At 32.9% G+C, this 72,089-nt stretch overlaps 2 pseudogenes; both read right to left on the bottom strand.

The window, feature by feature from the left end:
• Nucleotides 1-15,335: 15,335 nt before the first annotated feature.
• LOC149530594 (uncharacterized) lies at nucleotides 15,336-56,300 on the bottom strand (annotated as a pseudogene).
• Nucleotides 56,301-56,794: 494 nt separating this feature from the next.
• On the bottom strand, nucleotides 56,795-63,612 carry LOC149530593 (serine/threonine-protein kinase ATG1c-like; annotated as a pseudogene).
• Nucleotides 63,613-72,089: the final 8,477 nt, after the last annotated feature.

The following is a 72,089-nucleotide window of genomic DNA, read 5'->3' as shown; positions in this document are numbered from 1 at the left end:
CCTGCATCACAATAGGATCACATTTTGCATCTCAATGAGTTGGATGAATGGAAAAAGTTAGCTCTTCATAACACACAATTAATTTAGAGTCAAAGAAAGCAATGGCATGACAAATAGAATTCTCTTTTAGTGATTGGGTGCTCCTATATGATTCACGATATCAGCATCACCAAGGAAAAATTTAGACTTGATGGCTTGGTCCCTATGAAATCATTAAAATTTTTAACAATGGAGCAGGTCAACTATCAACAATTGATCCAGTCAAATTCAAACTCCTGGTTAATGGGCATCACCTGAAGTTTTATCATAAACCAACAACCTGGAAATAATTTCTTCAATAGTTCACCACAATAGAAACATCTCTTCCTGCAGCCACTCCGTCTAAGTCTCCCACTCAGATGCTTGTAGCCCCTTGAATTTATTTTCAAGGCCTTCATAATAAAAATTTTGCATCCATGCAAAATTCATTTCTTTTCCACCTCATTCCATCCCACCTTCTTGTCTTTCCATCATCATGTCATCTCACTTTCTTTCTCTCGTATGGTACTACTTGGACCATCCTTCCTATTGTACCTCAAGTTAGTCACACTTGATCCCTTTGCATTTATTGAATTTATTATTTATTTAGAAAAGCATGTTATTTCAATTTTCAGAATTTGCAATCTTTACAGTCTAGTGGGACCTAGTCTCTGCTAGGTTGGGGGGAGGGAAAATTGAAATCATGAATGCAAATAAAGGGAAATCTTAAGTTGGCATGTATGATGTACAGGGAAGGGTCATTTCAGTAATGAGCTAGCACTCCTTTGTACTTCCAAAATGTGTGAAATAATATAAAGAAGGCTAACTATTAAATCATGATTTCACATAACCCCTCATTAATATGGTGTATGTTTTTTAGCATGATCTTTGTCCTCATTATATGGTTTGGTGATTAAAATGCCATCATGAAGTACTGAAGGATGTGATGTTTAGAAATTATTGAAGTATTTATTTTTAAAAAATTCAATTTTTTGAAACCCCTATAGCCATCTCCGTCCATACTCTCAAATCACTTGTGGTGAATTTTCCAGTAATAGCATTTTTTTTGAAAAATATGGGTGGATAACCTCAGTGGCATGAACTAGTAAACCACAGAGTCTTACTGGCAGACCCAAAAACATGTAGTTTGTTTCAATAATGAGGTTGGTTGGCTTACTATCTTAGTTTGATCAAGAAATTGTGCTCCAATTTCATAATACATTAAGGGATTGATATGCAATTGTTAAGGGCATTCGGATAGAATTCACTGAAGAAGTGGTGGTAGAAGTTTCTGGTTTGCCCACAAATGGAGAATGATGGATAGAGGACATGGATGCATGACAAGAAAAAGAGAAATTCTCAGTACCTGGAGATCCTTAGTTGGAGGAAAACAAAAAGCAAAGTACATTACGATTATCTCTCCCTCTGCAATTCATCCACCCTGCTGAATTTATCATAAGATATTTTACTTGTGAATGAAGGTATTCTTATTTGCATGTTGTTCATTTCAAAATTTTGAGTGGTTTGCAACATGGTGATTGTCCTATAAATCTCTCGAGTTTCCTTTATAATATTATCAAAAGGCAAGCTACCTATGTACAGCAAGGCAAAACCTAGTTAGTATCCCACCATTTCTTGATTAGGGTTATAATTGAAAGGGAGTTGACTAAGAAACACTTAGGAACATGGGAGGATTTTTTAAAACTCAAGACAAAGGGACCTAAAAGTGGTGGACCTAAAGGGAAAGGAATGGGGATAAGAGAGAAAACTACTATAGGAGTCAGGAAAGTAGTATATAGAATGGCTCAAGAAGCTTTTGCTTCTGCATCTATACTTAAAATTGCAAAAAGAAAAATTTTTCCCATAGAAGCCTCAACTTCTGGAAAGAGGAAATCACACACGGTTGCTATAGAGGAAGGTTCAGAAGAAGTATCCCTAGTATCACAAGAACCTACACTCAACCTTAATAAAGGGAAATCTGTTGATAAGGGCAAGAAACCAATTTCTACCCCAATTTCTACTCCACGATGAGTCACTAGAATATCTAGGGTAAATTTGAGAACTGAACCTCCTATACCACCTACTGAGCCTCCTATATCACCTGTTGATGTTGAAACTTTTGTACCTACACCTGCACAATCACTAGAGCACATAGCACCTACTCTTGAACATGAAAATGATCTTGAGGAAATTCCTGGAAAACCAAATAGCCCTATTAATATTGATAGTTACATAGAGTCCTTAGAGAAAATAGTGTTTGGGTTTGAATAGATAGCGGAGGAAACTAATAACCTACCACTAGAGCAATATCCATCTGTTGCACAAGAAATGATTTAGGAAATTGTTGAAACATTTCAAGTTAAAATGACTATTGCACCCTATCCTGCAGTTGTTGTACCTTCAAAAAAAGTTGATAACACTATTGCCTCAGAAAATAACAGCTTTGTTGAATGTCAATATTATCAGGATGACAACACTGCTGAGCACCACCTTGAATATTATAGACATGTTTTTCATCATCATACACCACTAGACATTTCTACTCCATTAACAACCAACTTTAGTTTGTACCAACAATTTCAATGGGAAAAAGAAAACTAGGACCTAGAAAGGAAGCAATTGCTCACAACTACCAGGGAACAAGCACAAAAAATTGAAGAGAAGGATAGTGAAATTATGGTCCTGTAGCAATGTGTCATGAAGATTATAGAGCTCATTCCAGAGCTTGTAAATTGCAAGTCACCATCTCTAGTTTACACATTGTTCCTAAAAGAGCAAATGATTAATTTTTAATTGTCTCAAATTACTCAGGGGTTGAACCCTTCATTGTACACTCCCCAAGAATTCTATGCAGCATTCAAATCAGTTCTGATGGCTCTATAGAATCTGCTCTATGAGTTATATTTTCATAATCTTGTTGTTCCAAATGATAAAGATTGGAATTCATTGTAATATGTGGGAGATGTACAGTTTAGGGTAGTTATGTCATGGATGTAGAATGAGATTAGTCGAGAGAACCATGTTGCTCCTTATAGGGAATAGGAAATGTTTGAAGCATTGTATATTTATCCAAAGGTACAAAACACTCAAAGAGTATTCTTTGATTGTCTTTCTATTAACAATAATCAAAGTGCTGCTGCCAAAATTCACCCTATCCATGAACAGGAATTTTTGGATTGGGAGCAGCATTGTTCTGCAAATGCCCTTGATGCTATACAAGCCTCCCTTTAAAGATGGACCTGATTACTAGAAGATCTGAAAACAAGGGAGTTGCACTCTCCTCAAAATATGGAGTTGGCCATCAGTAGGATGCCCAGGTATATGATTTTAAGTAGAAGTCAGAAAAATTATTGGGTACCTTTTCATTTCCAACTACCAATACTCTTGCATCCTATGCTTGGAAAGTATGATTCATTTGCTGAATATAACATGATTGTTGAAGAACAAAAATGGGAAAGGTTGAAACAAAATCATGGATATTTTAATTACAAAGCTCATGAATTAGTGGAGGAAATCACTAATGGTCTCAAGCTATGGATGAGGATCAGAAACCTATAGATGCTAAAGGGACATGCCTCAAGATGGTTGGGGGGAAAAATGACAAAATGAAGAAATAGAAGTCTTTTTGGCCTTTTTTGTGAAAATTTTTCTATAACATAATGAACTTTATCATCTTTTAGTATAAGTGTTTTGAACTTTTGATGTATAAAGTATGGAAATTGGGCATAAAAATGATAATCAAAATTATATCTAAAAAGGGGTTCATTTTGTGGTAAAAATCTTTCTTCTTGAATGTTTTATATGGGTAGATCTTCCTGTAGCCAAAGAGATTGCAAAAAATATTAGTTGAATAATTAATGCCTTTTCTTTGTAAACTAATAAATGTAAATAAATATTTTTAGGAAGTCTTGTGTGTATTAAATGTTGATTACAGGAATACAAGCTGAGCTAGAGTTAATCAAAAACAAATTGTGAAGGAATAGCGCTAAGGCATTGATGGTATTAAAGAGAAGTGTTATGACACCGTTGTAGCTGGAGACTTGGTGGAAAAGTTAGAAGGGACCTATTTTAATGAATAACAAAGAGGGACCTGATAAAGTAGGTGAGCAAGGAAGCAAGCATCAAAGCAATCGGTTAAACATGCAAAGCAGAATACCTAGATTCCTAGAAGCTGTTTAAAGTCAGATAAAAGAGTAGATCTAGCATTTTCTATTATCTATATTTGTGGGGAATTTAAGGGATAAATAATGTCTTTACAATTGCATGCTTGCAGTCTTAAGTTGTAACTGACTTTCCTTCATGAGGAAGTCATAATTATAGGAGTTTTTTGTTTTCCTTCCTTTTAAATAAGACCTTGTCTATATCTATGAGGTTAGGTAGTGAGCAGACAAATAGAGTTGATAGACATCTTCTTTTCCAAGTTATTGTAATACTGCATATTTGAATGAATACATGACTTTGCTGAGTTTTTTTACTTTTGTCTGAGTTGATCTTTTCCTTCATTCTTCCATGGGGGCCCATGCAGAAGGTGGAGTTTACTTTAGTAAGTAGGAGCTAGATTCAGTTTTCTAAGTTAAGATTAGAACTGTTGTTTGTATAGCCTCTAGAAATAGAACTAGTCATTGTTCCTATAGTAGTAGGTACATAGATGTATGGTTAAATAATTAGAATTCCCTTCCAAGTATTTGATAGTTTTCTTTCGATTGGATAAACTAGATTTCCTTAATGGTTATTACATTCAAGGTAGTAGTGACTTTTAGTGAAACTAGAGCATATACTTTGTAGACATCATCTCAAGTTCACACTCCTAGATTGACATTTGATGAAGATTAGCATAGTACTCTGGTAGTAAGGGATGTCCAATCCTATAACTAAAAAGGTGTTATATTGATTAGACAATGACATGGGAAGGATTGATTCCTTCAACTACATGATACATTAACACAAAACTTGATTCTTCAACAATTCCAAGGATAAAACCCTAACTTATTCATAGATCCCATCCTCACAAACATGCAACAGAATAAACCAAGAACCATGGAGGCTCAGCTCACATCCTAGGTTTGTAAGAAGCCACCCACCAAGTTGGGGAAACAAAGCTCAAATAGGTTACACTCAAACATTTCACAATGCATGCAAACACAATATCACATTTTATTTACAATCCCTCCAAGGTTTAACAAAATGATTCACCTTTGGAATCATGAAACAATGGATGAAGATGAGCTCTCCAAAGAGGAGAATGCCATATCCATATACACATATACATTTGCAATTATATAGTGCCTTTTCAAGGCTATCAAAATGTATCCTCTGCATCACATCAATACACTTATACCACCCATAATAAAAATGCCTCTTCAAGGCTATCAAAATACATCCTCCTCATCAAAACAATACACTTATACATCCCACAATAACAAACAAGGAATATGACTTCAATGGAGCTCATACTCCATAAAAAACAAAACCCTCTCCAAGAGGAAAATCTTTCAACTTCAATGTTTATCCCAACTAAACCCTTCACCCAAGGCATCTCTTTGCTCCCAAGGGTGAGTGAAGCTTTCACACCCATTAACAATCAACACTAAAAAACAAGAACAAAGAAAGTAATTGTAACACAATCTAAAATCACTTCAACACAACACAAAACTACAACACCATTATGCAAATGCAAAAGAAAGTCATGGCATGGGCACCAACCTTGGTCTAAGCTGAAGGAAATGACAATTGATGAAGAGATCCCTTCTCCTTAGTCTTTCTCCTTCCAAAACCCTAGTTTTCTCTAAACTTAGAGAGTGGGTGAACATACCACTAGTTTTTCCAAGTCCCCTAAAAAGACTCTCTAGCAATCTATTTTTGGAAAAAACATCAAGCCACTATCTCCTACACCTTTGTCCATACAAAATATGCTACTTTTGACTACGTGGAAAGATGGGGATAAAATCATGAGAAAACTCAAATTTCGAATTGGTGGAAGAATGCATTGGTTAAGGGGTCCACTAGGCTAGCTAAACACTAAAATGGTCAAATTAAGACCTCTAACATGCTATAATACCATATGGGTGGCTTATTTAAAAAATAATGGCACTTTAGGATGACATTTAGGCCCACTAAAATCCTTGACAAGTTTGAATTTGAAATTAAATATGGTGGTGACCCATCCTAACACTCTCTTCCAAGTGGATGTACTTACACATTCAGTAGAAGTTAGACTAAGATTAAGTGACCTCATAACCAAAACCCTAGGTGACATGTCATCAACACATGGACAATTAAAACTATCAAGTGACAAATCAAAACACATTACACATCACAATGATATGTCCATAATTTATTCATGAATATATATTTATTACACACATGCAAGCTTACATTTACAAAATAAAAAACATCACAACAAGGCTTTGAATCCTTCCAAAGATTCACCTTGGCTATAATGTGTCCACATTAGTTTGGGCTTTGTTTCCCTGATTAAATTTCATGATTCAATTGCTTGCACAATAAACTTGAACATCAATAGCCCAGTGAAAAATTAGATAAAATACATGTATTTAGGTGCATGATAATTTCATATCAAGTAATTCACCTTAACATCATAATCAACCTTTTTTAATAATCATTTTCATATAAGCATTTAAAACTTAAAATATCAGAATTTGAAAATCAACATCAATATCTAATCACATGATCCAATTAACATTTTGAACCACATCATAATCCAATTCCTATCATAATAATGGAATACTGAATCTATAACTATTAAATAAACCATCATGAAAATTAGTTCCAAATACATAGCTTAAGTGAAAATCACCAAAATGTAAACATCACAACTAGCATCCTTTGATTCAATTAAACATAGTGCAATTACTAATAGTATCTTATTATTATGAGAAAACACATCACAAGTTTTATCAATTATGTAAGGTAATAAGGATGTTTGCATAGGCATGTCACATAGTTTTAAAATCAATCATTGAATAAATTCAATACATTTTATTGGGCCATAAAATCTATCCTCATGAACATTAACATATCCACCTAATACTATTTGAACAAAAAATGACTTATTAGTTAACATCATAATGAGTTCTACTATGTGGACCCTTATCTAATTTATAACAATAATAATCTATGACTATTATTATTATTTACAAGAGTGAGTGTTGATTCATCATTCCATAATAACCATCTAACTCAATTATCCTAATATTTCATAAAATATCAAGAAACCATCAACACAATTTCTAAGTTATGACATCTCAAGCCTTTATTTCATAAGGTCTCAACTTATCAACCTTTTGCAATTCTAAATAGGGTACTTAGCACAAAAATAACTAATATATATATATATGTCAGTCTCACTAAGATCTTAGGTTCATTATTGATAAGGAAAATGCCAATCATGATATACCTAGATCCCAAAACATTATTACAATCGTTCTATCATATGGTGTATGGTAACTATATATAATTTATATTTTATACACCAGAGATAGAAATATGACATCTCATTTGCTTACTCTTCATAGTTCTAATCATATTCATGTTAGTAAGTTTTATACTAGGGTACAAGGAAAGGGACCTTATAGCATCTTTGATCTACAATTCTCTTGGAGTTCATTCCATGATTTTAGCATTTTATTCATATGGTTTTTTACTAGGGTGATAGCTAGCCCCACTTCATGTGCATGTTCTTTATGGAGCGAGTTTTTAGAAGAGAAGCCTTTGAATGTTTTGGAAAAGGAAAATGATCATGACTAGAGATTACTATAATGTTCCTTGATGTTTCCATGACTGGTTCCACCATAGAAACCTTTCTCACTATCATAATTGCTTCTACTCCAACCATTGCTCTACTAGAAAAATACAGATTGAATTAAAATGATTCATTTAAGCTTTATTGTATATTGAGCCTTTGAAAAGTGACACTATTTTCATATGAAACTTTTGTCTTGTGGTATGTGTATGCATTCCTATTTGACATTTTTTCTCTTTACCAAACTAATAACCCCTCTCTTGGTTTTACAAGGCCACTACCTCCATTTTCTATGCTCATGCAACCTCTCCTCATGAAAGCTCTTTATTGACTTGACAAGTCAAGAGCCCTTGTTATTGGATGGTGACACCTTTTATTTTGGGTGCCCTTTTTATTGAAGTTTCCTCTTTCAAGCCACCATGTGGCTTCTATTCTCATGGTCAGCCATTTTTTTTGGGTCAAATAATGACATTTTGGAAATATAAGGTTTCTACGGTGATTTATGCTTTGATGCAAGGTTTTTTGGCAATAAGGTTGTTTTTTGTTTATCACATGATAGTTTATAGATTAACACTTTTTCAAGGGGCATTTATGACAGTTTTTCCTTTCACATGATGATTTATCTTTTTGACAAATGTTATTTGGCACATGCTTTATTGGCCACCAATTTTTAATCTAGCATTGACCAATAAAGCATGTGCCAACTAACATTTGTCAAAAAGACAAATCATCATGTGCAAGGCAAAACTGTCATAAATGCCACAAAAAAAGTGTCAATCTATAAATTGTCATACTATAAAGAAAAGACCACCTTTATTGCCATAAAACTGTACATCAAAGAATAAATCACCATAGCAACTCCATATTACCAAATGGTATTATTCAACCAAAAAAAATGGTTGACAATGACAATAGAAGCCACATGGCACCTTGAAAGAGACAACTCCAATAAAAAGACACCCAAAATAAAAGGCCTCACCATCCAATAATAAGGGCTCTCAACTTGTCAACTCAAAAAAGAGCTTTCATGAATAAGGGTTACATGAGCATGGGAAATGAAGGTAGTGGCTACATGAAATCAAGAGAGGGGCTATTGATTTGGTAAAGAGAAAAAATGCCAAACAAGCATGTGTGCACAAGCCACAAGATGAAAGCTACCTAAATTTTATCTTAAGAAACTTGAGTTAGTTAGGAAATATCTAATTACTCTAACACCCCCCTTAAGATAAACTTAGGGAGTAGCTAAAAACCTAGAAACTACTACTGAAAGTAGATTTTTGGTCCTGGCAAACAAGGCTTGATGAGGTACCCAAGCAAAACCAAATCTCTAAAAAGAGGAGAAATAGAGAGAATGACATGTAAAAAACCCTACTCCAAAAAGAGATGGAAAACATGTTGAAAAGACTACTAAAGGAATGAAGAAGTCTTTAAACTAGAGAATGTCCCAGAAGAGAGGAGAAAAAGATGATCATGAAGAGAAGACTATAATTTGCATCAAATTAGGAGGTACATAAGGAAAGCAATTAAACTTGATGCAGATTATAGTGTTCTCTACCTGGTCAGGTTCTATTTTAGTGGAGGTTCTTTAGATTAGTAGTTACTTTTGACAGATCTTTGTAGCTTCTACATGCTTTAATGGTGTTCTTCATGATTGTCTTTGTTCCTATCTTCTGGGACATTCCCTAGTTTTGAGGCTTCTTCAGTCCTTCACTAGTCTTTTTAGCATGTTTTCCATCTCTTTTTGGAATAGGGTTTTTCCCATGTATTTTTCTCTATTTCTCCTATTTTTAGAGATTTATTTGTGCTTGGGTACCTCATCAGACCTTGTTTGTTGGGACCCAAAATCTACTTTCAGTATTAGTTTCTAGGTTTTTAGCTACTCCCTAACTTTATCTTAAGGGGGGATATTAGAGTAAGTAGATATTGCCTAATTAACTCCTAGTTTCTTAAAGTAAACTTTTAGCATCTAATGATTAATTCTTTATTAATTATTATAATGCAACCTAGGTTAGACCTTTTTAGGGTTTCGATCTCCTTTATAAGGACAATTTCTCATTGTAAATATTTATTGAGATTAATTCATTGTTGATAATACAAATTCATCTTTTTTTCTCATCAAGAATATCTCATCTATGGATTTTGAAATTTCTATCTCCATAGCTTTTTGCTTCTCTTTTGTAATAGGTGTTTGCATGTAGGTGATTCTTGGGAGCTGTAGGGTTGATCTTTATCAACTTCAATAGAAGGATGTAGTTATCTTATGCTCTTTTGTATTACTTTCGATCATGTATTATATGATGTACCAACATCATTTTTGTATCATATTTTACACCAATAGTGCTTGAGTAGTACTCATTTTCTATCAATGTACATTCTAACTCCATTGGAGATACATGTGTGTGTGTGTGTGTGTGTGTGTGTGAGAGAGAGAGAGAGAGAGAGAGAGAGAGAGAGAGAGAGATCTTTTGTTTTAGTACCATTGCATGTGTCACTCTTTTTCTCTTATAGTTTTTCATACATGAGATATGTACCTATATGATTATGATGAATGCAAATTGATTTGATATATGTTTGTGTAGTGTAGATGAGATTATGAAAATGTGATTAATGAGATATGACGATATATAGATAAAAGATATGGAGTGAAAAATGTATATGGACTAACATCTCATGCAAGTTTCATATTTTTTATGAATGGTATGTGCTCTGTGAAATTCAAAAGGACCAACCCAGGATCTAAATTATTGTGTAGTCAAGAAAAAATGTGATACTTTAAAGAAACCAATGACCTCTCAAATCAAAACATACAAGTAAAGAAGTAACCAAAGATATGAAATTTGAGTATTAAATGTGACCTTATGCTAAATGTAATCGTTAGGATCGGTTACTAAACTTGTAAGATCATTTTCATCATAGAGTGTTTAGTTTGACCCCCAAATGTCATACAGTTTTCACTTACATTGAAATCATAAGAATATGAATATGACATTTGTCTTATTTTTTTAGGATTAGATGTATGCATTAAGGCACAAGAAGCTAGAATGACTAGAATGTCTATCCCTTTTAAAGTAGTGAGTGAACATAAGCACAAGAGAATTGGTGATAGGATGACTAGAATGCTTCTTACATGAAAACACACAAGACACATGGGAGATCCTTCTCATGATAATTAATCACTAAGTATTCTATCTACAATGACCCTCTTGTTTGTAATGTGAGATAGAAGTGCACTGAGAATACTTGCAGTGACCCATATGTTCACTTATTAGGATGAGTATCAATGTTACACTATAGCATAGAGAATTCACTCAAATAGTCAAGGATAAGAACCAAACTCACTAGTGTTCATATAAAATGAGTTGAGGTACATGCAACCATCCAATGTGAGATAGAGGCTCTTGTAGTGGACACCCTTTTATATGTATGCTTCAGATCATTAGAACTAAATCATCAAGTAGAAAACAAAGAAAAGATCATGCCCCCAATCATCACTTCTCTAGTCAAAATATACATCCTCAAGTTTCTCAAAGGGAAATGATAAAGAAAAAGCAAAAAAAACAAACAAAAGCTCGGCATAGCTCAAATAGTTTCAATTTTTCCATTTTAGTGTCAGTGTCATTAGATTAATGTTAAGTGTCAATGTTTAGAACATATGTATAAGAAATCTCTTTAGTAGGAGGATGATAGTAGACAGACCTAATTAGGACAACTAGTGACTAATGTTAGAGAGAAGTCTTCATTGAGAAAAAAACTCAATAGGAGACTAAGTGGTAGTAGACAGACACAACTAGAACAATTGGTGACTAATGCAAAAGATCTTCTTCAAGAAGAATCTCAATAGTAAAGTAAGTGATAGTAGACAGACACAACTAGAACAACTAATGACTAAGGCTTAAGATATTTTCTAAGAAACATAAGGTGTTTCCCTCGAGACTATGACTAGATTCAATCCATGTGAGTTTTGAGAAGAGTCGAATATAAATGAGAACGTATGCATGAGCCAAAGCAATAAACTAAAGTAGGAAAGGAATTATATAAGAGCCAAAAGATGCACTGCAAGTTGTAGAATTTGAAACAAGAGGCACCTATTTACCAAGTTTTCACCTTCTTGGTATAGATTTAATTTTTTCTACCATGATGCTTGTTTGCCAAGTTTTCATCAATGGCACTTTTCTTATTTTTCAAATTTTTGTATTTTTCAATTTTTAAATTTTTAAATTTTTTTGTTACTACCGAGGCACCTATCTCTAGGTTTTCACCAAGATAATAGATTTTTTTCAAGACCTTTAAGTATGTAAAAAGATATTTGAAATCATTTTAGATGTAGAACTATTTTAGATGAATGGTACTGATTGGCACTTTGAATGAGTCTCCTTCAGTGGTTGAGAGTTGATAAGCGTCAGATCCAAACATTGCAGTAACTATGTATGGACCAAGCTAGTTAGGTTAAAACTTAGCTTTTGGTATCCATTGTTGTTAATTCTTAGGGTTTTCCCTTAGGATAATTTCACCCACTTAGAAGTTGCATGGTTTGATTTTCTTATTATATCTTTTAGACATTCACTTTTGATAAGCTCATAAATGATCAAACATCACTTCTCAATGTTCATCTAGTAGTTCTAGCTCTTGTAGCCAACATATTATGTAATCATCATTAGTGATGAGAGCTTTGAGAGAGATTTGTAAAGTAGGAATCTTGATCTCAATAAGAAGCACATCATCTGCTCCATATACCAAAGAAAAGGGTGTTGTTCTCATAGGCATTCTTATACTTGTTCTATAAGTCCATAGAGTTGAATCGATCTGAAGTGCAAGTCCCTTCTAGGTTTGTTGATTGTATGATTTAAGATCTTAAGAATAGCCTTATTGGATGCTTTCATTTGTCCATTACCCTAGGGATAATATATGGAAGACCAATGTTGCATGATTTTAAGTTTTGAACATAGCTGCTTGAGATCATTATTTTTAAATTGTCCCCCATTGTCAGTAATAATGGAGGATGGTATACCATACCTACAAATGATGTAATTGAGAATGAATTGAGCTATAGTTTTTCCACTAGCCTTAGAAAGATGGACTACTTCTACCTATTTTGTGAAGTAGTCTATAGCTTTGATAATTAACTTGTGTACATTTGAAAAAGATGGATGAATCTAACCCACTAGATCAAAGGCCCGTTGTTGAAATGGCCAAAGCATAATTAAAGGAATTAGCTCCCTGGTTGGAACATGAATCAAATTTCCATGGAGTTGGCACTATTTTTAGGACTTGGCATATTTACTTGCCTCTTTCTCTATATTTGGCCAATACTAACTAGCTCTAATAAGTTTATGAGCTAGTGTTAAACCATTAGAGTGAGATCCACAAATGCCTTCATGTACATCTACTAATGTATGTTTCAAATCATTGGGTTCTATACACCTAAGGAGTGTACCATTGAGACCTCTCTTAAATAATTCATTGGTAAGACTAGTACATTTTGGTAGATATGTAACTACATGACTAAAAATCTTAGTCACACTACTAACTTTTTTAGTCATGTGACTAAAACTGATCACATTCTACTATATTTTTATAATTTACAACTATAGGTGACTAAGTAAACTACCAAATAAGTGATTGAACAATTAATCACCCATTAGTAGTCACCTAAATAAAAATGAATAAATAAGTGATTAGTCACTAATAATCTATCACCTAAACAAAAATTATTAAATACATTATTAGTAATCCTTTGTAATTATAGCATTTGATAATATAAAATCATAATATTAAATGAGATATATATTCAATCACACTTAAGGTTACATGAGCATTTATTCATCTTAAATCACATCCACAATGTTGCTTCCAAATGTATAATTATCCAATAGTTCATAACTCATCATTAGGTCTTGAAACATTACCTTAATTCATTTTTATTGAAAATTTAAAATAATTCTTACAATTTTAAAAACTAATAAATATAGTTAATAAAACTCTATTCTATTTTCTTTATCTTTTTTTATAAGAAATTTAATAATTTTATCTTTATACATTTTAGTTTTTACCTTAACTTTCCTAAATTTCTCTTTTAATTTTATGTAATTAATATTATCACTTATTTATTTATTTTCTCTAGGGAAGAGATCCAATAACTGATAGTGGGTTCAATAACTATGATACTTGTATCACAGATACCCTCTAATTTCCACTCTGTAAAGAACCCCAAACAATTAAAACACATGAACTAATAGCGGATCATACATGCATTAATAGTAGTCAACCAAAAAGACTACTAGGACATTTAATCACAACTATTGGTATTTTATTTTGAAATGACACTTTTTGAACACTTTACACTCCATAGTCCCTACAAGAGATCTATGAATACCCAAAAGTCAAAAACTTTAGCTTTAAACCCTTCATTCAGCTAGAGAGATACACTAGAAAACAACAAAATTTGACTTACAATTTAGATGTTCTAGGTCTAATGAATGTTTTCCACTATAACTTACTATATGAAATGAAGACATTTTCTCCTACTCATCAATAATATTGAAAGCTATTGAAGCTATGTACAATTATTGGAACATTCCCTACTACAAATAAAATTATTTAATGATATTTTTTAACAAAAAAAGGTAATTTTTTGTCTTAAACAATAAATTATTATTTTACATTTTAAGCCTTAAACCTTAAATTATTTTAATTGTATTAAATTAAAAAGAAAAGAAAAGAATTAAAAATTAAAAGAGAAAATGAGTGGCACAACCCACCCATTTCATCTACCACTTCTAAAACAAATTTGATCCCCTTCATCACTTTCCACCATTTTGATAGTCACTGTGGTAACTAGTAGATTAGTGCAGTCAGCTAGCTTTCTAGGTATTTGTTCTTGTACATCAGAGTTGTAAGAAAAACCCCAATTTGAGACCCTAAATATAACAATTTATTCAGAAGAAGATCTCACAAGACACTAATATCTATAGGTACTTCAAGCTTCTTTATTTGTATTTTGGGGATAAGATAGCGCTATGTTATTATAATACCATGAAACATGTTTTTTTCTTCTCTATAAATTATGAATGAACTCCAATTCATTTTTCAAAATCACATCTCTCTTTGTCTATATACACTTCATCATTTGGGGCTTTATATGGTGAAAAACCCTTCAAATTTCATCCTTTGGGTGTATTGATACATTGTTTACTTTATTCTTGAGAATTTCAAGCCTATATTGTAGGCTATCATAGCTTATAGTCTTCTATGTGATTTATGCTTGAAAAATTGTTTAAAATACCTTACATATGCTTTAATTTGAAGTTTGAACAAATGCACTTTCATGGTTTTCTCCTTATTACATAGACCATAACTCATATGTTCTTTGTATATGCTTCATATTGTTTGGTAAGCAACAAAAATAAACATGAGGGTCTTTGTATTTTCCAAAAATGTATTTTATCCTTTTTATTCACCTAACATTTGATGAGGGTTTCATTCATACTCTTTAGTAGGCCATAAGTTAATTTCTCAAGATATTGTTGGAATTATTCATTTCATTGTTGGAATTATTTTATTTTAGGGGATGGGTTTTTGCTTGCTAAAAATATTACACCCTGATAGTAGACTAGTCACCATAATTAGATATAAGTTGAATAATAAAAGTCTCAAGATTGTATATTGATGAATTAATTGAATTTCACTATCACATTCTAATCCCAAAGTCCAAGATTCTTCATCTAAAGGTGCTATCATAGACAATACGTCAGGATCATCAGCATTCATACCACTATCAGTAACATATTCATATTTTGAGTATAAAATATCTTCCAATTTATAAATACTTTGATTTTATAGTTGTATTTTGTCTTCTCCTTTGTCAAAATATTTAGTTGGTTCTCCATTTCCATTACTGAACTCATTATTTTCTTCTATATAAATGTCATCTCCACTCAAATATTATTTACTATTTAAAAGCCTCTATAAATAAGATTCTTCTTCCATCAAAGTAGGCCTTATAAGTCTAATTATTGTAATTTCATTATAGGGTCTATCTATCTTCTTAGAATAGTTAATAGAAACTTCCTTGACCATCTTTTTTGCAAAATGCAATTGATAAACCATAATCATGGTGTCTAGTTTTACCCAGTCTTTTGGAGTTTCAAAATAGTCTGAGTCATATCCTTCATTACAAATAAAATAAAAGTACTATTTATAATCATACTTTTCATTGGCATCTCTACCATTGTAAAAGAAAATATTGTTGTGATATTTTAATGCATCTTTTTCCTACTCTCTATAGATTAGTGATTCATCCAGCCCAACAAAAACATTCATAGGATTTTTTACCCTAAGGCTTCACAAAATTTTCTCATCACCATTCAACTTAAATATGACTTATCCATAATCATCAATTGCATATTCCAACTTATTCAAGGAAGTCTCTTGACGTACCTCATCATGAATCATTCCTAGATGCACCAATATTGCCTTTTGATTTACCTCAACAATGCTCCTAGCCATTTCAACATAAGAGAGTCTTGAATCCCCCCTCTTATTATTTCCACCATTTCTTATTCTTTAAGTGGATGGGAACCTAATTCACTATGGTTTTGAAAATAAGTAGACCTTGAGTTTGAGTAATTTGCAGCAACTTGAATTTTTTCATGTCAAAGCTTTCCTAGTCTAGAGATTATAACAATATGATAGTCCACTATAATGGTTCCCATGAAAGCTATACTAACCATTAGCATGGTTTCTTGGTCTAAACCAATTTATCTAGCCTGCATGCTTTACTAGCTTCCAGCCAAATATGGACCAAGAGAAAAAGTGGACTAGTTATAGAGTTTTACTTTTACATCATCTAACAACAATTCTTGAATTTGTAAATTATTTTAACACATTCAAATCATTTGATCATCAAATCCCAATTCTAATGACTTATTTAAAACTATGAATCAATTCTACTTCTTTTCACTAGCATGGTGAATTAGGTTACCATCCACTTCATGAAATAAGTGATAGTGGAAATAGAGGGAAATGGAATGCAGAGTCAAACTGGGCATATTTGCACAACTCATGCCCAAATTGGATGGATGAAATGTTGCAAGAAATTACCAATGGTACAGATTTTTTCAAACAAAATATCAACATTATACAATTATCACAAGGGAAATTATACACAATATAATCGTATCTACCATACACCAAGCAATAACTAGTGGTACATATTTTTCCAAATAAAAGACCAAGAATTTGTAATTGTTACAAGGAAAATTATAGTAAAGAATCCCTTCTACCATACACAAAGTACTAATGCATGGGAATAAAAAGTTTCTATTATTAATCATAATGGCTAGAAAATATCAATTCAAGATGTTTTAAAAATATCCAAAAATATAAATAACATACGTTGATTGAGTTTCATGTAAAATCTTGGTAGCATCAAACATATTTATATTGAAATAAGACTAACTTCGAAGATAAATCATGGAAATGTAATGCATGTATCAATAAATATAATAGCTTAATTAAATATACAATCATTCATTTTTTAAATCTAAAAACATATTCTTACCAATGTGTTAAGATTTTATATGTAAAATTTCAAATGATAGAAAATTAGATCGATGTCTTACCCACTCCTTATATTCAAACAATATACTTCAAGACACTATAAGTCATGTGGATTATCTAGGACTATTGCAATGCTTGATACCTTATGTATCACATATAGTTGAAGGAGGATCTAAGGCATCAACTTCTCATCATGAAGTTGAGGGACAAATGATGATAAGACCTTTAAGGGAAAGCTTAACACTTTTTTGGTGAACATAATAATTGCAGCACAAAGAAGGAACATCCAAAGGCCAGAAATAAAAGTGAAACATTAAATGTTGGTGTCCCTTGCCATCAAGTCTATCTGAACATGAAACATGAAGTTGAAGTATGGAAGTAATGAGAGCACATGAAGTCAGCAATCATCGATCATGGATAATAGTTATGATTTCAGCAGCCCTTGTCTCTTGGTTATTATATGTGCATCTTGCTAATAAGATCAAGCAAAAGAAATACATTTGATATGTATAATGAAAGGCTACTACTTTTCTTGGTGGACTTGATCATTGTGATTAATATCATGATATTCTAGAGCATCATTCATTTCAAAATTTTCAAACTGTACCATAGCCCAATCTTTGTGGAGGTATAGAATTTGGTTTACCAAGAGAGCCTATAGCATATGATTTTCTAACATATTTTGAGGAGTGTTGGGAAAAGGTAACAAGATCCAATGGTCTTGGGAAATTAAAATAATGGAGTAGAGATTCTCTTATGAAATTAGATCAACTTCCAAACATTATAAACATGAGCATAAGCATACCCCTCAACTATATATAGGCATGAAATTATTTGTGATAGAAGCAAGACTAGGAAGTTAGAATTTTAAATGATTGATTTACTATGCTACATGTGGAGTTTCTATTTGGAACTTAAAACAATGATTAGTAAATATGAAACATCAGGTGTTATAAAAGAGTCTTTAGATTACTGTGTTCATTCAAGAATGATGAGATATATATTGAACAATTTCTAGAGCCTACATGGAAACTCTATAGATGCTATAACAAGTGACAGTTATGTGAGACACTATCATGGACCATTGACTAATAATTATGTGAGTCAAAGGAAATACTCTCAATGATCATTTGATTAGATTAGTGATGACTATTCCTAACACATCCTCACAAACATGTAGAAGATTATGAAGAACAATTGTAGAGGTATTGAGAACAAATTCACAGTTGAATACTTTTTGCAATAATAGGTATGGGTACAACTTGATATCTCAAAGAAGTGATGCAAAAATTCTCTGTGATATGTTGTGACAAGTCATCAGAAACTATGCCACATCATTAGTTTCATGAAAAGAGGTGGCTTCATAACGGTGTTGCATAATAATCTGAAGATACATATTTTATTTAGTATTACAACCATTTTTCTTATCAAATGCACAATATAGGAACCCATCATCTCATGGAATTTGAAATGAAATCTGCTCGACAAAAGAGGAGTTTACAAGTTGAAGCAGATATGAATCTACAATGAAGATGATGTGGATGCATCACAAAACTAGCAATATTCTAAAGCTAGGTATCATGGTGAATAGTCATCATTTCATGAGGGAGATGTGTGGCTAACCTATGGGAAAAATGGTTATTTTACATTGTAGTGTGGCTTAGTAAGCCATTTTGGGTCTTCTTGATATTGAATCCATGTTACATTATTAGGTCAGTCCATATTTCCATATGCCATGCAAGGCAATTATTTTGAGTCAATTTTTAGAGTTAGTGGTTAGTTAGTTGGGGGTTGTTTTGGGTCAGTTTGATTAGGATGGAATCTCTTTTGAAAAAATGAGCTTGTACCCAATATGAGGGGTGATGGTTGAGATGTTAGAAACAATAGTCCACCAAGATAACTAAGAGGGGTGGGGTGAATCAGTTATCCAATAATTAAAACACTTATCTTCTTTAAACAAATTTAACCATTCAACCAAAGTAAATAATAACCATACAAAGATGCACATAGAAAATTACACTAGATACATTGACTAGGGAAACCCTTGATTAGAGGGAAAACCCTAGTGGGAATGATGCCCATAAGATGATGTACTAATATAAATATTCCTTGTTAGAGGATAGACCCTATTACGAGTCTGTTAAAATTTTTAGAAAAATGAGTCCCTATTAGGAGACTTTGAATCCCTGCTAGGAGATTCCAACCCTATTAGAAGTTGTGCCAACCCTATTAGGAATTGTGTTATAATGTATGCAAGAAGAGCCCAAGACCCAAACATGCAATTTCAACTACAAGAAGAGCTCACTACTCAAACAAATAATTTACTGGTATCTTCTTTTTTCCTCTATACTTTCCTTTATCCTATCAACTAGACCAATCACTATCTAACCTTGTAGACCAAGTCACAAACCTCAGATCCAAATACCAAACCTTAGATTACTCAAAAAATCCTTTGCAATGAAGTTTCCTTCACTTCCACACTCTCTGCTACTTATCATTGATCATTCAATCATACCAACATACATCAAGACAAAGGAAAATGTCCTTCTTTTATACCAATTTCATAAAACAATTCCCTAAGTTAGATGTTAGTTCTTCTCAATTAATTATTATAGGACCTCACTAAGAACATGTTACACTTAGTGATAACCTTACTCTTATGCCTTGCAACTAGAATAACTTTCCATATACACAGTATTATGATGAGCAAGCTTAAGTGCATCATCCTCAACATGTTTTCTTCATGTCCTCAAACTCAATCCTTACGATATCAACTCTTCTTAGAGATGTAACACATTTACCAGAACATGCCTGTATAAACTCTATCTCAGAACATACATCACCAAAACTTACATAACTTCTTCTAGATTCATCCTTTCTACTTTTGACATTAACTTTATATACTAGATATTCTAAAGTATCTCTCATAACCTCAAGTTGTTATCATGCTCAACTAGTTGTCTATACCAACTTACTCTTTCCACTGTTCTTCTATCAGATACCATAGAAGACATCAAACATGCTATGTTGACATCAACGAAAAACTTAGTCATGAATGTAACATATCATCAAACCAATCTTCCAAAAATCTCTCCCTTTGGCATTGATGGTAAGATATAGTTCTAAGAATACCAACAAAAATCAAATCCTCTTCATCAATCATACTCCCCCATTGATATACCTCAATGTTCTCTATACCAAACTGACATTTCAAATTCATGCCAAACTCTCCCCCATACTCATGTTGATCATCTTCTCAGCATAATATTTTCCATGCCAATATCTCCCCCATTGACATCAATGTCAAATGTTTCTACAACCAACATCTCTACATCAAACTCTATAACAACTAATACTTACTTAGCTCAAGTGTCAAAAGAAACTATTCAAAACATCATCAATAAGAGTCCTCAATGACTCTATCCATCATAGACACTCCCCCATATAGGAAGCATCAACATATAGTCTAGAAAATTAATGGTGTTCTATTACCCTAGACTAATGCACTCTTTCAACTTCTACTCTAATGTAGGAAGGGGCATAACCCCAAGCATACCTCACAAATACTCCAAAGTCTCTTTTGGAAGAGGCTTAATGAATATATCTGCAATCATCTCTTGTGTGCTCACATACTCCAATCTAATCTCCTTTTCTACAACTTTATCTCTCAACATATGATTCTTAATAGAAATGTGCTTAGTCCTCAAATGTAATACTGGATTCTTAGACATATTTACCATGTTTGTGTTGTCACATTGTATAATAATAGGTTCATTGATTTCTATCCTTATATCCTTCAACATCTACTTCATCCAAATTACTTGATTGCAATTATTTTTTGCTACAACATAATGTGCTTCTGCTATACTTTGAGATGTACAATCCTTCTTGCTTGATCAAGAAACCAATCTTCCTCCAAGAAAGAAAGCTCATCCACTAGTGCTCTTTTTGTCATCCATACTACCTACCCAATTTGCATCAGTATAAGCAGTTAGAGGAAAATCATTAGACCTATCATATCATAATCCAAATTCAAAAGTTCCTTTTAGATACCTAAGTATCCTTTTCAATACTACATAATGTGCTTCTCTGGGATCAACCTAGAATCTTGTAACAATTCCAACTACATTTTCTATATATGGCCTTGTGTGAGTCAGATATTGCAATCCTCCAATCATACATATATACTTCTTCTATGCAATAGTAGGTGTCTCATCCTTGTAGATAAATTGTGTCTAGATACTAAAAGTGTTCCAACATGTTTACATGTTTCCAAACTAAACCTTTTCAACAAATCCTTCAAGTACATAGTCTGAGAAATAAAGATTCCTTCTTTATTCTATACTATCTACAATCCTAGGAAATATTTCATCTCTCCTATCATACTCATTTCAAATTCTTTCTTCATCTCTTCTGCAAAATTCTTACTTTCTTCATCATTACCCCCAAATATAATGTCATGAACAAATATTACCAAAATCATCAATCCATCATCAATTTCTTACAATATAGATTACTATCTGCCATAGCTTTTCCATATCCAAGCTTTGCCAAATGGTTTGACAACCTCACATACTAGTTTTGGGTGCATGCTTCAATCCATACAATGATTTCCTCAATCTGCATACTATGTCCTTGTCATCTATCAAAGGACATCCTTCAGGATGTTCAATGTATACCTCTTCTTCAAGTTCTCCATTCAGAAATGCTGACTTGACATCCATCTAATATACATTGATTTTCTTTTGTGTTGCATAGGCTAAGAATAATCTTACAACTTCTATTCTAGCCACTGGAGCATAAGTCTCCTCATAATCTATTCCTTCTTGTTGTGAGTAACCTTTACATACTAGTCTTTCTTTTTCTCTTACAACTTCTCCTTGCTCATTCATCTTGTTCCTAAATACCTATTTATTCCTATCACATTCTTATCTACTAGTCTAGGGACCAATTTCCATGTCTCATTCTTTACAATCTAATCCAAATCCTCTTTCATAGCTTGCTACCAATAATCATCTTGATGTACTTCATCTGCATTCTTTGGCTCAACCTGAGATATCAAGCATAGTTCTTCATTCACTCTATTTTTTGTCATCATACCTTTGTCTTTGCTTCTGATGATACATTTAGATGGGTGATTCTTTATCATGTTCCTTCCTAAAGTAGGGGTTTTTATCTCAACTCTTGGCCCTACTAAAGGTTTTGAGCTTTGTTCCTACTTTTCTCTCATTCGTTCTACAAATCATTATTAGTCTCAAGAAATACCTTGTCATTCCTTGGCTTAGTAACATCATCATCTAAATTGTAATTAATTACTCTTTCTTGTACTCTAAATTTCTCATCAATTCTCACATTTTCACTTTCCATAATAGTCTTAGTTCTATGGTTATAACATCCATAAGCCTTGCTTTTCAATAAATAACAAAGAAACATACCTTCATTACTTCTAGCTTCAAACTTACCAAAGTCAGCATCTCTTTTTATGTAACACTTACTTCCAAATATTTTGAAGTACTTAACTATAGGTGAGTGACCAAACCATAGTTCATAAGATGACTTTTTTGTGTCCTTCCTAACTTGCACTCTATTCATAGTGTAGACTATTGTATTCATAGCTTCACTCCAAAATGTCTTGTATACATCATTCTTAGCTAACATAGCTCTTGCAACTTTTGTAATAGACTTGTTCCTTCTCTCTGCAATGCCATTCTATTTAGGGGTTATTGGGGCTGATAGCTATCTTTTAATTATATTTTCTTCACAAAACATGTTAAACTCATTTGAAGTAAATTCTCCTTCTCTATCTGATCTTAAATATTTAATCTTACACCAGATTCATTCTCAACTCTATTCTTGAATATCTTAAGCTTGTCAAACATCTCAGATTTATCTTAAAGCAATGCAACCCACATCATTCTAGAAAAATCATCAACTAGAATCATAAAATACCTTTCACTATAGAATCCTCTAGTCTTTGTAGGACCACTGAGACCTGTGTGTAAAATATCCAACTTCATTGTAGTGGTAAACTTCTTGTTGGGAAATGAAGTTGTTGTGCTTTGCCAAAATACACTACAAATTTTGTTAGTAGGCTTTAATAAATTTAGCAAATCTCTAATATAAAACATTTTACTGATCCTCACAATAATATAAAAGTTTATATGATAGAATCCCTTATGCTATATCCAATTATCATTTACCTTTGCAACCAAACATGTCATTTTAGTAGGATTCAACTGAAATACATTACCTCTAGATCTAGTTCCTATTCTAATTACCTTTCCATATTTATCTCTAATCATGCATGTCTTTTTTGTAAACTGAAATTGATAACTTTTTTCTACTAGTTGTCCAACACTCAAAAGATTGCACTTTAAATCATCAACAAAGTATACATCCTCAGTATTAGTTTTAACATCAAGAGAAATAGATCCAATACCTTTTACTTGCCATGTTGCATTGTTTCAACCTCTCACAATTCCTCCATCTTGACTTTTGAATTCAAAAAACTTGTTCATATCATCAGTCATATGATTTGAACAAATACTATCACTTATCCAATTAGATTTCTTCTCAACTTGTGATACCAAAGCTACCTTCTCTAGAATTTCTTCTTTAATTGCCACAAATCCAATTTCATCATCACTAGCACTTAATGCTTTTTCATCAAAATCATAATCTTCATTTCCATACAAACAATCTATATCCTTTCTAGGCTTACGATTTCCCTTATACTTTTTCTCCCTCTTAGGACACTTAGATGCACAATGACCATAATCATCACAAGTCCAACACTTAAAGATTTTCTTACCTCCTTTCTCTCTTCTTACTAGAAGGGTACTTCATCAATCTTTTTTTCATCCTCAAATCTACTACTTCTTGGAAAATCTCCTCTAGCACTTGTGCTCATTGATAGGTTAGGTTGAATATTCAAGGCACTAAAAGCTTTCTCTATTCTAGTCAATTCTTCATATTGTCTAAGTTCATTCTCAACTACTTCAAGTCTTCCAAGCAATGTATCCTTTGTGAAATCTTTTGTACATGAGATCAACAACTATATCATTTAAACTAATAGCTTGAATGGTGGTGTTAGAGTCTTCAATATCTTCCATATAACCTCATTGTCTTCTTTGTTTCCTCCTTGAGGTTTAATACCTATAGTAATTTCTAATATCATGCCTATATATATATTCTTACAAAATCATCTTAGCATCTTGAAACACATGAATTCAACTTTGTAGCATCAACTTCTTAGAATGTACATCACCTTCAAAACTATTTTCCAAAGCTTTCCAAATCAAATATGAAGTAGGAAGTGATTTTACCTGATTGTACTCAATTTTAGGAAGTGCAATCAATAGTGCTTCCCTAGCTCTCATATCACACATGAAAAGATCTCTTTCTACTTCAAAGAAACTTTCCAACTCATTTTCTTTGATGATTATCTTTTCTAATTTTTTCAAGATCTAATATCCTAGACCCATACACAACAAGTGTACCTTCATCTTTTCTTTCCATCTATCATAGTTTGTTCCATCAAACTTTGGACTATCTTTTCTGAACATGTTCACCATGGATCTTCCAAAGCTGTTAAACTTTGTCTTCAAGGACTTGATGCTCTTATACTAATTGTTAGAAATAATAGTCCACTAAGATAACTAAGAGGGGGTGGAGGGTGAATCAGTTATCTAATAATTAAAACACCTATCTTCTTTAAACAAACTTAATCATTCAACCAAAGTGAACAACAACCATAGAAAGATGCACATAGATAATTACATCAAATATGTTGAGTAGAGAAACCCTTGATCAAAGGGAAAATCCTAGTGGGAATGATTCCCACAAGATGATGTACTAATATAAATGTTCCTTGTTAGAGGATAGACCCTATTAGGAGTCTGTTACAACATTTAGTACAATGTGTCCTTGTTAGGAGAATTTGAATACCTATTAGGAGATTCCAACCTTATTAGGAGTTGTGCCAACCCTATTTGGAGTTGTTTCAACCCTATTAAGAGTTATGATATAATGTATGCAAGAAGATCCCATTGCCCAAACATGCAATTTTAGTTCTACAAGAAGAGCTCACTGCTCAAAAAAGTAATTTATTGGTATCTTCTTCTTTCCTCTATAATCTCCTCTATCCTATCAATCAAACCAATCATTGTCTAACCTTGCAGACCAAATCATCAACCTCGCATCTAAATAGCAAACCTCAAATCACTTAGCAAAACATGAGTAATAATTTTTCCTTCACTTTTGCACCACTCTACTCAACTTCATATTATGCACTCTCTGTTGTTTATCATCAATCATTCAATCATACCAACATACATCATGATAAAGGAAAATGTCCTTCTTTTATACTAAGTCCATAAAAAAATTCCCTAATTCAGTTATTAGTCCTTCAAAATTGATTATTATAGGACCTCACTAAGAACATGTCACACTTAGTGATAACCTTAATTTTCCACCTTGTAACTTGAATAACTTTTTGTACATGAAATATTATAGTGAGTGAGGTTATCCACATCATCGTCAACATGTCTTCTTCATGTCCTCAACCTTGATCCTCAAGATATCAACTCTGCTAAGAGAGATAACAAGTTTACTAGAACATGCCTCTATAAACTCTATCTTAGAATAGACCTTACCAAAACTTATATAACATCTTCTAGACCTATCCTTTCTACTTCCAAGATTAACTACATATACTAGATACTCCAAAGTATTTCTCATAACCTCAAGTGGTTATCATGCTCAAACAGCCATCCATACCAACTTAGTCTTTCTGCTATTCTTCTATTAGATACTATAGAAGACATCAAACATGCTATGCTGACATCAATGAAAAACTCAGTCATGAATGTAACATATCATCAAACCAATCTTGCAACAATCTTGCTAATCTTCCAACATGAGAAACATCAAGATAGCAAAGGAGGGAGGCTTGTGTTAAAAGAGAAACTACATAATGAAGCTTGCTTGATATACATTTGCATGAAGGAGTTGGCATAATGGGTTTGGAGAAGCTCTGATAGTAGGAAGGGAGATCAAGTTTTCTTGAGGAGGAGAGAGTATATTTTGAGGAAGAGATCTAAGAGGCTATGAAGGATATTGCTTAGGTTTTATAGAGAGAGAGGCCATGAGGGATAAGAGGAGTGTAGGTAGTGTGAAAGGGGGTACCTGATAGTAAAAGGAGCATAGGGAAGCATGGGTGTATGCAGTTTTACAAAGTTTGAGGATAAGGAAGGAATCAAGATTTAGAGAAAAAAATGTAAAACCCAAGCTATATCCTCCATTTCCTCTCAGGTTTCTCCCTCAAAATATACTTTCTTCTCTTCAAGAAAACTCGATCTGCCTTCCTACTATTGGAGCTTCCCCAAAACTGATATGTTACCTCATTCATGCAAATGTATCTCAAGAAGGTTTCATTATGGAGTTCCACTTTTAACATGGGCCTTCCTCCTTTGCTATCCTAATGTTTCTCAACCATCACCCCTCATATCAAGTACAAGCTTTTCTTTTCAAAAGAGATTCCATCCTAATTAAACTGACCCCAAACAACCCCCAACTAACCATCCACTAACTCTAAAAACTAACTCAAAATGATCGCCTTGCATGGCATATGGAAATATGGACTAACCTAATAATATAACATCAATTCAACATTAAGAAGACCCAAAATGGCTTACTAAGCCACATTGCAATGCAAACTAACTATCCAAAACTATTTAAACTTCCCATGGCTTAGCCACACATCTCCCTCATGAAATGATGACTGTCCACCATGATACCTAACTTCATAATATCACCACTTTTGTGATGTACCCACATTGGAAGACATGAAGCCACATGAGACAAAGCTCTACCAAGTAAAATTTGTAAGATATAGTAAATTAGATGAGGACAAAAATGAAGGATTGGAGTGGGATGTTTCCAGATGGCACATAATTGATGAAGTAACATTAAAAATAGAGCACATACATAGAGCATAATTTAACAACTCAATAGTTTTGGCCTTAGTGATATGTTGGTTGTGTACTGGAATAGAATCTTGGAGTACTAGACACACATACACATAGAGCATATAAAGTCCCACTAAAAATGGTCTCAAAATAAAAAAAGACCACTAATCAAATCCTTGGGATAGGCATCCTTTGTCTAAAATCACCAATCAAAATCACTAATCAAAACTACAAAATCTCAGCTAAACATGTACAAGATTTCAATGGAAAAAGAGAGATTGTTGCTTTGCTTTCTAGAGAGCATGATTCACCTTCTTGCTATATTGAGGTGATTATGAGACTTCATATTGAGTGAGGATAAGAGGTTGATTCTAATTCATTAATTTAATTATAATATTGGTGCATATCAAGAATTGAACTGTTGCTTGGTTAGTTTTTGAGCATAATTAATTGGCACAAATCCTTTTGTCAAGTAGAAGACACTTTTGGAATCTTGTTTTACAATAAGTAAACAATTTCATTTATTAGGAATGTAGTATTTTTCAATTCTTAAATGTAATTTTCTTTATTTTTTAAAATGCTCATACTCTTTGATGGGAGCTAAATTGACTTTATTGAAGAAAAACCTAAAGGGATGAGAAATTTTGATTTGATGGTTTATAATAGGTTGCAAATTTATAACTATGGTAATATAATGAGAAATAATATACAAGTATTACAATGAAAAATATTTAGGCAATTAACTTTAGTTAAGGAAATTTCAAAATCATATCTAGGAAATTCTTAATCTATTTTATAATATAGGCCCAACCTAGAGTCAATCAAATAGAGAGCATGGACTGGGAAACTATGATCTCGCATATGTTCAAAATGTGGGCTCAAAATCATGATTTTTGAGTCACATTAGTTGAGGAGGTGCCTTATTTTTCCTTGTGAATTGATTTGATCTTAACAAGCTTTTTTTGTAAACTTGTAGTGAAAAGCTAACACACAACCTAGTCATCATGTCAAAAAAAATTTAAAAGGCCCTTTTGGAGGAACATGTATCCTTACTTCTTTACAATGACCCTTTCATTTTCTTGAAAAATGTAGGAACAGATTGTCCTCCACAATCTTCTTACACTTAAGTACCTACTAATTTATAGTCTTAATATGTTTGAACATTAAGAAACTTGGAACAAGTCATTGGTTTTAGAGTCTTGAATACTAATGGTGTATGAAAGAAAGATGTTGTAGCTATATCTTATTCCTTCCACCACTTCTTTATTTTGTCTCCTACACTCATCTAGTTATCTTTTCAAAAGGTCAACCTCTGAATGAAGGCTTTTGTTCTAAATCACTCAAAGAGAAATAGTATTCTCAAGTTCACCTTGTAGTTGGTCTTGTGCAAATTGCTCATCCAATTTCACTTGTCCAATGAACTTAGATTTTTGTATAATATTTTCTTGAAATGAATGTATCTCTCTTTCTTTTGACCACAAAATTTTATCTTTGATATTAAACATTTGTTCCAAAGTAGTTCACTTTTGATTACATAAAGCTAGCTCCTAATTTTCACCATTTAAGGCCTTGTCAATATTTTCCATATTTCTATGAGTTTTTGATAATTTTGACTACAATAAAATGATTCACACCTTCAAATTGATATTTAGAATCTAGTTCCAAATGCTCTTAGCTATCCTATACTTATTTCAAACTTTATGATGTCATTCTCTCTTCTATTTCTGAATGGGCTAGGAATCTATCCATGGCTGGAGGAACTTTTACAAGACCTTTTGCAATAATTTTGAAGATTATATGGTTCCCATGACTATAGAATTTATAGAAGAGAAAATATCTAAGAAAAATTGGAAATGATGAGAGGCAGAGACCTATGCATTTGGGTCAATTCTAGAAAGTTTGTCATCTGATAAATTGACTCCTCTTGTGAATGTTGCTCAACTTTATTTTGTCTACCATGAATGATGAAAATAAGCATGTGAATAATACAACTACATGGAGCCTTGGTAGAATATTTAAATTTATACATGGTAAATTTCCTTGCACATACTAGAATTTACTAAATTTCAAAAATTAAATGAATTTGTTAGGTCCTATTGGTCATGGGTCATTGACCAAGTAGCTAAAAGGCACTTGGAAACCTACTAAGGCCCTATTTTCATTGATTTTTGGGATAGATGCATCTGGACCATTGATATTGGACAATAATTAAAAAAATTAAGCAATGACTATAGACCATTATTTAAAACATTTGAATTAGTTCTTTGAGGGATATTCACTTCTTTTATGAATGTAGAATGTCATCATCATAAATTTTATCCTTGCATAGAATAGTATATTTTCCATTTATCTAATGTTTTTTTTAGTTTTGACATTCTCTTTTTTTTCTATTATTATTTAGCCCCATCTAAAACTCAGTTTAAAGTCATGGAAATCCTCAACTAAATTATATACTTTATCAAAATATAAGCATCAGCAACATAGCCACATCACTAATTGTAATGCCCTTCCTAAAACTTGAAGACTCTAAATTAAAATCTTTCTTTGTACTTGTATCAATTATTCAACACAAATAGATCCATATTTGGATTATTTTAAGATAAGGAATAATGATTTATCTTTACCATTTGATCTCTAAGATGCAAAAAGTTAGTGAAATTAGATCCTACCTAATCATCAGAACTCATTACAAAATTAGGGTTTAAACTTTGTTCCCTATATGGTATAATGGAAATGCACATCATCACAGACATGATGTAAGTAATAGTAAAATCCTACAGTGAGAATTTCATAGAAGGCAAGAAGAGTATAGTTTGGTTTGACTCCACTAAATTTGTTTAATCACCTAGATATGTTTTAAATTTTCTTTTCTACTCTAGAAGGTATCAGCACTTAAATAAGTTTTAAGATACACCAAAGAAAGGATGGAACTTCCAAAAATAGTTAGTAATGATTTGAGACCTATTTATTCTTATTATAAGTTTTGTAAATCTAGTTCTAAATATTCAGGTGGTTTTGAAAGTCAAAACAAGTGAGTCTCAAATAGGTATCCTTACTTGATTCATTGGTTGTATTATTGAAGAATTAGGGGATCATGTTACTATAGAGGTGAAGGAATGGATAGAGCTTAGAAAATGTATGATCTCTTCAATATATGGAAACAATAATAAACTTAGATATGATCCAGTGAAGAATTGTCCAGGGATTGTAGCTAAAGCAACCATGGAATTGTTTGACATCCATTATATAGGCTTGTAAATTTCTCTTCACAAAGTTATGCCATTGTGAATATGTTTCTTAGTAACATTCATTTGCTTCATAGCAGATTACCTTACTTTTCATAGTAGTTATTACCACAGTTAGAATAGTGTTCCTTTTAAAATTATCAATATTAGGGATATTTACAAATGGGGCCCAAATGTAGAATGTATATAGAATGAATCGTCTGATAATAAGATCAAGACTAGTAGGATATTATGTGTGATTATGGTAGACCCAAAAATGAAACAAATATTGATTAGTAATAGGGAAAAAACCTAAACTTCACATTTTACAATAAGCACAAGCATGAATTATCCTTTCCTTACATCCTAAAAATTTGAGGGTAAATAGTAGTAGTAAATACACTTAAGAATTCTCCCACCTCTTCCCAAGAAGTTGAGAAACAAAAAAAAATCTTAGATGAACCACTTGAATGAACAAAAGGTTTCTAGAATGTTTTTCACAAGATCAATGTTCAAAAAATATAATACATTTAAGTTGGACAAAGTTTTACATGACTTTGCCCTTTATTTGTATTTGCTCCAAAATGAACCATGAACCACTTGAATGAATAAAATGTTTCTAGAATATTTTTCACAAGCTCAGTGTTCAAAAAATATAATGCATTTAACTTGGACAAAGTTTTGCATGACCTTGTCCTTTATTTGTATTTGCTCCAAAATGAGTGACAAAATCTATACATCGAGTTCCTTAAAAATTCTTGATTTGAGGCACGTTAAGCACTATGCTAAGGCTATTATAGAATTATGATTTGAGATGAGAATCCCTACTACCAAATTTAGTATGTTTTCTCCTCTCATGTACATGGAGAATGATTTCCAAGTGACATGAGAAAACACTCAGCGAAATCCTCTTTAACATCTATATCCATGACATTGAATCACAACTCATTTATCTTACAAGCTTTTAGGAAAAAATTATGATTATGATATTAGGCCCAAGAACTTTGGGTTTAGGCTTTCTCAAAAAAAATTGTGGCTATCCTCCACAACAAAATTCTATACACCAAATTTCTCAACATTAAATATGAGCATAAAACTATTATGACATTGATTTTAAGTAACACTTCAACAAACTATATTGGAATGTAAAATGGAAGATTTTACTAAAAATGATACCACAAAAGGGATCTCTCCAAATACGTAATTGCTAGCACATGTTTTATATGATGACTATAACAATAATTGAAAGACTTTAGACAACTTGCATACCCATTTTTATTTTCTCTATGGTGTTTACTACTAATATTATAAAAATTTCTACATTCAATTTCTTTCCTTCAGCTACATGATTTGATCGATCCTTAAGGGATCTATTTTCGTCAAATGCATGCACACTTTCTCTTGATCTTGAAAAATGGTGACCTTTAGATCCTATTGCAATTTTCCTATTCCACAATATTGATATAGCTTCACCAAGTTCCCTTACTTCACATGCACCAAACTAGATATTCTTATGCTTTGCAGATTTCCCTAGGTAAGTAAGATAGATTGGGAGACACCTGTCATTGGTAAAAGTTTTCTCTATCCTTCATCCTCTTCTTCCTCTACTTAATCCATGATTGTTTAATTAAGCTTTCCATTTTAGTTTTCTCATGTATATGAAAAATTTTCATATAAGAATATCCTTAGAACTTTAGGAAACAAAATATCATATTCTCTATAGCTAACATATCTTTGAAAAGAATATTTTCTTTTGTAAAATTTGTAAAAGAAATAATCACTTACCAAAGGATAGGTACTTCTAGCTCCCCCTATTATTTCATCCTCCATAGTACTTCTAGGTCATTGAAAAGTGCATTTAATCAAAATGAAGTTAAAACATGTATTCCAAAAACATAATTGCTATCAGGTGATACAAAAAACTAGTAATGTCTAATAACATCATTAAAATTTTGTGTCTAGAATAGAATTTTCCCTTCACATTTACATGAATATATGAAAGGATGCCTTTATATAGTAATAAAATAAGTACATTTGAGAGGTCCATACAATAAATAAGTTGTTATAAAAAGAAGAGAATTAGATAAATGGAAAAACTATCCTTAGTGTGGAGCACAAATAATGAATCCAGATTCCATGGCTCCCCATCAATTTTTGAAACTTCTTAAAATTTATTTTTTACTATTAGTTATGTAAAACAATTAATAAAGGTTACTAGAGCATTACATCCCATATAATTTTATATTAATTAGGAGTTAAAACATCACTAAAAATATTGTTTAGATATAATCATCTCTAAAGAACTAACTACAGGGGCATGACGTATGAAACTAAAGCCCAACCATAAAAACAACTTGAAGTAGTTTAGGGAAAATGACAGTAGTAGAAGGGTGACCTCACTATGCTTTTGAATTTCACTATACAAATTGCCCACTGGCATGTAGTTTGGACCTAGAAAAATAAGAATAAATATTGTATGAAATTTAAAATCCTTCTAAAGAAAGGAAAGAAATTTTTATAAACCAAATCTAAATGTTGTTGATATTCTAGAGTAGCTATCACAATCTAAATAAACCCCTAAATTTAGAATGGATATCTAAAATTTAAATTGGAAAGAAGATATATTAAATCATAATCAGTATGTTGATTCATTTAAAATTAGATCAAGGTTGTTGAGGATAGATGTATGGAAAATCAAGATGGAAATTTTGAAATGTACCTTTTGTAAGAAATTAGGACATAATGAGAAGAAATGTATGCCAAAAAAAAGGATCTATCACCTAGCACAAAATCTTCTTCAAATTCAAAATCATCAAGGCAATGGCCAAATATAAGGGTCATACTCACGACTTTTATGGATTGTTTATCTTCACCATCAAATAGTGCACCAAAACTTAAAGTCACATTTCTAAGAGCATCCAAAAGTTCTTTCTAATAGGATAGAAAATAAAACTTAAGGACTTAATGTATATACATTTTGATACATTTATCATTGATACATTTGTCTTCAAAACACCCAATGAAGTTTTTTTAACCCTTTAAATGTCATTGAGATACACTTTCCTATGAAATTTATGCTGAAACATTTTGTACAAATAAGAACATAAATTATAAAGCCATGACCTCCCAAATACAATAACCATGTGAATTCAAGTAGCACTACTAATCTTCTAATTCTTTGAATTACTTTTTAGCATGTAGACTCTAGAATGAACTAAATCTTCACAAGTCAAGTGACATTTATACTTAGAAACAACTCAATTGACTTTCATACTAAGAAAGGTCACATGTATATAGTCTCTATGCAAATACAACATAAATGATCTACAAATTCTATACTTTTTCATATCTTTGGTTTATGTATTTAGACTAGAATGAAAGAATGGATATTTTTAACAATGTCCATGAAGCCATAAATTTAAAAGACCACTAATCACATCCTTGTACAAACCCTGTATTCCTTTCCATATCTAATCCCCTACCAGGAATCTTGACAATCAAACTAGTAATGTGCTTGATCTTGTCCTCCTCAAATAAATTGTGCATGTGGGTGCCTTGAAGATGACATTGTGCTATGCCCAAATGTCTTCAGCTATGCACTCAATGAGAAAGTTAATACCAAAAAAAAAAAAAAGTTCAAGTTTTTAAATATTGTTCCCAACAAGTTCTTATCAAAACATTGAAATGATTTATCTTGGTTGTACAACCTATAAGGTCAAACCAAGAAAGTAAAAAATATGAACCAAAGAAAAAATTTCCAATATTTTGATTTTGAAGTGCAATATTCTAATAAAATGAGATAAAAATTTGATCCCTTCAGTATACATCATAGGAGGGGACATAAGATTTTAGAATTAAAATGAAAAAATTTAATGCTCTTAAATGTGTCATTTGGATAGACAATTGTCTCTCTTCCCCAATTCAACTAATAAGTACCATCAATAATTTACAACACTTCAAAATCATTCTTGGCTTGCAAATTTCTTCACACTGTCTTCCCCTCTTACATGTGTAGTCTTGCTCCTCTCCTCAAATCTATACCTTTGAAACTTCATCATGCTTGAGGTCATTAAACTCTACAACTTTGCAAGCATCAAGATATATTCATGGTACATACATGATACTACCTCTCTTACTACCAAATCAAAATAGCCAATCAGCAAAACCTTTGGCCAGATCTTTCAAATACCCCATGTAGGTCTCATTCAAGTAATTAGGGAAAAAATGGTTGAGAGGAAAAATTTCCCAGACGTAAGCAAAATAAAAATTAGCCATCCTTTAATAAATATAAATCTAAGTTGTCGGTATAGGTACATGTATGAGAGTTGAGTACATGGGTACAAAAATAGAATTTTTACCTTGGGGTACTTTTGTGATTTAAATAGTTATACACAATTGTAAAACTAAATATGTTTGATGGGCTTGTCCCTTTGGTGAAATGGTGGGGCTTCTTGCCTATAGGGCCTACAACCAAGGTTCAAGTTTCCATAAGGCCATTCTCTACTGTGGATCTTAATTGAGAATGTTTTTCCATTTACCCTTGGTGAAATAGTTGGGCTTATTTCCTATAGTGCTTAGAACCAAGGGTTAATAAATTTAGAAGGGAGGAGGATTAGGATCAAAATTCACATAGATCTCTAAATAACATTAGTATGGCAAGCAGGAGTAGACAAGGGAGAGAATGGGGAAGTATAGCTTTTCAAGATTTAAAACTTGTCTTGGGCAAGAAACCTCTAGTAGGATAGGATTAAAATCATGTATCATAGGGAGGAGAAGTAGAGAGTTAGGGAACTATAGAGATCAAAGATGCAATCAAGAATAGGGATGGGGACCCACTTGTAAAGTACAAAGGTTTGGACAAGTATTTTTTTCCATCTAAGGTGGATAAATTTGGGGTACTTTTGGTAAAATGATCATCTCTTTTTGGAGTCAAACCTATTGGTAAGTCTTCATTTCCACCGATTAAATTACTCTCTAGTTTTGAGAAGGATTCTTGTGTGATTGCAATACCAGACATGTTGGTAGATCATAGCATTGTTGCAATGGCTTCTACTCTAGTGGGTAAGTTTATTGGGAAAAGGTTGAATATAGATATTGTTAGATCATATACACAAAAAAAATGAACCCTCAAGGGATAGGTCATTGTAACAGTGATGGTGAAAGGCTTCCTGTCTTTTGATTTTTTATGCAGTGAGGATTTGCAAAGCATTTTGTATGAAGGACCTTAGATTATAGGTCACTTAACCCTAGTTCTTTATAAGTGGACTTCAAAGTTGGATTTGAATGATTCCTTTTTTGTGCAAGCTCCAATCTAGGTTAGAATTCTAGAGTTGCCTCTGGAGTTTTGGAATGAGGATTTGTTTGTGGGAATAGAAAAATCATTTGGTCAATTGCTATCAATAGACCTGATAACTACTTCCAAAAGAAGAATAACTCATGCTTGGATTTGTATTGGAGTCTAAGAAAGGGATGATATGCTAGAGGTTCTATACTTTCATTCTAAGCATGCCTTTTCTTTTTTTCATTGTTTGAAATCAGGTCATAAGGTGAGTCAGTGTCTTAAGGTAAAATAAAAAAAGACAAGGAAATCTACAGTTTCCAAATCTAGAAAGGAGAAAAAGATCTAGAAAAAGAAGGAATTTAAGGATGGTCAAAAGATTCAGGACATAATAGTGGAAGTCCCTATTAAAGGAGGGAATAAACCAAACCAAAATGGATCAAAGGTTGAAAAGGAAGTGGTTCCAATTTTGTCTAGTCCTAAGACCATAGAGGTGGAAGTCCCAGTTAAGATACCTAGATCTTTTGAGGATAAAGAGATGGATATCCCAGTAAAGTAGCCTAGTTCCCAGATCATCGAGAAGGATATTCCAAAAAATTTAGAGATGGATGGGATCACAGAAGTGGATGTCCCAATTAAGATATCTACAATTTCTAAGGCTAAAGAGGTGGATATCCCAACTAAGTAGCCTAATTCCCAAATCATCAAGAAGGATATTCCAGAAAATTTAGAGATGGATGGACCTCATGAAAGTGGGCCACTAGGGGGTGATGTAGGTTTGAATAAGGAGAACCTAAAAGATACAACCCATGAGGATAATATGATTTAGAATGAAATTTAGCTATAGTAATTTAGCAAGTTACCACTTCATTTGGAGATAAAGGAAGAAAATGTTTTGAATAAGGAAATGGAGGTGGTGTGAAAAAATCAAGAGATAATGGAGTCGAGGAAGGGTATTCAAAAGCAGTAGGGAATCATGGAGATTCCTTCACCTGTTCAGAAGGATCAATCTATTTATTGTAATTTGGAAGAGATATTTGGGATTATGGTTAAATTTTCTTCTCTTGGTAAGAAGGAAAGGATAGATGAATGGCTAGAGGAAAACAAAGGAATTCATTTAAAGACTAAAAGGAATAATAGTAGGGACCCCTCCCTAGTCTCACCAACATAGACTAGGAGCCATGGAAAACTAGCTGTGGGAGTCAGGCTAAAGACACTAGGTAGGAATAATGCTAACCAAGTCTTGCAAGAGGAGGCTAGAAGGAATTTGACAGATGGGAGCCAAAGGACCATCTTGGAGTGTTCTACTATTTAGAAATGAAGATAATATATTAGAATATTAGGGGACTAAATGGAGTCCATAAGAAAGAAGTTCTTAGGAATATGATAAGAGATCAAAGACCTGATATAATGCTAACTCAAGAGACAAAAATAAAGAAGGAGGCCCTGGGTAAGATCTCCTTTAGTTGTAATATGGCTGGTGAAGCCACAAACTATGAGGGGGCATTAGGAGGTTTGCTTACTCTTTTTAATAATAAATAGTTTAAAGTTACTCCCTTGTATAATGAAGGCAATACTCTTTTATATATAGTGTTTCATATGAATACTAATAATTCTTGGTTTCTTTTGAATGTCTATGCCCCAAACACTAAAAGGGAAAAGAAGAATTATTGGACTAAGCTTGGGGCTATGGTCAAAAAAAAAATCATAATAAAGGTATTATTATGTGGGATTCTAATACTCCACTCATTGATAAGGAAAAATTAGGAGGTTTGGCCACAAATTTGGAAAGTAAGTTGGATCTTTCTAATTTCATAAATAGCTTGGCTCTTTTGGATATTGATCTCTTAGGTGGAGTCTACACTTGGTCCAATAAAAGAATTAGGTGTGAGTATATTCATGTTAGATTGGATAGAGCTCTCATCTCTCTAGATTAGTTGAAGTCTTTCTCTTGCAAGATTTTTTCTCTCCCCCATATCTCTCTCAGTTGTTTCTCTTGAGCCTACGAGGCATTATCCTTTTCAGTTTGAAAAGATGTGGACTTCTCATCCAAATATATTGAATAGGATATCCTATTGGTGGAGTATACAAGTGGAAGGAACTACTATGTTTAGAGTCACTAAGAAATTGAGTAATGTGATACAGATGATTAAAATCTAGAACAATATGGATTTTGGCCATATCTTTCAGGAGAAAGAGGAGATTTTAGATAAGCTTATCTCAACTCAAGATTTAATACAATAGGATGGGTATAATGATTAGAATAGGATATTGAAATGTCTATTCATATTGATTTGCATAATATTATAAGTAAAGAAGAGAATTTTTGGAAACAAAGATCAAGAATTAACTGGCTTAAAGAGGGTGTTTAGAACACTAGGTTTTTCCACCTCTCCACTCTAAAGCATAGAGATAATAACAAGATTTTAGGAATTAAAAAGGGCCAGGGTACTTTGACTAGGGAGAATGATATTTCTACTAAAGTTATTTCTTTTTTCTCTTCTCTTTTTTCCTGGGATCCCATATTATCCATTGTGGATCATAATGAAATAGTGTCTTGTCTCCCTCAGATTATCCAACCTTATCACAATAAAATGTTGAGGGCAATTCCTAAAGCTCGGGAAGTGAAACAAGCTTTTTTTTCTTTGCCATTTGATAAATCCTTAGGGCTAGATGGCTTTCCAACTTTATTTTTTTAGGTTTATTTAGAGGTGGTTATGGAAGATGTTGTTAAGGTTGTTCAGGAACTTTTTTGGGCTAGAAGCCTTCTTAAAGAAATTAATTCTACTTTTCTGGTTCTCATTCCCAAAGTTCTAGGGGCTAATTCTATGGATCAATTTAGGCCTATAAATCTCTATAATTCTTTTTACAAGATCATTTTGAAAGTGTTAACAACTAGAACTATAAAGATTCTTCCTTTGATCATTTCTAAAAAATAGATGTGTTTTGTCCATGGTAGATAGATTTTGGACTCTATCATGATGGTTCATGAAGTTATTCACTCCCTTGAAGTAGGAAAAAGAGAAGGTTTACTTCTAAAGATGGATCTTTCAAAGGCCTATGACTGCATGGACTAGATTTTCCTTGGTTCTGTTCTTCAGGCTTTTGGCTTTGATAAAGATGTTCACAAGCTTATTTTTCAATTTATTTCTACTTCATCACTTGCCATTATGGTCAATGGGGCTCCCTCTAATTTCTTCAAACCTTTGAAGAGATTAAGTTAGGGTGACCCTCTCTCTCCTATTCTATTCATTATTATGGCTAAGTATATTGGTAGGTTGATTCGGAAGAAAATATAGGAAGGGAGACTAAGAGGGATCAAGCCCTCTTCTAGGAATGTTTCTTTTACTCATCAATAGTTTGTGGATGACACTATTATGGGATAGGAAGCTTTAGTTAAGGAGGCTAAAGTGATGAAGGATCTTTTGGATGTGTCTATCAGAGGATCAAGCTAGCTAATTAACTTGGAGAAGAGTTTAGTTTTCTTTATGAATAATCCTATTCACAAACAAATAAAGATTGCTAGGATTCTTGGGTGTGAGATTGGTAAGCTACACTCAAGCTATCTTGATCTCCCAGTGGGAACTAAACCTAGAATTATTGATAGGTTTAGCAAGAAGTTGGTTTGGTGGAAAGAAGTCACACTAAGCCAGATAGGCAAATGTTTTTTGGTTAAGTCCACTCTTTAAAATCTCCTAATGTATGCCCTGAGCCTCTTTGGGGTACCAACCAAATTTTTTGATAAAATGGAAAAGATCTAGAGAGATTTTCTATGGTTTGGTCTTGAGGAACATAAAAAATATCCTCTAGTGGCTTGGGATAATGTTTGCCTCCCTAAGAGCTATGATGATCTTGGTATAAGGAAATTAAAAACTTCTCAATAAGGCTCTCCTAGCCAAATAGATTTGGTACATTTTTAATAGCATAGGGGATTTGAGAGATATTTCAATGGAGAAGTATATTAGAAGATCTTCTCTAAAATTCTTGTTTAATAATTTTCACATACCAAATAGTTCAGTCATTTAGAATTGTATCCTTAAGGAAATAGACCTGGTCGAAGCTAAGACTAAGTGGAAAGTGGGTAATGGTGATGGCATTCTCTTCTGGCATGATAACTAGTTGATTCAAGGTCCTCTATTTAATAATCCTATTTATGGTAATTGGGAAAATATATGTATTAGGAAATTTGGATTAAAAGTTAGAGACTACAAAATTGACCAAGGTTGGAGAGACTTGTTTTTTATCTTGAATGACCTCAAACCAATAATGTTGCTGCTAAACTCAATGGTTCTTAATAATAAGAGGGATGAACTAATATGGGAATATAATCCTAATGGTTTTTACTCAGTTTCTTTGGGATATAATTCTCTTTGGAGCTTGAAGGAGAAACCACTTTGGGCCAAGGCCTGGGTGCTTGGCCTTACTCCTAAGATTAATATGTTTTTCTAGTTGGCTTTACAAGATAAAATTCTTACGTTGGAAAATTTGATGAAGAGAGGGTGTAAACATCAAGAGGAGTCAGTTAATCATATGTTTATTCATTGTCCTAATTCCAAGAAAGTTTTCGATCTTATTATAAAGAATTTTGGCGTCAATTGGTGCAAGCTAGGTAATGTGTTGGATTTCTTTTGTTAATGGAATAGTATGTATAAAGGAACAAATTTGTAGGATTTAAGCACCTAGTCTTTGTCTCACTTTTGCTAGGGATTTGGAAGGAAAGAAATAATAGAATATTTAGAGATAAGGAGGAACTTGTTGTTGGATACAATTGTCTAATTGTGTGTTGTCTTTGACGTTACACAAATATCATATCAGCTATCAATTTGTGCTTACCAAGATCACTTGGTTAGCAAGACTATTTCTCTTGTCTACTGAGCATTCATGGAGATTACTTTGTGAAGAAAATATCTACCAAGCTCACTTAGGCATTGAAGGAAATTATAATAGAAAGTAGTGTTAACCAAGATCTCATGGTTAACAAAGGAAAGTTGGTCAGAGTTAGTGATCACTAAATCACTTGGTTGCCAAAAGATTTTGCAAGTTCATAGTGTTAACCAAGCATCTATTGGTCAACAAAGGAAATTATGTTAGGACTAGTGTTTATCAATTAGGGTAAGCCAATGAAGGATTTTGTTATTTTAGGATATGAAGTTTAATTATTTTAAGTATTATTTCTAGCTAACTGAGGTAATAATTATTGGTCATTAAAAGATGTAAATAAACTCACTTGATAATCTGGATGGTATATATAAAAGGTCAAGTTGAAGTTTCTAATGTATGACTAAGTATGCAACTGTATTGATTGATTGAGAAGGAAAGTGTGTGAGTGAATTTGAAAGATGGTCAGATATTCTTGTGGAGCAGCAAAGTAAAATTCGATCAAGAAGGATCAAGACTTTGTGAATAGAATAGAGATCTAGATTCAGCAATTCAATTGCATTTCAATGAGGTCATTTCATTATTACTTTCTTACCATTGTAGTAGTGATTCCAAAATCCCTTAACAAAGTTGGATTAATAGCCAGTTGTAAATCCTCTAACAAGGTGAAGGTTCCATTCAATTATTTTAAGACCTCTTGCAAGGCCACCCATAACATAGTGCTTAAATCCTCTAATAAGGTCACACCTAATAGTGTGTTTTGTAACCTTTAACCAAGTTGGATCCTAACAAGGCTCACTTCAAAATAGTGAAAATCAATAACTAGTTACATTGGTAGTCTTTCCCATATTGGGTTTCCATGTTAAATTCTGGTGTCTCATGTGTTCATGTTATTTCTTTTATTCTTGCAAGTTAATTATTGTGAATGTTTAAGTTCAATTAAAAGTAAAACATACACTACATTTATTGAGTTACAGTATTTTTAGTATGTTTATTGAGTGACAATAGTAATTAGTTTTGTTGACATCTAAGGGATTTGTGGAAGTGTTTTTGTGATAACCGATTCACACCCCCCAACCCCCACCCCCAGTTACTCCATCTACATTTCAAACAATTGGTATCAGAGCTTTTGGTGCTTATAGGAAAGGTTTCAAGGACCTAAGCTAAAGATTAGGATGTCTTACAAGAGATAAATTTCAAAGCTTAATAGAGAAAACTTTTCGACATGGCAAGGACTTATGAGAATTCATTTGGCTTCCATTGGTGATTTAGGATGCAAATATCTTGATGAAGAATATACAAGTCCTAGTGGTACATTATTTGTTGGAGATATTGCATTTTCTCTTAGCTATGAGGAATTTGATGATATCAAGGACTGCAAAACCACTTTTGAAATGTAGAAAAAGCTTAAGGACATCTATGGTGCTGATGACAATGTGAGGAGAGCCAAAGTTGAAATCCTTAAAGGATAGTTTGATCAGATGAGAATGAGAGAAGATGAAAATGTTGCCAAATATGTGGAAAGAATCAAAGCTAGTGTTAGTGCAATCAAACCATCTGGAGGAGAAATCAAGGAAGAAATTATTGTAAGTAAAGTTCTCAGAACATTGCTTCCTATCTATGCAATTAGTGCATCTTCTATTAAAGATAGAAGATGTGAGACAAATCATAAGATAACTTTGGAAACCTTACTGGGAAGATTGATATCCTTTGAGCTAGATAATCATGATAATTATGTTCTAGCTTCCAAGAATATTGAATCTACATTTGAGGCCAAGCTTTCACTTAAGGAGAAAGGAAAGAAAATAAAGGACATTTAGTTAGACAGTGAAGAAGAATCAAAAGAAAGTTCTAATAGTGACCTTGAAGTTGTTGAAGCTCTACTTGCAAGGAAATATTCTAGAGGTAGAGGAAAATACAAAGGTAAAGTTCACTTAATTTATTTTTCATGTGAAGAGGTTGGTCATATTGTTTCTCAGTGCCCAAACAAAGAAAGCAAGGATGAAAAGAAGAGTCACAAGCGTAATGGCAAGAAGGATTTCAAAAATCATAAATCATTCAAGGAAAAAGGTAAGAAGACTTATTTTATGGCTAAAGATGCTGATAATAGTGAAGATGAAATAGTTTACATTGTTGTGAAAGATGAATCTCATGATGAAGAAGATAAGATGGCACTTATCTCTCATGTGAGAAAAAATGATACATGGATCATAAATAGTGGATGTTCACATCATATGACTGGTGACAAAACAAAGTTTGAATTTTTTGAAGACTATAATGGTGGTAGTGTAAGGTTTGGAAACAATGACCCTTGTTGCATAAAAGGGAGAGGCCAAATCTCATTAACCAATGAACTTGTATATGACAATGGCTATTAGTTTGAAGGAATAAAACATAATCTGCTAAGTGTGGCACAACTAATCAACATTGGATTTAGGGTGGAATTCATGCATGGCAAGGCAAGAGTGCTGGATGACAAAGAAAAATTGATTGGATCAGGAAAACAAAAAAAAGGTAACCTATTTTATCTTGATCTTGGAGATTGCTCATGTTTTATTGTTCAAGTTGAATAAATTTGTTTATGGCACAGAAGGCTATGTCATGTAAATTTTGATAACATGGTGAAAATAAGCAAATTTAGGAAAGTAAGAAGCATTCCTAGTTTGAAGAAACTAGATGTTGGTTTATGTAAGAATTGTCAAATTGGCAAAATGGGAAAGAGTAGTTTTAAAAGCAAAAATTGTCAATCTAAAGATATCTTAGAAATTGTGCACATTGATTTGTGTGGTTCTATTGGAATAGAAAGCTATACTGGAGAGAAATTATTTATTCTTTTTTTGATGACTATTCAAGAATGATGATTTTTATGTATCTTAGAGAAAAGTTAGAAGCATTTGAGAAATTCAAATGGTATTTAACAAGAGTAGAGAAAGAAATAGGGAAAAGACTAAAATGCTTAAGATCAGATAGAGGTGTGAATTTGTCTCCAATGAATTCAATAACTTTTGCATTGTAAGAGGAATCAAAAGATAGGTATCAACCCCTAGAACTCCTAAAAAGAATGGAATAGTTGAAAGGAGAAACATATCTATCATGGATTGTACAAGGACTCTAATTATTGAAAAGAACATTGCTATCAAATACTAGAAGGAAGTTATTAGCACTATAGTTCATACCTTAAACTAAGTACAATTGAAGAAGGACTCATTTAAAACTCCCTATGAGTGATGGTATGGCTATAAATCCAATGTAAGTTACCAGAAAGTATTTGGAAGTAAATTTTATATCTTGAAAGAATCTAGAAAAGGAAATTTTGATGTGAAAGGTGATGAAGGCATATTCTTAGGATATTCTTGCAAAAGTAAGGCATATAGATGTTTGAATTTGTCTACTCATAAAATCATAGAAAGTGGACATGTGAGAATTGATGAGTTTGCAGAAAAGATTAACGAAGAAAGGAAAAAGGAACCAGAAGACTACATGGGATTTTTTTACATTGAAATTAATACGTTGCTAAATACATCTATCAATAAGGAGACTTCTACTCCTGAGTCTTCCTCAATCACTGAGTTGCAAGAAGTTCAAACTGAGTCACAAGGACTTGAGTTACAGTTTGAAGCTATTGAGCCAATGCCTATCTAGTCTAAAGGACCCAAGCCACAAACAAATCAACTAGAGCTGGAAGTTGAAATTCAAAATGAAGATAGTGGAATTTAGTCAAAAGGCAAAGAACCTATATTGGCCAAGTATGTCAAAAGGCATCATGCACCAGACCATATTATTGGAGATAAGCTAGAAGGTACTATGACAAGAAGTAAGCTAAAAGGTACATGTTTACTTGCTGATTTTGAACCTAGAAATGTCAAAGATGCATTGGAAAATGAAAGTTGGACTGAGGCTATGAATGAAGAAATAGAGAAAGTAGAGAAGAACAAAACCTAGACTCTTGTACCTAGGCCTAAAGATTAAAATTTGATTGGAACAAAATGGTTATTTGGGAATAATTTGAATGAAGATGGTAAGGTATCAAGAAACAAAGCTAGATTGGTATGTAAAGGCTATTCTCAAGAAGAATGAATTGATTATGGTGAGACTTTTGCTCCTATTGCAAGATTGGAAGGTGTCAAGACCTTACTTGCATATGCAGCACATAAAAGATTTAAGGTATATCAAATGGATGTTAGATATACATTTCTCAATGGTATTCTTGATGAAGAAGTCTACATTGAGCAACTAGAAGGTTTTGTTGATCCAGACAAAAGGGACATGGTCTAAAAATTACACAAAGCACTGTATGGTCTAAAACAAGCTCCTAGAGCATGGTATGAGAGGTTGCACAACTACCTTATATAGATTGGTTTCCAAAGAACAAATTATAACAGTAGTTTATACATCAAGGAAGGACTAGATAACAAGATAGTATTGGCATAAATATTTGTGGGTGATACTTTATTTACAAGGAATGATGATCTATGCAAAGAATTTTCAGAGAAAATGAACAAAGAGTTTGAAATGTCTATGTTTGGTGAGATTAAGTTCTTTTTTGGTTTACAGATACAGTGGAGCAAGAATGGTATCTATATTACTCATTCTAAGTATATCAAGGAGATACTCAAGAAGTTTGGTATGGAAGATTCAAAACTAGTTGGAACCCCCATTTGTACTGGATTAAAGCTTACCAAAGATGATGATTCAAAAGAGGTAGATTAGACCTTATATAGATCAATGATTGAAAAACTACAGTATGTGGTTCATTCAAGGCCTGATATTGCTCTTGTAGTTGATATAGTAGAAAGATTCTCAACTAAACCCAGAGAAAACCATATGATGGCAATCAAAAGAAATCTTGAGATATTTGAAAGGTACTTAAGACTATGGTCTATGGTATAAACTTGGAGGAAATTTGTACCTTAAAATGTTTATTGATGCTAATTAGGCTAGAAATTTGGATGACAGAAAGAGTACAAGTGGTGGAGAACTCTTTCTTGGTAAAGGATTGGTATCTTGGAAAAGTAAAAAGCAAAATTGCACATCCCAATCCACAATAGAGGCAGAATATGTTGCAGCAATAGTGAATTGTTCTATTATTGTTTGGTTTAAATAGTTGTTGGAAGGCATGAAGGTGGAGATCAAAGAACTAGTTTTCATGTTTTGTGATAATACAAGTGCAATTAACATATCTAAGAATCCATTGATGCATTCCAAAACTAATCATAATGCTATAAAATATCATTTTGTCAGAGAATTAGTGTAGGAAAAATAAATTAGATTGGAATATGTCCATACAAAAGAATAAATTGCAGACATATTTACCAAGTCATTACCTAAGGATGCATTCTTGTATCTAAGAGGTAAGTTAGGGGTCATTCCACAATCTGAAGCTCACTAAAATAAAGTTTTAGTGATGCATCAACAGGAATCTAGTTGAAAATCTATCAATTGATGTAGCATAATCAAGAGGACATTGCATATGAATTAGTATTCAAGGTACATTGATACTCATTTGGTATGGGTTGTCTTTGGCATGTGTTGTTAAAGAGGGAGAGTTTACTATCATATATTTTGAAATTTGTTTTGAAGAAGCTATGTAATTCCTTCACAAAGGAAAATTACTACAAAAGAGAAGCTTGTGGTATAAAATCTAAGAGCGAGAAACTTTCTATCACAGAAAACTTTGTTTTCAAATTTCATCTTGCTATGACATGTTGTGTTACCATCAATGCCAAAGAGGGAGATTTTTTTATACAATTGTCTAATTGTGTGTTGTCTTTGATGCTACACAAATGTTATATCAATTGTCAGTCTGTGCCTACCGAGCTCACTTGGTCAGCAAGATTGTTTCTCTTGTCTACCAAACATTCTTGGAGATTAGTCTGTGAAGATATTGTCTACCGAGATCACTTAGGTGTCAAAGGAAATTAAAGCATAAAGTAGTGCTAACCAAGATCTCATGCTTAACAAAGGAAAGTTGGTTAGAGTTAGTGATCACTGATTTTACTCGGCTGCCAAAAGATTTTGCAAGTTCGTAGTGTTAACCAAGTGTATGTTGGTCAACACAGGAAATCACATCAAGACCAATGTTTACCAAGAAAGGTTGGTCAATGAAGGATTTTGTTGTTTTGGGATATGAAGTTTAATTACTTTAAGTATTGTTTCTAACTAAATGAGGTAATAATTATTGGTCATTATAAGATGTAAATTAGCTGACTTGATAATTTGGATGGTATATATAAAAGGTCAAGTTGAAGTTTCTAATGTATGAGTGAGTATGCAAGTGTATTAATTGATTGAGAAGGAATGTGTGAGAGAAAATTTGAAGGATGGTCTGATATCCTTGTGCAACAACAAAGTAAGATTCGATCATGAATAATCAAGGCTTTGTGAATAGAAAAAAGATCTAGATTCAGCAATTTATTTGCATCTCAATCAAGTCATTTCATTGTTACTTTTTTACCATTGTAGCAGTGATTCCAAAATCTCTTAACAGAGTTGGTTTAACAGCTAGTTATAAATCCTCTAACAAGGTGAAAATTCCATTGAATTATTTTAAGACCTCTTGCAAGGCCACTCCTAACAGAGTGATTAAATCCTCTAACAAGGTCACACCTAATAGTGTTTTTTGTAACCTTTAACTAGGTTGGCTCCTAACAGGGCTCACTTCAGAAGAGCGAAAATTAGCAACTAGTTAGATTGGTGTTTTTTTCCATATTGGGCTTCCATGTTAAATCTTGGTGTCTCATGTGTTCATGTTATTTATTTTATGGTTGCAAGTTAATTACTATGAATGTTTAAGTTCAGTTAAAAGTAAAACATACAATATATTTACCGAGTTACAACATTTTCAATATGTTTACTTAGTGATAGTAGTAATTAGTTTTATTGACATCTAAGGGATCCATAGAAGTATTTTTGTGGTAAGTGATTCACCACACCCCCCCCCCCCTCAATTACTCCATCTACATTTCCAACACCTTCTTATGTTATAGTGAATAAAATCAATAGCCATATGAAGGAAAATTACCAAATTAGAAAGTGGGGAGACATTAAAGATGGTGGTAAGAAAGAGATGAAGGAAAAGGATAGGAGATCTAAAAGACATGAGGTCAAATGGAAGCTTCCACCTGAGGGATAACATAAGAAAACTTTGATGGTGTTTAAAAAGGGAATCCTGGTCCTTTGGGATGTTGAGGTATTATAAGAAACTGTTATGGTGAAGAGATTGTTGCTCTCTTTTATCCATTGGTACATCAGACAAACCATTATGTGAAAGCCACTGTAACTCTCCATATGGTGAAATTAGGTTTCAATAAGGGAGTTAAAAAGGTTGGACAAGGACTCAAATAACATCATCAAATGTATCAAAGGGGCTATCCAACCATCATGGACAATAGCTAGCATCATTTAAGAAATCCATATAACACTTGGCAATTTTGATAGCACCCATGTTAGTTATGAATATAGGGAGGCAAACTCAGTGGCTGATTGGTTTGCCAATGATGCAGTAAAGAAAAAATGGCAATGATTTGGAATACTGGTGGGAATATTCTAGTAGGTGCAAAAAGCCTAATTGAGCTGGAAAAAATCTAGGGAGGTACGGGTGAAATCAAAAGATAATTATGGATATAAATGAGAGTATGGGTGTAAGTAAATGCAATAATGGTAAATATGAATGGAATAGGTAGATGATGTTATTAGTGTCAAGTTGACACATTTTATGGTTTGATTATTGTATGTACCATTTTAGTGGTATTGAAAGATAAATTGACAAAAATCAAAGTGGTTTCCATCAAAGTATATAGAGGGTTGAGAAAGGGTTTCAGATGATGGAGTTTATGAGAATAGTAAGTGCTAAGATTATAGAGATGGTGGGGGAAAATAAGTATTAAAGAACTAGTAGGTGAGGTGGAAAAATGGAAGCAAAGAACTAAAGTATGGGAGAAGTTATAATAGGGAGGAATCGCTAACTACATAGCCAAGCTCCATGGATATGACCCTACAATTACTGATCTTATGGTAAATTCATGGAGGAATGGAAGGGTCAAAGTTGATGGGGTCTCATATCAAATGACTATGGACATCATTACTCATGTAACTAAAATTTTGGATGAGGGATTGGAGTTGTGCAGAGAGAAGAAGGTGTTTGCGAATGTTGTGAAAGATTTTGCAAAAAATACGAAAGAAAAGAAGGAACTAGTCAAAAGAAAAGCATACTACAAGATGGACTCCATAAAGAAACTATGGAGGTATGTTTTGAGGGATATTATTGAATATATATATCTTTGGATACAAGATTTGATAGGGTTAGAACACATCATTTTGTTCTACTCAATCATTTTCATTATGGGATTAAGGTTTCTTTTCCTTTTTATTTATATACTGCCATGCAAAGAATATTTATGTGCACAAGAAAAAGACTACTTCTAATCCATCCCTACATGAGGGTTTACTACTTTTGATTTATGATCATTTCAAGGCTCAATCTAGAAGCAAAACCCTCACCCAAGAAGTTGTTGCATCAAAAGAGATGAGGATTTCAAACTTCTCATCTGACATAGATGATGTTCAAAGTATAAGTTCAAAGGATGAAGATGTTAATCCTTCATCTATAAATAAGGCTAATGTTTTTGAGAAGAAATGGACTTTATCAACTAAAGCCCTATGTAGGAAAATCCCCAGGGGGCTTGGGTTTAAATTTGTTGGTCAAGGAGATAAAGAGTATAATGAGGAAGGGGATGATATGGATATTGACAAAGAGAATAAGGAGGAGGATGTTAAGAGGGAGGAGCCAGTAGCTAAAAAAAGAGGAGGTCTGAGGAGGAGGATGTGCCCCCAGAGGGAAAAATGGATTTTGGGCTGGAGATCACCATCATTCCTCTTTCCCTAATTCCTCCTCAAGAACTTGATAAGGAGAAAAAAGAGGATGAGAGTGGAGAGGTGGTTAAAAAAAATAAGCACATGGCCTAAAAAACATTTAATCTTATGTTGCCCCACTTTTCATCCTATACCTGTCTTGAAAAAGTGGAAATTTAACTTGTATCATGTTTAGTCTGGTCGAGTCGGTTGGTTCTTTCCTCCTTAAGTGATGAGTATCTCCATCGAGTTTCCATCTTCTCCCTTCTCTCACATTACATAACAGGATGGGTTTCATTATCATCATGAGTCTTATGGGTAGCTTAGGACCTTTCTCGATGGATATTCTTGGATTATGTTATCTTAAATGAACTTACTCATAGCTCATTTTAATCTAGGCATAAAGAAAATTGAACTTGTAGAAAATCTAGTTTCATCTTCTCCTTGGCAAGTTTTCACACCCTGAAGGTGAAACTATGCTAAGATTTATGAGTATAGTTTGTGAGCTTGAAGAAGGAGAGTAGGATTATATTATGGATTGATCATTCAAGTATTTCCATATTTTTAGTATGGGGATCATTCAAAATTCACTAAGATGATCAGAATAAGATCTAGTGGAAAACTCTGAAATAGCTTCTCCTCAGCGGACTTCAAACCAAGAAGTTAGTTTTTTGAAAAGGCATTTGCGAAAAGGTAAAGTAAGTTAGTGGGTCCCATTTTTTTACTTTCAAAGTATCTTTCATATTTTCTAAATGCTTGAAGTCAAGTAGAAAAGTGGAGATTTCCTTCTCCTCTATGGAATTTCTACCCTCGAAAGAAATTTTTCCAATCTAATAGAAAATTACTCCTACAAACATGGTTATTTGGAAAATTGGTCATGAGGTGTTTTGGGAAAGTAATGGAAGCAAATTTGTTGCATATGTGAAAGTATTTTAAATAGAATTCAGCTAGGTAGGTTTTCTTCCGAGGAGTACTCCATTTCTACTTCTCTGAAATTGGGTAAAAATGGGAAAGTAAGTCTATAATTAAAGAAAGTTACTGTTGGGCCAACAAAAATAGTGAAAAGATACAAAAAAAACTATTAGAACCCTCAAATTTACTAATTCAATGGATTTATCCTTAAATTTTCTTGTGTGGCGTGGATCATGAAAATCAACACATAGATTAAGGGTTCTTATATAAAGATGAACGTAATAGATTTTCAAATTACTACTTTCTCTTTTGAACTGTTATGATATTGTATTGAATAGTGCTTTCAAAAAAATTTCAAGTTACAAGATTCACTACTTACACTATTTGTAATTGTTGAATTTTAATTTAGCTCTATATCAAACAAAATGGCAACAAGGTTCACCAATTTTGATGGACTAGGTGGAATCAAGTCTACATGGCAAAATATCATAGACACTTCACTTCATTTCTTCGACATGCAAGATTTCCAAAGAAGGCTGAGGATGGAACCACTCCATCCTATAATAGATATGATGAAGTGGACTGGTAGAAGTAGCCAGATTTCCAATATTAGTACAAGCCCCCAAGCTAATCATTGAATGTATCAATCACTACAACGTGTATACTAAGAAAATCTTACTGCTTGATCAAATGGTGTTAATCTCAATTAATAGGCAAGTAGTAGTCAATTGTCTCCAAATTCTAGAGCGAGAAGAATTCTCTGAATTGAAAATAGGAGGAGCTATGTTAGATTTCTCTCTGAAGAAAATGGTATGGTGGAAGGAGATTATGAGGTCTTGGTTTTATCAACTAGGGGGAGCTAAGATTAAGGTTCCTAAAAACCTTTTCAGCACTGATCTCAAACTTGAGATCATGGACATTCTAGTCCATTCGCATCGATTGAAAGGTGAGGTAGAAGCACTTCATTTTGTAGAACATTATTTATTTTTGGTGCAAATTATTTACTTAGATACATAGTATATTGACTAGGCATATGAGGTAAGTGAGCATCTATCCAGAGCCCTTAGTACAACAAAGTTCTACAATTCATTTTACATGTCTTTCTTCTTAATATATATGTTAGCTTCCCTACAATTATGGCTAGGCCTTCCCAGAATAGAGAATTTTCTAGATGATGTAAAGAGTTATGATTTTTACCCATGCTTGCAGTTAAAAACTAGTTATGTGGAGTATATCAGAGTTAATGATGCATTTACAATGAGAATTTGTAGGGAACTCCAAGGATGCCTAGAGAGGAGATTCAGTCTAGAAGTGATGGTGGCCATTAGTCAGTTTGGTAGTTATTTCATTCAATTCTCATGCTTTTCATATTTATGTCTTGTAGCTTTCGATGGATTTCCCCTTAAGTTTCCCAAATACCCTAATGACATGATTGTGCTCATTGAGATCGTGAGACAAGCAATTCAGGTGAACATGCTGAGTGCCAATTTGAGGAAGAAGGGGTATGAATTCCCCATGAAAGTTGGAGCCTATAGATGTTAGTCTCAATCATATGCTAAAAAAATGCTTAAGGCATTCAAGAACAAATATAAGTTAGAGGAGTATGAAGTGGTGAGACCTATGTTTTGACTCAAATGGGTATGCTAGAGATGTGCTTCAAATTGGAAATGTAATCAAGCATGTTACTACAATGAAAGATTATTGGGTAGATTATAAAGATGAGTTGGAGAGCCAAGATCAGGCTTTTTCCAGATTTATAGTGGATCAAGTAAAGACATATGGCATTAACTTGGATGTGGAAGGGCTAGAAGATGACAAGAAAAATATGTGTAGTAATACATATTTGACTAAACTAAGGAATACTCCTATCAGTTTTAAATCTTATGTGGATATAGAGGAAGATTTTGATGTTATAATGGCTTGAATCATCAAGAGGACTAGGAAATGGGTTGAGTGGATAGAAAATAAGGGCTAGAGTAAGAGTAAGACTACTCAAGCTTCTCCAGCCACTGCTACTCCTTCTTCTTCTCAGAGTGCCACACCTAGTGTTACAACAACAGCTGCTCAAGGATTGACTCAATCTATAGGTAGAGGTGATCAACCCCCAAAAAAAAACATTTTAATAGCTCCAACTTGCTAGGGTGGCCCTCTACCAGTTATTGGATCCCAAGCTAGTATTGAAGAAAAGAAGACAAAAAAATCAAAGGATGGTGTTACTGCTCCAACTCCATCTCCTCATGTTACTCTAGTCCCATCCCCTCATGTTTCTCCAATTCCATCTACAAGTGCTCCTCTTTTGAAGTCAACTATTTCCCCCATTTAGATAGTAGAGATTGGGGATGAAAAGGGTGGTAGCAAAAAGTCCACTGAATTTAATGAAGCTGCAAAGAAGACTCAACAGGAAGAGAAAGCCTCGAGTTCATCTAGGCTTTTTTTTCAAGACCCAAAGAATCCTTTCTCTACAACTACAGTAGTAGTGACTCTAGTAAATAAGAAGATGTTTAGCATAAATTCACTTGGGAAAGCTTCTAAGGTGATTGGTATAGAGAATTGGTTAGAAGACACCTTAGAAAGGAAGAAGAAAAGAAAAGGTGAGAGTGTACCTACAAAGGATATTGTGTCTGAAGCGGTTTTCTTCGGGACTATAGTGGTGAAAACTAAAAAGTAGAAGACCCTATCGATACTTGGACAAGATCCAAAAATAGGGCACTTGACCATGGAGATAGCGAAGCCAAATAAAGTAGGAAGAATTGAAGATATGTCACCTGATGACTTTACTCTACACTCAATTGATCTTGGAGAAGCTAGACACGATGCAAAAGTGGGCTTGTGGAGATCAAGTAATGAGGTGATAGAAGAACAATTGGAAAGCCTAAAATCATAAAAAATTAAGATGAAGGCTGAAATAGAAGAATTGAATAGGTTTATCAGGAAATTGGTTGTTCCATTAGCAACCATCACTGGTGTACCTGCTACTCAGAACCCTACCATAGCAGAAGTACAAGATTTTATCTTGCAAGTCCAAAAAGATAGGTATTTTGGTTAGATTGAAAAGGAATGGATTGAGAAACTCAATTCAAATGGAATTTCTCTGATTGATCAAATTGGAAATGTTATCCTTCGATTGGAAACTGACAAAGATAATATCATATCTAATTGCAACACTTTGGCCACAGAGAAGGTAAGATGTGATGAATGCATTTCCCTCCTAAAAATGATCATCTAAATGAAGGAAAAAGAGGTAGTTAAAGCAAATATTTTGAAGAAAGGGACTGAGCCTCTATTCAAATGGCTTCAAAGTATGCAATTTAAGCTAGAGATGATTTAAGAAGCTGAAGGAGGACTCAAAGAAATAGGGGAAAAAGTGAAGAAGACCAAAGACATAGCATTCAAACTCATGCAAGGATTACACACTGATTCACAAACTAGTGGACAAGGGAAAGCTCTTATTGGAGTAGAAGTAATGAAGAACAACTTCTCCACATACTTGAGTAATCTATCTAGAATGACTTTAAGCAGTCAAAATAGAGTGGTAGAGTTCCAAATGCTGGTGAATGTGTACATGTGGCTATGGAAGAATTACCAAATTAGTTAAATGCTATGAAGGAACTAGCTTGAGAGCATTCAAAGTGGCTCTTAAGGTTCACTAATGTACATGTGCCTAGTCATGAGGAACTAGTTCCAGTTATAGTTGCTGCCAAGGCATATAGGGTGAAAGTTGAAAAGGGGAAGAAGTCCAAGTGATTCAAATGATGCCTCCTTTTCACTTTCTTTTACAATTTTTTTCAATTTCATAAATTTTTTAATTTGACAAACTGCCATCTTGCCATTTTTCCTTCTTAGAAGATGAAGCAATTGAGTTTCTATTGTAACGGTCATCTCTTAAACCCTATATGTATGAAGTTGAATGATGAATAGAGGGTCGGTAAAATTTTTGGTGTGAAATACTTCTTGTTGCAGAGACAATTGAGAGTATTTTATATTGATCATTTTCTGTTCCTGTTGGTGTTAATTTAAATTTGTATCTTTCTCTTATGGTTTGGATTGAAATGAGGAAGAAACAAAGTTTTACTTCCCCTATTTATTACACAATGAATTAACACAATATGTATTGTTATTGTTCATTCTGAGAGGAATTTTAAGTGTTATCAATTTAGCAGTTAAAATATAGATTTGAGTTCTTGTAGTTTAGCTCATGGGAAATTTTTGTAAATTCATAAGATGTGTGGATTCATAAAACCAAATAGATTATTAGAAAAATTTGTTCACTTGAGTTAGATCTTGCCTAAGTGTAGCTCGGTTATACCTCTACTATTCTCATGGTTAAGAACACAAACCAATTAGTTGATAAGAATAAACATAATTCACTAACAATCTATGATAGGGAGCTGTACCTGTTAATTCAAAGAAAAGCCCATTCACCAAAAATGGCTTTTCAACTTTTGTAACTAGATATTGTTTAGAAATTTAGGTATTCAAGAGTCAAATCAAAAAGAGAAAATCTATTTACCAACATGTTAGAACCTAAAAAATGGGAATAGTGAGAGAAGCCATGAATCCCCAAATCCTTGAAGGTAAAGAGGGAAAGCTCTAGATGGTGGAATTCACCAATCCAACACTGGAGGCTATTACTGATAATGTAAGGAAATTGGCATGAATTTGATTAATAATTCTAGAAATAGTATGATTGACAATTTTAGGTCAATTAAATGGCTCTACCATGAATTGGAGGAGGTCAAAGAAAGAATGGGTCAGCTAGAAAACCAAGGGAAGAAGTTAGAGCATGGAAATTTGACAAATCAGGGGGATGGCCTAAGTTTGGTTGAAAAAAGAATTTAGAATCTAGAAAATTAGAATCATAATATGGAAAACTAGATGATTTCAATTCTAACTTCTCTAAATGATGACATCTCTTCTCTTGCTAGAAAGCTAAAAGTCACGGGTTTCTTGGAGGATAACGAGGAAAAGGATAGAGCTAGAAATAAGATCGATGAGGACATGACTATGGAGATTACTTTCGGCAACTTGGATCGAATGGGTTCGAAGAAGCAAGAGCATATGGATGAGGAGATCCAAAAAGCCTATGATGAGGTGGAAACAATGCAGGAGTTTGAAAGAAAGACAAAGGAGTAAAAAAGGTTTTTTATACCTATCTTTTGGACTATTTGGTTTCTATAGTTTTTGGTTTTTAGATTTTTTTCTTCTGTCACCCTGGCCTTTTAGTTGGTTTTAGTACTATGGCTAGGCTTTTGTTGCTTATTTTCATCCTTTTGATATGTATTAACTTTTGGGTTTCAAGATCCCTGTAAAACTTATTTTTCTTATCAAAAACTAAATATTTTTGATAGTATCATAATTTATCATTTATCAATGCCAAATGCCAAAAAGATAGTGATAAAGATAGATATTGATTATTAAATGTCCATTGATAGTTACATATTTAACATTTATCTTTATAAATTAACATTTAATACTGAAAATTTTAGTTTTCTAATATCTTGATTCTAGTCTCCACTCCCAAACCCCTTAACTTGTGATAAAATTTCTCTATGATAAGATCCAACTAAATAGTGGGGGTTTGGAAGTGGAGACCGCAATGGTTTTGGGGGGCATCTATGATAAGCTACATAAGGTGATAGAGGAGAGAAAATCCTAATAATAGAAAAAGAGAAAAGAAAGAGTAAAGAGAGAAAAATTATATTTGTATTGGGAAAAATGATGTTGTTAGGGATTTTAGATGCAACAAAGAGTAAAAACCCATCTTATTTTGTTACTTTTTGGCACTCAACATCATTGGATACACCTAGGTACATATTGGGGCACGCCCAGATCCTCAACACGTACCTTGGCATTACTAGTATGGTTGCTAGATGACTTAAGGTTGTAGCTAGTATGTAAGATACTAGATGTAAATAAATAGTATAAGGATGGGTCACCACTAAAAATCAAAATTAATTACAAACCAAGTGATTGTCACAAAAGGGATATGGCTAACATAAGAATATAAAGTATATTGCTAGTGTATTAGACATGCACTGGAGGGAAATTTTTGACCAAGCCAAATGAAGATTGAAAGAATATGTATACATATATACAATGAATTAAAAAAGTTGTAGAAGCATATTGCCAACTAATCAATTTTTTTTCACAAGGAATTATACAATAGATAATAAAATCCAATGAAGACTTGAAAACTTGGGGTATAATCTTACATAAATTTGTTATATTAGAGACAATACACCAAATATATTGGAGTGAGGTTGGTTATAGATTTCTAACTTCCTAATGCAAATTAGTTAAATCATAATATCCTTGCAAAAAAATCTTTGTATAAAGGGATCCTAGTTTAGACACTTTTCAAGCCTTCAAGATGTGATATGCCCATCATGTTCATACTGCATTGGTTTTTTCTAAAAGTGAAAACATCAATGTAATGGAAAAGTTGATGTTGATTAGATGTATTGAGCAAGAAGGGTGGATTAAGCAGCAAAGAGGTTGCCTCGAGCAGGAGAAAGTGGAATACTGTAGCATATTTTGAATAGAGATTTGTAGCCTCAATTACATTTCTCATCATCTCCTCCACCTAAAAAATAAATACAACAATCACATGATAGTTAATATATAGAGACTCAACCAAAAGAATATTTTTTACAAAATATTTCAATCTACTTTTAACTGTAATAGTCTAATCAATAAAAGTAGGTGCTTATATACTAAATTTGTTAAGATAAACTTTGTTTTGATATATATTCTTCTATGTCATTTAATAAAAAAGTAAAACTTATTATTGCTAATTAAAGAGTGTTAATATTGCTACTTACAACACCCCTTCTTCCCAAGCAAAGAGCTTCTTGAAATATACTTTCTATTGCATCAGGCATCTCTGCATTTCCTCTTACCCAAAATACATGAACACATCTTGGAAGCATTGGTTTCAAAATTTATTCTAATTATGCATAAGCTAGTGTATCACTAAAAAGATTCCATATGCTAAAATACTATAGATATGTATTCCTAATAATTGCATGAAACTTCTCTAGCATGTTGATTAACATGCAAAAACAAATAGGAGAAATGTGATCCATTTTACCATCCCAAGTGTTGGGACGAAAAATTGCATGCTTAATTTGTTAGTCCCATTTTAAATTTTTGAAAAATCAAGCCCTATAAACGCTTTTAAATGAGTTTGTACCCGGTTGTCAGTCTGAAGCCTAAGAGGTGTTCAATGTTTCTAACACCCTCCTTTTAGTTTTCCTAAGCATTTCACGAAGTTTAACTGTGATTCCAAGCCATTCTGCGAAGTCTCGTTTTGAGCAAGTTTCAAATCTGCATTTTACCATAAGTGTCAAATAGCGATCAGAGGCCCAGTTTGCATCTGAATATTTTTTACCCAGGAATGTGTCATGACTAGCCACTTTGGGGATATTTAGTATGTATAACAAAGAACCTATGTTTCAATTTTCAAGTCATTTCAAATCCGTTTGACTAGGTTTTGCACCCCCCAAAGTTGGTCATTTACTATTTTGTGCATTTGACTAGTTGTTCACAATTCTGGGAAGCTCTGTTCGACCAATCATATTTTTGACCCAATTGACCCAAATGAAAAAATTCTTTTTGCATCGTGTTCTAGGGGTCAGACACTTCATATGTTCAAATTTTGAGGTCATAAAAAATCCATTTGATCAATTTGCTAACATGATTAAAAACCCAGTTTGCATTGTTTTGTTACGGCTAAGGTATCCAGATTGATTCGCATCCCTATTCGGCACGATATAACTTTGATCCTATGATTGGTGAGCCTAAATGGATTATATCATTTTGTTTTCTCCTAAAAATCCTTCAAGTATGCCAATTCTTAACTCATGATGAATCCATCTACATACTTTCACATGTCCGTACATTTGCCAAAAACTAACTTGACATATTTCCTAGTTAAAATTTCCAAGTGCCTATTTTCAAAAATTCGCCAAATGTTTCCTATGATTCATCATGAGCCCAAACTATTGAATTATATTCTCCTCATGGAAAAGAACCTATATCCAGGTTTTTAGAAGCCCAAGTGATCAATAACCCCAATTTATAATGCCAAACCCGAGCCCAGTTTATGTTTTTTAACACTGTTTGCCTACAGGGTAATTGAAGTATGGATGTTCGGCAATTAAAATATCTTGACTGGGAATTCATCATGGGCTAAAAATTTTCAATATGATAGAGTGTGTAGGATTGAACACTTGTGCCAATTTTTGGGGCCTAACTATTTGATTGAGTTAGTTTTTAAGCCCAGCCGGCAGGCCTCCAGACACAAATTCACAGTTTGCAAGTAAGAAGTGATATGAGTTTTAATTGTTAATGCTTGAAATTAAAAAGGGGATTTCATCTATAATGCAATATTCAAAAGGATTTACTATGTTTTGAGAGGCCATTAAATCATTTGACTTAAGGTATGCAAAAGGTCATCAAATGTTGGCTATTTCAATTTGGCATTAATAATAATAAAGAATGAGCCTGCAATGCAACAGAGGAATGGACAATACAATGAAGAAGATTCTGATTTCCTAAACATAGATTCTAATACTTCTCAAAGGAACAAATAAAATAAAGAGAAGAATTTTCAAAAGGGGATCAAGAAACAAAAAAGAGGCTCAGGTAATGAAACCACAGAATATTTAATGTCTTCAACAACAATAGAAGCCTCACACATTTTAAAAGAAAGATGGCACCAAGCATGGATATCATGCCAACACAATAGAGAAATTCCACACTTGCATGAAGCTCTGCCCATGCATTTAGAGATCCACGCAATGGGAAAAGAGAAGGAGAAAACCACGCAAGCATGAACCACTATAGTAGAAGCCATGGTGGGTAGCATTGTGATCCACATTTTTGCAGAGTAAAACATTTCAGCAATGGGCTTTGATGCAAAGGGCAAGCACAACACATTCATATTGCATGAATAAAGATCAAATTGCAGTCAAGATGCACCCAGATTTTGACATAAGGTAGACATTTTCAAGCATTGCCAAAAGCATTAAAAAAATACTCCATGCACAGGAAAAGCCGCCTCATGCCAATCAGAGAGGCAACATTTAAAAGGAAGCAGATTCCCACCTTCCAAAGGAGATCCACACAGTGTGCTGGGAAAGAATTTGAAGCTTCACACCCTTAAGAAGGAGAGCAAGGCATGAACAGGACTGGGAAACAGTCAGCGTTAAAACAATGCAATCCATCCCTTCTAAAACAAGCTCAAAATATTTTAAAGAAAAGATGAAGCTATCTGTGCATGTTCAAGGGGTAGAGTATCAATCTCAAGCCATAGTTCCAAAGGCAAAACTCGCAGTCAACGCATTGGAAGCATTACCACAGAACAGGGCACCCCGTGAGCATAGGGCAAAACACTTAAAATCATTTTGTCCCATATTGGTTATGTGAAAAACTTTTAAGTATTGTAAATAGTAAAGCATGCTTTATCTAATATGAATTGAAGTCAAGCGGCTTTTGAAAGCTCAAGCTTGCAGGAGGGCCCGATGACATCAGTCGAGGTCGAATAAAGTAAATTTTTAAACAAACATGCACATGCGCTGACATGGCACTCAGAATGAAGATGCATTCGGATGTCGACACGTGGCTCAGACCGATGAATGGCACATCCTCACAATAAAAGTTGCAAGCTTGATAAGTAATGCGGGGAAGCGCAATTTTGACATGTGGCAGCGCAGGTCCTACAGATGATGACATGGCAAGAACGAGCAGCTCAAACGAAGGCACAGGATTTCACCACGTGGCGAGATCCGACGGTTTGCGCATCCCCGCAATATGGAGTTGTAGGGATTTAAGTAATGCGAGGAAGCGCATTCTTGACACATGGCACTGGGTCCCTGCGGTGCTGATGTGGCATCTAAGAGCAGTGGTCAGCCAATCAGAGGCCACCACATGGTAGAAAGGCTGGTCAACTAAAGGTTGACCCCAGATTCAAAGGCAAGGGCAGTTGAAGAATTAAAAAATAATAATAATATTTTATTATTATAATGGATGCACGTCATATTTAAAAAATTTGCAAAAGGGACATTTTATTCTAAAGTTTTAACTTTAGATAAATTTAAAATTTTCAAATTTTAAATTTAAAAAGGAATGCAGACGTGATAGTTATAACAGAGGGGCATTTTTCAAAATAAGATTCTAGGGGTTTTCTGTAAGCAAAACATGGACTCCAATATACTACCAAAATCGAGAAAAGACAAACTATCTGATTCCAAAGTCAATTTTTGCACAGGTAGTAGCTGGTTCAAGCTATAGGAGGTTTTCTTTCAAGTTCCCAGATTGCAACCAAATTCAGGTGTCAATATTCAAAGTTGTTTTCTAGCATGGAAATGACCTAAATACGGTTAAAAGGAAGTGAAAATGAGATTTGAGGAAATTTTAACCATTTTCTAATCAGATTGAATCTCAATTTCATCAGTATTTCATTGAGGCGAATCAGATATTTTGGTGATTCAAAGAATTTCATCATTAGGTAGAGATATTTTCAAGTTTGTTACAAGAAATGATGAGAACAGAATCAGATCAAGATGGGAGGAAAGAAGAAAGAGGTTTTTCAGTTGCCAGAAGATTGAATTTCAAGTGGACACTTGTCAAGTAAAGATCAGATCTGGGAATTCATTCATCCTATATCATTCTTTCTTTCTTTCATTATAGGGGTTGAAAAAATTGGAAAGTCTCTAGGATGAAGATAGTTAGCAGAACTGGCCTTGGAATTGATAAAGTCTGAATGGAAGACCTAGGATGTGCTGGTTCCAAACCATGAAGCTATGCTTTGGTTGTGATACCCCCTTTCCATCCCATCAGTTTCTCATTCCCGCCAATTTCTCTCTTGTATGACAACATTTTTTATTATACAGTCTAGTTTATTAGGTAGCTTGTGAGTTAATTTCCTGCATTTTCATGTATTGTTTCAAGGAAATCAATACAAAGAACAACAAATGTGAGTTTCAGTTTGAATCTTGTCTCCATTTTTAGTAAGTTGTAATGTTTTACGATCTTTGAACGAAGAGCCCAGGTCATAGTTGTAGTCCTTTAAGGCTGTATGTTGTTTCATTGTCACTGATAATTCAAAGAGTTGTGTAAAAGCTTCATAGATTCAATAGGGTTGCAGATTTACTGATAAGGATCTTAGGTAAGAATGAGATTTAAGTTAAATATTGATGTCTATTTACAAGGTAAATGGATAGATCATATATCTGAATATATAAATCAGTATCAGATATCTAAAATGCATGAGGGAGATTCATAAGTTTTCCCAATGGATCAGGCACTAATCAGTTATAGGGTCATTAAGTTGTTGATTCATACATTTTTTTTATCTACTTTTGCCACCCACATAAAATCAAATCAAATTCAAATTATCTTTACATTTTATGTTGATGAGCTATAAATAGAATGCCCTCACTCAGTTTATGAATAATATAGGTTTGCACCTAGCTATTGTAGAATCTATGTTGTTTCATAAGCCATTCAGAGATATTAGGGGTTTCAATCTGCTTAATAGATTCAGTGTATGCTTTGACAACTGGTACCATATAAAGAATCTATAGGTCTACCTACCTAGGTTTTGTAGAGCCTGAAGTGCAGGAGTATAGCCTTATAGTTGGCCTGGTGTCTGAATGGGCATGTTGAGAATGGGAGTTAGTTGCCCCTAGATGTTCTTTGTTCTCATCAGGTTAATTGAAAATGGGTAACATTTTCAAACACCAACACCAAGGTGCAAGCCTTTTAGCATGTTCAACCACTGTGAGTAACTCTCTTTCCATTTGTGAGAAAGTTGTTGTTGTTCCATGAAATTTTAATTCTTTTGATGTTCATGAAGTAATGGAACTTTTGTTGAAAAAAATCATTGTTGTGAATTATGTTAGGATAAAAACTCCCTTCTATAGTAGAGGAATCCCAATTGTAGCACACATGCAAATCCTTCTTCCAAATGGCTAAGAACAAGCGTTAAAGTGAAATTGCCTTCAAATATTTCTCTAGTTTAAGATACAAAGGTAATAAGTAAGAATTATGAAGACATACTTAATGAAGAAAATAAATATTTTTAAAGAAACTAAATTCCATGAGTTGTACTATTTTCATTTACTAGTTTAGAAATTGCATAAGAAGAGTGCATCGGTGATTGGAGCCTTCTTTGAGGATTAGAGGGTTGATTTTCTATATCATCAGTTGCAAAATTTGTTAATGACAACATTTCAATGTTTTCATGACAACATTGCAATCTTGTAATGACAACATTAGCAACTTTGTGCAATAAAGGTGAGAAGTGGTTGTGGGTTGGTTTTGATAGCTGAGCCATGAGCCATGGATACAGTTAAGATCAAAGAAGTTCTAGATCATATTGAACTATGATTCCCAAGACTTCCAAAACCACCTACAAAGTCTATTGTAGGTGGGTAGGTATTGCCATTGGAGCACTCATCACTTGAATCTACTAAATGGGATTTGTTGGAGAAGTTGTCAGCTTATCTGGTAACTAATTGAGCCTAGACATAGTAATTAATGCATAAGAAAGCTCTATTGATGTAGCAGGAAAACAAACATAATCTTGATTAACATATTTATATCTATCAAGCTCTAGAAACATGATCAAAGAATCTATTAGGAGAACTAGAATATGATATATCATATAACCAAATATTTTGCTAAATACAAAGCCAAAAGAATGTGTAATCATTCAAATATAGTTATGACTATTACCTTTAGAAGAAGGTGTATTCATATATTTATTTTCCTTGACAGCCACTAGGAATTAAAATGAATTTGTGCTCATGGGTCTTTCTTGTTTATTCTTAATAAATAGGATTGGATGTTTTTTATTACATTCTACACTACAAAGCAATCTTTTATTGCTCAAAACTTTCAAAGATGGATTTTTTCTAGCCAATATAGAAACACCCACAATGGTAGAAGAAATATAATTTTTGTACATATTTTTCTTTGAGGAAGAAGATAATCTTCCCAATTGACCATTTAGATCATCATTGAAAGTGAAAAGTAAGAAATAATCTTGTAAGCTCTCTCTAATGTCACCTAATGAATTGCCTCCTAACAAAAACAAAAGTTATTGGGACCACCTGTAAGCCTATATAGAATTTTTCTCTTTAACCCAATAGAAACCATATTTCAAGATCATTGTGAAAATGTAGTTGTAAATAAAGAATTAATGAACTCAAAAAATTATGAGAGTTTTAACTTCATATCTTTTGGAAAGTTATGTACGATTCAAGTGAGGGAATATGGAAGAGAAAAGAGTGTTAAACAAGTAACATACAAGATAAAAGATCAAACTATTAGATTCATGGATGCAAAATTAATTTGGGAAAGCACAAGCTAAAGCTAATGTTGGAGTAAATTAATCTTTATGTGTATCCTAAACTTAGGCACTATTAATTAACCAAGTTACCATGGTTAATCCATGCCCCCACTAGACTAGCAAAAGTTCAAAATGGTTCCATGTTTGGGTCTAGTTCAATGTCTAGTCTGGGAATGATGTGATATTTTTCCTGTTGGTTTGAACTAGCTCAAAATAATTTTGAACCTAGGCAGACCAAGCCATTAATCACCAAACTGAGTTTGAACCACTTCATTTTAGGCATTGTGGATGGAAATTAAGTGTTTTGTTTGCAAAATTTAATGAGCTTTTGGCATCCATGACCCAAAAGGTTGTTATGAAGTTATTTTGGTGGCCTCTGATTGTCCATTTTTGGTTTCCACTACTCAGCTTACACTAGATAATTTTGAAGAATTTGATGCCAACACCATTGTTGTTGATGCTAATGATCCTATTAACCTTTTCTCTGTTGCTGAGTCAACTAATGTTAGAGAAGAAGAAGATGAAGAAGATATATATGAAGATGAAGATTAAAGAACTCAGAATATTAATACAAGAACTTGATGCTATGATTTATTTTTAATGTTGTGAATCTTTGATGTTGAAATTGTCACTTGAACTATACAATGGTATCATCACGATGATTTATGGTGTTTAAATTGTTTATGCTACTATGCTACATTCTAATTTTAACTCATGCTTCATATATATATAATTTTTACATGTTTTTGTACTTACAATGCCAAGAAGAATATGAAACATTCCATTGGAATGAAAATATCCTTTCGAAACACTTCCAAATTATAAGCACAAGTCTAGATTAGGAATAAGTTGCCACAAGGATAGATTAGGAATAAGTTGGCACAATGATCAATGTGCTAGTTTTGGCACTAATATTAAATAGTTCTGCATGGTTACTATAGATTTAGATTACTACTAGGATAATTGTACAAAATCTATGCCTTATGATGTAATTTACCTACATAAACTAGCAATTAGAAGGAAATTTTTATCATGCTCTCTAATGGCAATGATTTGAATCTTCTAATCTACATGTATTTTTTATGATTTCTGGTTACATCATATGGAACAATTTCCATCATATGTAACATAATATCAAAGTTCCTTTTAAACATACTTGCAATATCTTATGAAGCCTTCTTTTCTTTCTCAATATTTACTTCTCAAATTTCAAAGGAGTATTTGTTTCAATATGTTTCTTTTGTCACTTGTTTTCCTAAGATGGAAATCTCATTGTTGGCAAGATATAGCTCTGATACCATTGGGAAATCTTGAATTCTTATATTCTGCTTTATGTAGAGTGTTTAACATAAAATCATTGATCATATAGTTCTATTGAGGTTGAAAGCATGTCTTAAGTTGCCAGATTCTGGAATAAATCTACCATCAAGTCACTTAAAATCTATTGTCATGAGACAATTATTTGGTCTTAAACTTTTTAGACCTATTAAACATGCAATGAACAATAGGGTAAAATTATGGCACCCACAATTTAAAGTACAAAGGTAAAAATAAAATCATATATTTTTTTCCAATTTTCCTCTTCCTTGCATCACCTTTTCTTAAAGAGATTTTGTCCAAAAAAGGCTTGATTTTTCTAATGACCCTTGCTTGATACTAAGTGGAACTATTTAAAAAATAAAGTTAGATTTATTTGATATTTAAAATTTATTTGAGGCCTTGTTGATATTTGCAAGTCTCTTTAAACTATAATTGATCTCAAGATTTTTCAAATTCTTTTAGAAACATTATTTTCTTAAAGATATTTAGAGATCAATAGGCTTATGTTCTCCACCTTTGATTCCAATGATGATCACTCATTTTCTACTGGATATGAAACAACTTGGAAATACAATATCGTTGGTAGAGAAAAAAATGTTTCCAAGCTATTTTATTTGGATTCGCAGAACCAAGCTTACAATAATTATGAAATCTAATCTAAAATTTTGACTTCTTTTGAAAGATGCATGAGATTCGAATTCACCTAGAGAAGAGAAAAAAAGAAAAGAAAAATTGACAATAATAACTACAATTAATACACAACAATTTATGGAGAAACTTAAAAAAAAGAACTTCCACTTTTGCCAGAAATTTAAACTATATATATCATGATTGCTTTCTCTTAATAAAAATTAAGAATAGGGATAATTTGTTTATCTCAATTAGAAAAAAAAGATTTACTCTTATTACAAATGTTGAGCCTAAACTTCAACCTAGAGGTGATGATCATTCGTTAAAGGGTGCTAGCTCAATGGAAGAGCACCTGCTTTACAAGCAGATAGATGGTGGTTCGATTACATCATGCTCTATTATCACCAAATACACTATTAAAGATACTACTAAATATTTGATCAAATATACTACTAGATATGTTACTAAATATACCACTAAATATGTGATAAATATACTCAATGTGTGACAAAATATACTATTTAAAATGCTACTAAATATACTACTAAATATGTGACTAAATAAACTATCAAATATACAACTAAATATGTGATTAAATATATAATTAAATATGTGACTAGCAACCTGATTAAATATACTACTTAATCAACTACAAAATCAATTACTAAATATACCACTATATATACTACTAAAAATACCACAAAATCAATGATCAAATAAATGATTAAAATTGCTTAGTTGTAATTTTAGTAGTGTTATAAATGACTAGATATTAACCAATATTAGTCATGTTACTAAGTTTAGTCACAAATATACAAATTTTAGTGGCTTTTTTAGTCACATATTGTTATTTTTGTACTAGTGTATAATGATAATGTAATGTAAAGCATTGTAGATTAGGTGACATTTTTCATTACATGTTAGATTATCTAGAATTGTTTGGTCACCAAGGTACAAGTAGACCTAATGATATCGATATGACTCATGTCCTATGATAGAATAGATCATTCAGAATTCTGGTGAATCATAAGTAGGGTAGGATAATGTTTCCACCAAGAATTCATGTCGAAAATCATTTTTAGGCATTTGTAGCATTGAAGCGAGAGTATCATTGCATCAACCACCTTATTATATGTCTGAGGAATTTTTTGAAAAGTGACATGTGCAAAGTAATTTTTTAAATCATTAACCATTCTTTTGTAAGGTGTCAACTTCTCATCCTTTGTCTGATAAATATCATTGACCTAATTGATCACTAGCTATGAATCACCAAAGATATTCAATTCATCCACCCTTCATTGACAACTTTCATGCCATTGATTAAGGCATCATATTATACAATATTATTTGTAGAAGGAAATAGAATCTTGTATGCCTTAGGCAAAGAATATTTGTGTGGTGTGATAAATAAAAGCCCAACACCAGACCCTTTTTGTGTGAAAGAGTCATCAAAGAACATCATTGATGTTTGATGTGTTAGCAATAAAGTAGATTCATCAAGGAATACAATATTCGGTGGTAGAAGACTTTGCATTGGTTCTTCTACTAATTGATCAGTGATTGTTTGGCCTTTAATAGCTTTTCTTTCAACATATTCAATATCAAACTCACTCAGTATCATGATCCATTTAGATAACCTTCCAATTAGAGTTTCCTTGCTAAGAAAATACTTCAATGGATCAATTTTGGAAATATGTCATGTAGTATGAGAAATCATGTAGTGTCTTAAGTTTTGGGAAACAAAAACAAATATCATGCAAGCTTTCTCAATAATGCTATAGTGCATCTCATAAGAGATGAATGTGTGAATGAGATAGTAGATTTCTTGTTCTTCATTGTCATTATCCTCTTCAGCTAGAAGCATGTCAAGAGATGACTCTATTGTAGAGATACACAAAATGAGAGGTTTCCCATAAATAGGAGACATCAGGATTGGTTTCATGCCCTAAATTATACATGGCAAAACACAACCAACAATTTTTTTTTGAAAGATGAACTAAAAGTAATATGTATAGATCTATACTTGTTATGAACATTCTATCAAACTATGGGGCATCCACACAACAATTCATGTTTCCTCCAGGATGTTAGAAATTACTACTTTGATCATTGAATTTGGAGATGATAAAGTTAATTAGTAAAAAGGAGTTTATTTATATTCGAAATCATGTGCTTCAAGGTCCACGAGGATGCCAATTTATTTCCTAACATTTATTGAAAATATAGGTTATGACATAAGAGGCAGGTTAGGTTATCATCTTGATGCTATGTCCAATCCTCAAAATAAGACATTTCATGTATAAATGTGAAGTACAAATTGTATATCAATGAGATTGCAATAATTCAATTGGTCACAGATGTGGTTGCACTAATAATTCTTCTAGGTGTTTCAACTTTTAAGTTTTCCTATCATCTATATATAACCTTATTTGTTACAATCTATGCTCAATTAATATGATATAGGTATAGTTATTCAATGAAATCCCCATGGTTATTCTTTATTAACTCCATCTAATTCAGTGTCCTTTGACTAGGTATTTCAATCAACTAATAATTACTTATGCCCCAAATTTCTATAATGTGTTACTCTCAAATAATCATAATATTTTAGTATATGTATTTAAATATCATCAAATGATATACATATTAATCAATATTTTACATGTCCTATCTTAACATATTATTTTTCACATCATACTTTACTTTTACCTATAATATGTAATACACATTTCTTACAACATGGTATGCTCCTTTTCATAGTTCATTAGAAAAAATTAATTATAATGTCTTAACATAAATAGATATATATTGTTTAATATACATGTTAAAAATAGGGGTACATTCTTTAAACCCAAGGCTCAAACACGTTACTACTAACTATTAAATACTAGTAGCTCATAACCTAATGCACTTCCCAAATTAATTCTACCTAATATTCACAAATGGATATTACTAGCTAACATCTAAACCCTAACTCCTTAACCGCTTGACACATTAATTAATTATATGTTAGTCAAATATAAACAAAACCTAACAAAGTTCTAACCTAACCTACCCTCACTTTCTAGCCATGCTAAAACATTAAAACAATATAATATGGTTTCCTACCTACTTTACACCCCCTAGCACCTAAGGTTATCCCCTCTCCTTAGGTGGCTTTACCAAAGCCCAAGTGCTTTATTTGAAAAATGGCACATTACTCATCTATGGGGGGAATGCCTAAGGATATCTTGATGTGTGTAAGTGACATGAAATCTTCAAAAAAAAAAAATTAAAATCCCTTTCGAGCTATGTGATGTGCCTTTTTCTTTGCTTGGTCTTTTTTTTTGGTCTTTAATACCTCCTCTAAAACTAGTTCCTAGGATTCTAGGTATGCATACTTCCCTTGCCCCATGTTGGGGTGTTTAGGGAATGGGACTTGACTCAATGTCAGAGGCATCACGCACCCCCCCCCCCCCCCCCCCAAAAATGTTCTTTATCACATGCACCCAATAATCTTTGGGAGAAATGTGTTTATGTATGGTTAATTTGGTTTTTTTTTTTTTTTAATTATTTTCATTGTTTAATTTTTATATTTATTTTTTTGATGATGATGTTTTCTCCTCTAGGGTTCTACCTAGGTTTAGTCTTTTTGTGATTTTTTACTTGACATAACCTTGAAACTCATGATTTAAAAAAAAAAGTTTGTTGTTTTACAATATAGTAGCACATGACTCATAGGAGTCTTTTCTTACATTATTTAGGAAATAGGTGTCTTATTTATTTGTTGACTCTTATCCCTATGTTATGATATTGCTTAATGAATAATATATGCATTAGATTACTAGAATATTCTTTATGAATAAAATATTGATCTATAATAGACATCCTCTTATTTTGGTCTTCCTCATACAATTTTTAGAGGGGTAAAATGTACACCTGCAACATACTTTTCCTCATAGATCTGGACTCTGCATTTTTTTTCAAATTAGTTTTCTTTTTATCCTACCATGTAATCTTAGTGAACATGTTTGATAATGTGATGGTGTTATCAAACCTAGGAATTTATTGGGACTTGAAATTCAAATGAACAAATATACATGCATGTACAATTAACTATCAAAATATAATAATTTTCTTCCATTATATTGAATGCATAACATAAAAGAAATTCAATGCAATCATCGATATTAAATAAACTATATAAAAAGAGATCTTTCACACAAAAACTATGAAATTTTCATCAAAAATCATTTATAGATCATCATAAGGAGGGTCTCATTTCATAATTTATCCCTATTACATCAAATCACATAACGTGGAAACTTAAAATGAATGTTTCCTTAAAAGTAAACTATAAACAATTTCTTAATCTTTCCTTACACAATTCCAATAATATACAACAATTAACAAATCCATTTTTACATCACAATGGAGACTTGATATCACAACACATTTTGTGATGACATGGAACATTGGCCTCTCTCTACATACTTATTTTTTCAACATTGCCAAGGGAAACCCTAATATCTTCATAGAAACATCTTCTCCAAAACCTACAAAACAACAAAAAACTTGGAACTATGGAGGCTCAGCTCCCATCCTAGACTTCTATGAAGCAACCCACCAAGAAGGGGAACAAGGTCCAAATGAGATACAAAAACACGCATCACTTGTCAATGCATGAAACTCATTACATAACACAAAAAAATCCCTCCCATGGCTTGCACATTGATTCACCATTGGAATCATAAAACATTGGGTGTAGGTGGACTCTTACACACAAAACTCCTTGTGCTTCCCAAAATAAAAAAGGCATATAGCTTCAATGGAGCCCATAATCCATGAAAGAAAGAACAACTCCTCATCATGAGGTAAATTTTCTCAACTACAATATTGAGCCCAACTAATCCCTTCACCCAAGGCTTCTCTTCCCTCCCAAGGGTGAGTGAAGCCTTCACACTCATGATCACATTCAACATTCAAATCAAAACAAGAAAATCAAGAAAAAAAGCCAAGAAATTTACATGAACACAATACACATACACACCATCACAACACAATACCAAAATCTACAATACAAAGATTCACAATGCAATACATGATTTCATAATAAGTACTCCATGCTTGTAGATTCATTATGCAATGCTGAAAGAAAAAATGAACATGGTTTGAACACCAACCTTGGTCCAAGCTAAAGGAAATGATAGTTGTTGTAGAGCTCCCTTAATCTCCCTCCAAAACCCTAATTATCTCTAAAATTAGAGAGTGAGTGAACACCCCACTAATTTTTTCAAGACTCTCTCTAATTAGGCCTTCCCACTATATATTTTAACAAAGACACTAATTTGCTCCCTCTTACAAACTTGTCTCCTTCTAAATTTTCCATATTTGACTTAGTGGGAACATGGAAGAGAATAGATGTGACAACTCAAATTTTGAATTGGTGTAAGACTACATGGGTAAAGGGGCCCCGTAGGCTACGTAATCCTTAGTATAGTCAAAATGAGGTCCCTAACATGTTATACTATCATATGAGTAGCTTACTATCATATGAGTAGCTTATCTTCACAGAAAAGACACTTTGGGATGACATACTAACCCCTCAAAACCCTAACCAAGTCCAATTTTGAATTTTCTTTGATTGTGACCCATCCTACCCCTTGTCAAGTGGGTTTATTTACTCATTAGCAAGGTAGTTAGTTTTATGGTAAAATGCCACCATGACCCAAAACCCTAGATGACATGTCATTGCACACCAATCCAAAAGTGTCAAGTAACACATAAAAGCACATTCCACATCACCATGACATGTCCCTAATGCATCTTTATGATTAAAAATTTCCTCATACAAGAAAACTTACATTATGAAGCAAAATAATTTCACAACAAGGCTTTTGAATCTTCAAAAGATTTTCCTTTGTTAAACTTTGTTCACATAGGTCTGGAACTTATTTCCTACCAAAATTTCCATGGTTCCACTTCCTGCACATTAAACTCGAGCATCAATAGTCCAAGGAAGTCATATAAAATATATAGCATAAATGCATATAATTTTCAAATGTTATGTAATCCATATTAATATAGTTCAATTAAATTTTCTTTCCTAATTATTTCAAATAATTTATTCAAAATGTTAAAATATCAAAATCTACATGTCATAAGACATCATAATCCAATTAACATTCATCTGCATATCATAAATCATCCTAATCAAATTAACATTTATCTACATAGCATAAATCATCATAATCAAATTAACATTCATCCACATATCATAAATAGTCCTAATCAAATTAACATTTGTCTACATATCAACAATCAGCATAATCAAATTAACATTTTGCATCACATC

This window comes from Cupressus sempervirens, chromosome 11, assembly GCF_028749045.1.
Source record: "Cupressus sempervirens isolate cs-2001-9-10 chromosome 11, ASM2874904v1, whole genome shotgun sequence".
Lineage (NCBI taxonomy): Eukaryota > Viridiplantae > Streptophyta > Pinopsida > Cupressales > Cupressaceae > Cupressus > Cupressus sempervirens.
This window is presented reverse-complemented; position numbering and strand designations above follow the sequence as displayed.